The sequence below is a fragment of the Balaenoptera ricei genome, chromosome 7 (assembly GCF_028023285.1).
Source record: "Balaenoptera ricei isolate mBalRic1 chromosome 7, mBalRic1.hap2, whole genome shotgun sequence".
Taxonomy (NCBI): domain Eukaryota; kingdom Metazoa; phylum Chordata; class Mammalia; order Artiodactyla; family Balaenopteridae; genus Balaenoptera; species Balaenoptera ricei.
In genome coordinates, this window is record NC_082645.1 from 92402306 (window position 1) to 92474394 (window position 72089).

Here is a 72089-nt window from a genome sequence, read left to right on the forward strand (position 1 = left end):
ACTGTCTCACTTTGTCCCAGCTTACCCTTCCCCCTCCCCGTATCCTCAAGTCCATTCTCTAGTAGGTCTGCGTCTTTATTCCCGTCTTACCCCTAGGTTCTTCGTGACCATAAGGAAAAAGTTATTCTTGATTTTGGCAATACTGAACCTGTCAGATATGCGATACCTTGAAGATACAATCATTGTGTAAGGAAATTGCTGTTTTTCTCACTCTGAAAAGACTAAAGGTAACCTTAGTAATATTCCTTTTCAGATTCTTTTCCATTACAGGTTATTAAAAGATAACAAATATAGTTCCCTATGCTATACAGTTGGTCCTTGTTGTTTATTTTATGTATAGTAGTGTGTATCTGTTAATCCCAAACTCCTAATTTATATCTCCCACCCATCCCCTTTGGTAGTCATAAGTTTGTTTTCTATGTCTGTGAGTCGATTTCTGTTTTGTAAATAAGTTCATTTGTGTCACTTTTTTTTAGATTCCACATATAAGTGACATCAGATATTTGTCTTTCTCTGTCTGACTTACTTCACTTAATACGATAATCTCTAGGTCCATCCATGTTGCTGCAAATGGCATTATTTCATTCTTTTTTATGGCTGAATGATAGTCCATTGGTGAGGTTTGTTTGTTTGTTTTAATACCTGCTGTGTCTTTTATTTGGAGAACACAGTTTTTTGTTTTTGTTTTTGGAAATCTTTTTAAAACTCTGCAAGTAAAAATACTTTAAAACATTTCAGCCACAACTGATATTCCATCATGCTTCTTTAGTTAATTAGAGGAGATTATTTTCTGTTTCTCATTATCATAGATTTTTCTCTTTGTAGACTTGATATAAATGAAATCAAACACCATGATTCTTCTGAGTCTGGCTTTTTCTCATTCAACATGCTTTTGAGACTCATCCATATTGGTGTGTGTATCAGTAGTTTCACTCCTTTTTATTGCTGAGTAGTATTCCAATGTGTAGATATAACCATTTGTTTTTCTGTTCTGTTGATGGATATGTGGTTGTTCCCAATTTTTAACTGTTAGGAATTAGTGTACTAAGAACATTTTTGTTCATGTCTTTTTGTGAATATAAGCTTTCATTCTTACCTAGAAGTGGAATTGTTACGTCATAAAGTAGGTGTACATTTAAGTTTATAGGAAACTGAAAAAGTTTTCAAAGTTTTTATAAAATTTTATAGTCCACCAACAATAAAAGAGAGTTTCAGGTGCTTCACATTCTTGCCTTATGTTGTCAGTCTTTTAAAATGTTAGCCATTCTAAGTGATTGTGAAACAGTATCTCTTTTTGACTTTAATTTGCATTTCCATGATGACCAATGTTGTTCAACACCTTTACTTGTGCCTTTCATACGTCTCTCTTTGTCTACTCATTTTTATTGGGCTATTTGTCTTTATATCATTGATTTGTAAAGAGTTATTTATATTTCTGGATACAAGTTATTTTTTCAGATATTTTAAGTATTTTTTCCCCCAGATGGTGACTTGCCTTTCATTCTCTTAATGGTATCTTTTGATGAACAGGCATTTTTAACTTTGATGGAATCCAATTTATCAATGTTTGCCTCTTATGTAAAATGCCTTTTGTGTCCTAAGAAATCTTTGACTAGCCCCAAATTATGAAGATAGTCTCTCATGAGTTCTTCTAGAAGTTTCACAGGTTTTACTTTTACACTTAGATCTGTAATCATCTCAAATTATTTCTTTTGGTATGGAGTAAAGTAAGGGTTGAGTTTGCTGTAGATTGAGTTCTCCATGAAACATTTTCACATGCAGGAGGTTTATTAGTGCCTTATCTCAGGAAAAATACCTGTAAAAGGTGAAGGAAGCAGGATTGGGCAAAGGGAGAAATTGAACTGTGATGCAAAAGGGGCCTCAGCTAATCCTACGAGGAGCTTGGGATTTAGGATGGTTCTTTAGCACTGTCCCCGATGATGTAGGAGGGCTGGCCATTGTACCTCTACATTAACCAGTTATTGGATGCCAGCTCTCACCAGGAAGAAGCTGTAACATTGGTTAGTTACAATTTCTGGAGAACAAGGGACTCAGCTGTGAGCCATCAACAGCCAACACTCCAGTGGCAGAGAAAATGAGTCTGAAGGAGGAAACTGCATGGTACACCATAGCAGCCATTACAAGGTTCTTTTTGTTTTATTTTCTATACAGATACTCAATTTTCCTCTCACTATTTGTTAAAAAGACTTTTCTTTCTCCCATTGAATTGACTCAGTGCCTTGGTCAAAAATTAATCATGTGGGTCAATGCCTCTACTCTATATTGTTTCATTGATTTATTTGTCTATCCTTGTCATGATACTACACTGTCTTGGTAACTATAGTTTGACAATAATTGCTGACATTGGGTAGTGTAAGTCTTCCAAACTGTCAAATTTGTTCATTTTCAAAATTGTTTTGGCTCTTCTTGACCATTAGTGTTTTCAGAAAAAAATAGGATCAGCTTGAATTTCTTCAAAAAACTTTGCTAAATTTGTTTGAGATTGTATTGAATCTGTAGATAAATTTGGGGAGAATGGATATCTTAACAATATTGAATCCTTCGATAATAAACACCATATATTTCTTCCTCTGTGTTTTCTTTAATTTTTCTCAGGAATCTTTTGTAATTTATAATATGTAGGTCTTACATATCTTTCATTGGTTTAATTTTCAGATATTTTATTTTTTAGATGCTATTATAAATTGCACTTTAAAATTAATTTAATTTTCCAATTGTTTATTGCTAGTATATAGAAATAAAATAGATTTGCAAATTGGTCATGTACTATAATACCTTAAGTTTAATTGCTAGTTCCAGCGGTTTTTCATAAATTTCAAAATGTTTTAAGTGCACAAATATGCCTATAATTATGTAATCTGTAAATAGGGACAGTTTTACTTTTTCCTTTCCCATCTTTATGCTTTTTATTTCTTTTTCTTTTCTTATTGCACTAGACTAGACTTCAGCACTATGTTTAATAGAAGTGGTAAGAGTATACATCCTTGCCTTGTTCTGGATCATAGAGAAAGCTTGTTTTTTGTTTTATGCTATGTGATATTACCTATAGGTTTCTGTATATAACCTTTATCACACTGAAAAATTTCGCTTCTATTCCTCTTTGGTTGAGAATTTCTATTATGAGTAGACAATGAATTTTATCAAATGCTTTTCTGCATTTTTTAAGATAATTATTTTTACCCTTTAGTCTATTAGTGTCGAGCATTGATGTTTCAAATAATAAACTAACTTTACATTTCTGGAATAAAACCCTCTTTGGCATGCTTTTTATGCATTGCTGGATTGAATTTGCTAAACTAGTTTAGTTTAGTTTAGTTTAGTTTGCTAAACTAAAATTTTTTTAGTTTATTCTTATCTATGCTTTTGTGGGATATTGGTCTGTAACTTTAAGAAATATTTTTGTCATGTATTGTTGTTGGGGTTATGCTAGCATCATAAAAATGGTGAACGTCCACTTCTAGTTTCTGAGTTTCCTTCTTAAAATTTTTGACAGAATAAACTGATAGAACCTGGAATTTCTTTGTGGGAATATTTTGATTGCAAATTCAATTTATTTACCAGATAAAGAGTGATTTGATCTTCTGTGGTTTTTGTGACGGTTTTTAGAAGTTGTATTTTTTAAGGAATTTGCCCAGTTCATCTAATTTGTGTTGGAAGATAATTATCCATGTATCTGTCAAATTTCTACATGTTTTGTGAGCAGAAGTATAGACAGATTTTGTTCCAGACTATCTTTTCAAGATATTTGTATAGCAAATAGCCTTGAATGGTAAGAGGTTGTTTCTCTGTCTGGAATAGAGGGCAGGTTTGTTTGCCACCCAGTATAATAAAGATAATGTCAGGGACTTCCCTGGTGGCGCAGTGGTTAAGAATCCGTCTGCCAGTGCAGGGGACACGGGTTCAAGCCCTGGTCCGGGAAGATCCCACATGCCGCGGAGCAACTAAGCCCGTGTGCCACAACTACTGAGCCTGCGTTCTAGAGCCTGCGAGCCACAACTACTGAGCCCACGTGCCACAACTACTGAAGCCCGCACGCCTAGAGCCTGTGCTCCACAACAAGAGAAGCCACTGCAATGAGAAGCCAGTGCACCGCAACAAAGAGTAGCCCCCGCTCAATGCAACTAGAGAAAGCCCGCGCACAGCAATGAAGACCCAATGCAGTCAATAAATAAATTAATTAATTTAAAAAAATAAATAAATAAAGATAATGTCTTCTTCTGGGCAAAAGTCAGGCAGGTTTGCTCCTTATCAATGATTGGGGTTTCCTAACCTTGGGATTCCTCAGTTGTGACACAAACCAACCACGTGTGCAGCATCTACCCAAATTGCTCGTGTCACCCAGTGGAACTTGGGGATCGAGGGAGAACCTACTCAAACCTGAAGCTCACATGTCTTGCTGTGTTATGAGGAATAACGTCCTTTGTCTCTGACGTAAGAGTTTCGTGTCTTCTGCCAGCTACATGAAACTGGCAGGCCAACTCATTAGCTTGCAAATATAGTAAAATCTTCACAGTTCTTGACAATTCAAGATATTGCCCCTTTCATTCATGTTACCATTCTTCTCTCTCTCTCTCCTTCTGTGTATTTGTGTGTGTGTGTGTGTGTCTTTTGATCAATCTTGCTAGGAGTTTATCAATTTTATTAATTTTTTTAAATGACAATTTTGACTTCATTGATTTTCTCTATTTTTTGGTCTTTTTTATTTAATTTCTACTCATATATATTATGTCCTTTCTTGTACTTATTTTGACTTTAATGTTTTCTTCTTGTTCTAGTTCCTTAAGAGGAAACTTAGATGATCAATTTTTTTACATCATTTTAATTTCCTAATAAAGGCTTTTAAAGTAATAAATTGCATTCTAGATTGATTTATGTAACTCACAAATTTTAATATGTGGTATTTTCATTACCATTCAGTTAAAAATATTTTCTAATTTCCTTTGTGATTTCTTCTTTGACCCATGGGTTATTTAGATGTGTATATCTAACTTTCCAAATATTTGAAGATTTCCTACATGTCTTATTATGATCAATTTCTAATTTAATATTATTATGGTCAGAGGACATACTGTGTACATCTACTTTGGTGAATGCTCCACGTGCATTTGAAAAGAATGTATCTTTTGGGTATTACAGTTATTATGTATCTTGTTCTAAAATATCAATTAGTTATGGGACCGACAGCAGTTTTCACATTTTCTATATTACCACAGATTTTTGTCTATCAATTTTATCAGTTACTGAGATAAAGGTGTTAAATTTTCCTATTTCTGCCTTTTTAAATATAGGTAGATTTTTCTATTTTCCTCTTTGATTCTCTTGGTTTTTGGTCCATGTATTTTGAAACTATTTTATTAGGTGCATGCACATTTAGAGGATTATTAAGTCTTCTTGATGACTTGACACTTTTATCATTAAATATTGTCTCTCTTGAACTCTGGTATCATCCTTAATCTTGAAATCTATTTTGTCTGATGTGATTATTAGCCAAACAACCCTTCTTATGCTTAATGTTTGCATTTTTATCTGATAGCAGACTTTTACTTTTCACCTATCTTTGTCTTTATATTTAAAGTAGATTTCTTGCAAACAGCATAGGGTTGTATCTTGTACTTTTAATCCAGTCTGACAATTTTGTCTTTTAATGGGATTGTTTAATTTAAAATTAATATAATTATTGATATGGTTGGATCTGAATCTACCATATTGCTATTTGTTTCTGATTGTCCCATCTACTCTTTGTTTCTCTGTTCATTCTTTGCTGACTCCCATTGGCTGAATTGAATATGATTTTTTTACTTAAATTTATCCCCTCTATTGACTTCTTAGCTGTGCCTTTTTGACTGTTTGCTCTAGATATTACAGTATGCATCTTTAACTTTACATAGTCTATCTTCAAACAATATTTAAATTATATCATACACAGGGTAAAGAACCCTACGATCGTATAAAGAAGCTTATCCTCCCCCAATCCTTTGTGTTCTTATGGTTATAAATTTTACTCTTACAAATGCTCTAAGTCCCAAAATACATTGTTATTACTTTTGCTTTAGACAGTCAATAGTAATGTATGGATATATATGTGTGTGTGTGTGTGTGTGTGTGTGTGTGTGTGTATGTATATATATATATATATATATTAATTGATAGAACAATCTCAACATGTTTACCATTTCAGCTGCTCCTTATTCTTCCCTATGGTTCCCCAGAGGTGATTTCTCTCAATTCTCCTGCCCTATTCCCAGCCTCCTGAATACTAACCCCAGGAACTTAGTGAAGGACTGGGGGAAAGAGTGGCTAAATTAGTGCAGACTTGTTCTGTGGGACCCTTGGGTTTCAAATCCACTATGTCAGTCTACATATGGCCATTAAAAGCTTGTTTAGATTTTACCTGGTTTTTCCTTACCCCTGCCTATATCAGATTTTCCCTCTTTCACCGCTCTGCCAGGGATAAACACAGCCACGGCTCTCTTTTCTCCTAGGAAGGGCTGTCACTTTCTGGAACTTAATTCATTTAGATTTCTGTGTGTCCTTAGCTCTGACAGATTAAGAAGAAAACCCACAAATATGATTTAGTAACTTCTCTGGAGTGTTCTTGTTGCTAGGATGAAAGAAACAGTTTCTCGTGACTTCTTACAGACTTCTTATAAGAAATGGAAGTCACCCACTGTCTTTTAAAATTTATTTGTGGAACTCAGTCCCTCCATGAAAGTTAGTATGAGCCCTGTGACTTTTCTGATCACTTTTGGTTAATAAAAAGGTCTTATAGTGAGCAATTCAAATGTTCATTCCAATATAATAAGAAATACTTAAAATTTCATTTAAGTTTCTCCCATTTCTCAGTTCCGGATCACTGCAGGCTGGAGAGGCAGGTGATGGGGCAGAAGGGCATCACTGGCATTCTCTGACCTTCCTCCTTTCTTACTAATCTGCTTTCAGACTCCTTCAAGGTGGGAAGAGTGGGGAGAGGGAAGAGTGAGGTAGCAGAAATGCCTCACTGGACTAATATCACTTCTGACTGTGGTAGACTTTTTAAACTCACTCTTCTCTGATATCTTTTGTGGATTCTTGGAGACCTGTGTCCATCTCTCTCATGACCAGGGAATCTCTCACCTGACCAACCCTTCCATGAAGGTAATCCATCTCTATTCCAACTGGTCTTTTATGTTCTCCTCAGCCCTTATGAACTTTGGCTTCAGTTCTGCTGGGATTTTTTCTTCCAGGCATTCCTCTTGAGCAAAACCTAAGACATTTCACGTTGTCCTTGCTTGGGGTCCTCATCCAGTCTGGAGGAACCACACATCCTTTTCCCAACTCAGGGAGTACATGCTCCCCTGCAGCCATCTCTTTGTTTACCATCTAAGCAGCTAGATGCACATTTCTTATTCTTTAGGTTTTCTAGGTGGACTACATGGCCACATATGAAACTCTCTGGGCAATCATCTTGAAGTCTCTTCCTTTGACATGAAATGAAGAGTAAGGAATCCCAGGAGACCCCCATAGGATTTATAACCTATGACTACAGTCTCCAAAATGATTGCTAATCTCAAAATCCCAAACCCTTTATATCCTCTCTATTGGTGAGAAGCTTAAGGTCACAAAACTGGCTTTTCATCTGCTTTAGAAATTATATGCTCTTCTATTATATGCTCAGTTATATGCACTTTAGAATGTAACATCTTGATGCCTCAGCGGAAACTTGCATTAAAGAAAATCTGGTTCCACTTGCAATCATAAAAAATTGAAAATTACCCCAAATCCAGCAATGTGGGATTAGTTAAATAATTTGGGGTACAGTGATGCAATGGAATATTCTACAGCCCCCTCACAAAAAAAGAATGAGGATGCTCTTTATTTGTTGATTTGAAATGATCCCTAAAATACAGTATTAAGGGAAAAAAGCAACGGTGTGTAGACACTGGATACAATTACTATTTTAATTTATTTATTATCTTTTTATTTTTTTAACACCTTTATTGGAGTATAATTGCTCTACAACGGTGTGTTAGTTTCTGCTTTATAACAAAGTGAATCAGCCATACATCAGGATACATATATCCCCAAGTCTCCTCCCTCTCACGTCTCCCTCACACCCTCCCTATCCCATCCCTCTAGGTGGTCACAAAGCACCGAGCTGATCTCCCTGTGCTATGTGGCTGCTTCCCAGTAGCTATCGATTTTATATTTGGTAGTGTATATATGTCCATGCCACTCTCTCACTTCCGCCCAGCTTACCCTTCCCCCTCCTTGTGTCCTCAAGTCCATTTTCTACGTCTGCATCTTTATTCCTCTCCCGCCCCTAGGTTCTTTAGAACAATTTTTTTTCTTATTGTTTCCATATATACATGTTAGCATATGGTATTTGTTTTTCTCTTTCAGAATTACTTCACTCTGTATGACAGACACTAGGTCCATCCTCCTCACTACAAATAACTCAATTTCATTTCTTTTTATGGCTGAGTAATATTCCATTGTATATATGTGCCACATCTTCTTTATCCATTCATCTGTCAATGGACACTTAGGTTGCTTTCATGTCCTGGCTATTGTAAATAGTGCTGCAATGAACATTGTGGTACATGACACTTTTTGAATTATGGGTTTAGCAGGGTATATGCCCAGTAGTGAGATTGCTGGGTCGTATAATAGTTCTATTTTCAGTTTTATAAGGACCCTCCATACTGTTCTCCACAGTGGCTGTATCAATTTACATTTCCACAAACAGTGCAAGAGGGTTCCCTTTTCTCCACACCCTCTCCAGCATTTATTGTTTGTAGATTTTTTGGTGATGCCCATTCTGACTGGTGTGAGGTGATACCTCATTGTAGTTTTGATTTGCATTTCTCTAATAATTAGTGATGTTGAGCATCCTTTCATATGTTTGTTGGCGATCTGTATATCTTCTTTGGAGAAATGTCTGTTTAGGTCTTCTGCCCATTTTTGGATTGGATTGTTTTTTTCTTTCATATTGAGCTGCATGAGCTGCTTATAAATTTTGGAGATTAATCCTTTGTCAGTTGCTACGTTTGCAAATATTTTCTTCCATTTGGAGGGCTGTCTTTCGTCTTGTTTAAGTTTTCCCTTGCTGTGCAAAAGTTTTTAAGTTTCATTAGGTCTCATTTGTTTATTTTTGTTTGTATTTCCATTTCTCTAGGAGGTGAGTCAAAAAGGATCTTGCTGTGATTTATGTCATAGAGCATTCTGCCTGTGTTTTCCTCTAAGAGTTTTATAGTGTCTGGCCTTACATTTAGGTCTTTAATCCATTTTGAGTTTATTTTTGTGTATGGTGTTAGGGAGTGTTCTAATTTCATTCTTTTACATGTAGCTGTCCAGTTTACCCAGCACCACTTATTGAAGAGGCTGTCTTTTCTCCATTGTATAGTCTCGCCTCCTTCACCAAAGATAAGGTGACCATATGTGTGTGGGTTTATCTCTGGGATGTCTATCATGTTCCATTGATCTATATTTCTGTTTATGTGCCAGTACCATACTGTCTTGATTACTGTAGCTTTGTAGTATAGTCTGAAGTCAGGGATCCCGATTCCTCCAGCTCCATTTTTCTTTCTCAAGATTTCTCTGGCTATTTGGGCTCTTTTGTGTTTCCTTACAAACTGTGAAATTTTTTGTTCTGGTTCTGTGAAAAATGCCATTGGTAGTTTGGTAGGGATTGCATTGAATCCGTAGATTGCTTTGGGTAGTAGAGTCATTTTCACAATGTTGATTCTTGCAATCCAAGAACATGGTATAATTTTCTGCATACAGGTCTTTTGTCTCCTTAAGTAGGTTTATTCCTAAGTATTTTATTCTTTTTGTTGCAATGGTAAATGGGAGTGTTTCCTTAATTTCTCTTTCAGATTTTTCATCATTAGTGTATAGGAATGCAAGAGATTTCTGTGAATTAACTTTGTATCCTGCTACTTTACCAAATTTATTGATTAGCTCTAGTAGTTTTCTGGTAACATCTTTAGGATTCTCTATGTATAGTATCATGTCATCTGCAAATAGTGACAGCTTTACTTCTTCTTTTCTGATTTGGATTCCTTTAATTTCTTTTTCTTCTCTGATTGCTGTGGCTAAAAATTCCAAATCTATGTTGAATGATACTGGTGGGAGTGGGCAACCTTGTCTTGTTTCTGATCTTAGTGGAAATGCTTTCAGTTTTTCACCATTCAGAACTATGTTGCCTCTGGGTTTGTCATATATGGCCTTTATTATGTTGAGGTAAGTTCCCTCTATGCCTACTTTCTGGAGGATTTTTATCATAAATGGGTGTTGAATTTTGTCGAAAGCTTTTTCTGCATCTATTGAGATGGTCATATGGTTTTTCTCCTTCAGTTTGTTAATATGGTTTATCACATTGATTGATTTATGTATATTGAAGAATACTTGCATTCCTGGGATAAACCCCACTTGACCATGGTGTATGATCCTTTTAATGTGCTGTTGGATTCTGTTTGCTAGTATTTTGTTGAGGATTTTTCATCTATGTTCATCAGTGATATTGGCCTGTAGTTTTCTTTCTTTGTGGCATCTTTGTCTGGTTTTGCTATCAGGGTGATGGTGGCCTCGTAGAATGAGTTTGGGAGTGTTCCTCCCTCTGCTATATTTTGGAAGAGTTTGAGAAGGATAGGTGCTAACTCTTCTCTAAATGTTTCATAGAATTCGACTGTGAAGCCATCTGGTCCTGGGCTTTTGTTTGTTGGTAGATTTTTAATCAGAGTCTCAATTTCAGTGCTTGTAATTGGTCTGTTTATATTTTCTATTTCTTTCTGGTTCAGTTTTGGAAAGTTGTGCTTTTCTAAGAATTTGTCCATTTCTTCCAGGTTGTCCATTTTACTGGCATATAGTTGCTCGTAGTAATCTCTCATGATCCTTTGTATTTTTACAGTGTCAGTTATTACTTCTCCTTTTTCATTTCTAATTCTATTGATAAGAGTCTTCTCCCTGTTTTTCTTGATGAGTCTGGCTAATGGTTTATCAATTTTGTTTATCTTCTCAAAGAACCAGCTTTTAGTTTTATTGATCTTTGCTATCATTTCCTTCATTTCTTTTTCATTGATTTCTGATCTGATCTTTATGATTTCTTTCCTTCTGCTAACTTTGGGGGTTTTTTGTTCTTCTTTCTCTAATTGCTTTAGGTGTAAAGTTAGGTTGTTTATTTGAGATGTTTCTTGTTTCTTGAGGTAGGATTGTATTGCTATAAACTTCCCTCTTAGAACTGCTTTTTCTGCATCCCATAGGTTTTGGGTCGCCGTGTTTTCATTGTCATTTGTTTCTAAGTATTTTTTGATTTCCTCTTTGACTTCTTCAGTGATCTCTTGGTTATTTAGTAGTGTATTGTTTAGCCTTCATGTGTTTGTATTTTTTACAGTTTTTTTCCTGTAATTGATATCTTGTCTTAGAGCATTGTAGTCGGAAAAGATGCTTGATGCAATTGCAATTTTCTTAAATTCACCAAGGCTTGATTTATGACCCAAGATATGATCTATCCTGGAGAATGTTCCATGAGCACTTGAGAAGAAAGTGTATTCTGTTGTTTTGGGATGGAATGTCCTACAAATATCAATTAAATCCATCTTGTTTAATGTATCACTTAAAGCTTGTGTTTCCTTATTTATTTTCATTTTGGATGATCTGTCCATTGGTGAAAGTGGGGTGTTAAAGTCTCCTACTCTGATTGTGTTACTGTCGATTTCCCCTTTTATGGCTGTTAGCATTTGCCTTATGTATTGAGGTGCTCCTATGTTAGGTGCATAAATATTTACAGTTGTTATATCTTCTTCTTGGATTGATCCCTTGATCATTATGTAGTGTCCTTCTTATTCTCTTGTAATAGTTTTAAAGTCTATTTTGTGTGATATGAAAATTGCTACTCCAGCTTTCTTTTGATTTCCATTTGCATGGAATATCTTTTTCCATCCCCTCACTTTCAGTCTGTATGTGTCCCTAGGTCTGAACTGGGTCTCTTGTAGACAGCATATATATGGGTCTTGCTTTTGTATCCATTCAGCCAATCTGTGTTTTTGGTTGGAGCATTTAACCCATTTAGATTTAAGGTAGTTTTTGATGTGTATGTTCCTATTACCATTTTCTTAATTGTTTTGGGTTTGTTATTGTAGGTCTTTTCCTTCTCTTGTGTCTCCTGCCTAGAGAAGTTCCTTTAGCATTTGTTGTAAAGCTGGTTTGGTGTTGCTGAATTCTCTTAATATTTGCTTCTCTGTAAAGGTTTTAATTTCTCCATTGAATCTGAATGAGATCTTTGCTGGGTAGAGTAATCTTGGTTGTAGGTTTTTCCCATTCATCACTCTAAATATGTCCTGCCACTCCCTTCTGGCTTGCAGAGTTTCTGCTGAAAGATCAGCTGTTGACCTTATGGGGATTCCCTTGTATGTTCATTGTTGCTTTTCCCTTGCTGGTTTTAATATTTTTTCTTTGTATTTAATTTTTGATAGTTTGATTAATATGTGTCTTGGCGTGTTTCTCCTTGGATTTATCCTGTATGGGACTCTCTGTGCTTCCTGGACTTGATTGACTATTTCCTTTCCCATATTAGGGAAGTTCTCAACTATAATCTCTTCAAATATTTTCTCAGTCCCTTTCTTTTTCCCTTCTTCTTCTGAGACCCCTATAATGCGAATGTTTGTGCATTGAATGTTGTCCCAGAGGTCTCTGAGACCCTCCTCAAGTCTTTTCATTCTTTTTTCTTTATTCTGCTCTGCGGTAGTTATTTCCACTATTTTATCTTCTAGGTCACTTATCCGTTATTCTGCCTCATTTATTCTGCCATTGATTCCTTCTAGAGAAGTTTTAATTTCATTTGTTGTGTTGTTCATCATTGTTTGTTTGCTCTTTAGTTCTTCTAGGTCCTTGTTAAACTTTTCTGGTACTTTCTCCATTCTATTTCCAAGATTTTGGATCATCTTTACTATCATTACTCTGAATTCTTTTTCAGGTAGACTGCCTTTTTCCTCTTCATTTGTTTGGTCTGGTGGGTTTTTGCCTTGCTCCTTCATCTGCTGTGTGTTTCTCTGTCTTCTCATTTTGCTTAACTTACTGTGTTAGGAGTCTCCTTTTCACAGGTTGCAGGTTCATAGTTCCCGGTGTTTTTGGTGTCTGCCCTCAGTGGCTAAGATTGGTTCAGTGGTTGTGTAGGCTTCCTGGTGGAGGGGACTGGTGCCTGTGTTCTGGTGGATAAGGCTGGATCTTGTCTTTCTGGTGGGCAGGACCACGTCCAGTGGTGTGTTTTGGGGTGTCTGTGACCTTATTATGATTTTAAGCAGCCTCTCTGCTGATGGGTGGGGCTGTGTTCCTGTCTGGCTAGTTGTTTGGCATAGGGGTGTAGCACTGTAGCTTGCTGTTCATTGAGTGGAGCTGGGTCTTAATGTTGAGATGGAGGTCTCTGGGGGAGCTTTCACTGTTTGACATTATGTGGAGTTAGGAGTTCTCTGGTGAACCAATATCCTGAACTTGGCTCTCCCACCTCAGAGGCACAGGCCTGACACCCGCCCAGAGCACCAAGACCCTGTCAGCCACGTGGCTCAGAAGAAATGGGAGAAAAAAAAGAAAGAAAGAAAAAATAAAATAAAATAAAAAGGTATTAAAATAAAAAATAAAAAAATTATTAAAAATTAAAACGTAATTTTAAAAAAAGAAAGTAAGAAAGAAGAGAACAGCCAAAGCATAAAACAAATCCACCAATGATAACAAGCACTAAAAACTATACCAAAAAAAAAAAAAAAAAAAAAAGGACAGACAGAACCCTAGGACAAATGGTAAAAACAAACCTATACAAAGTCACACAAAGAAGCATACACATACACACTCACAAAACGAGAAAAAGGAAAAAAATATATAAAAAAAGGAAGAGCAACCAAATCAATAAACAAATCTACCAATGAAAATAAACTCTAAATACTAAACTAAGATAAACCTAAAACCAGAAAAATTATTTGCAGAAAGCAAACCCCATGTGTATAGTTGTTCCCAAAGTCCACCCCCTCAACTTGGGCTGATTTGTCATCTATTCAGGTATTCCACAGATGCAGGGTATATCAAGTTGATTGTGGAGATTTAATCTGCTGCTCCTGAGGCTGCTGAGAGAGATTTCCCTTTCTCTTCTTTGTTTGCACAGCTCCTGGGGTTCAGCTTTGGATTTGGCCCCGCCTCTGCGTGTAGGTTGCCTGATGCCACCTGTTCTTCACTCAGCCAGGACGGGGTTAAAGGAGCAGCTGATTCGGGGGCTCTGGCTCACTCAGGCTGGGGGGAGGGAGGGGTACGGATGTGGGGTGAGCCTGCGGCGGAAGAGGCCAGTGTGATGTTGCACCAGCCTGAGGCACGCCATGTGTTCTCCCGGGGAAGTTGCCCCTGGATCACAGGACCCTGGCAGTGGCGGGCTGCACAGGCTCCCGGGAGGGGAGGTGTGGAGAGTGACCTGTGCTCGCACACAGGCTTCTTGGTGGCGGCAGCAGCAGCCTTAGTGTCTCATGCCTGTCTCTGGGGTCTGCGCTGATAGCCGCAGCTCGTGCCCGTCTCTGGAGCGCGTTTAGGCGGTGCTCTGAATCCCCTCTCCTCGAGCACCCCGAAACAATGGTCTCTTGCCTCTTAGGCAGTTCCAGACTTTTTCCCTGACTGCCTCCCGGCTAGCTGTGGTGCACTAACCCCCTTCAGGCTGTGTTCACGCAGCCAACCCCAGTCCTCTCCCTGGGATCCGACCTCCGAAGCCCAAGCCTCAGCTCCCAGCCCCCGCCCGCCCCGGCGGGTGAGCAGACAAGCCTCTCGGGCTGGTGAGTGCTGGTCGGCACCGATCCTCTGTGCGGGAATCTCTCCGCTTTGCCCTCCGCACGCCTGTGGCTGCGCTCTCCTCCATGGCTCCGAAGCTTCCCACCTCCGCCACCCGCAGTCTCCACCCGTGAAAGGCCTTCCTAGTGTGTGGAAACCTTTTCTCCTTCACAGCTCCCTCCCACTGGTGCAGGCCCCGTCCCTATTCTTTGTCTCTGTTTTTTCTTTTTTCTTTTACCCTACCCAGGTACGTGGGGAGTTTCTTGCCTTTTGGGAAGTCTGAGGTCTTCTGCCAGCGTTCAGTAAGTGTTCTGTAGGAGTTGTTCCACATGTAGGTGTATTTCTCATGTATTTGTGGGGAGGAAGATGATCTCCACATCTTACTCTTCCGCCATCTTGAAGGTCTGCCCCCGCAATTACCATTTTTTAAAAGGTGGAAATAGATATGTTTTTGTTTGTGTTTAATAAAGAATCTTTAATAGGGTACCTAGGAAACTGGTTGCTTCTAAGGAAGGATATTTGGGAGCCAGGGATAGATTTTCATACTTTGTGAATTTTAAACCAAGTGAATATATAACTCTATTTAAAAAGAAGACACTACTGAAAAAAAAATGCTTGTGCAACAAGGATGTAAAAATTATAGCTGATTCTTTCAAAGAGCTTGGCTGTGAAGGGAAGAAGAGAAAAAGGCAGGAGCTAGATTGAGCTGGATGCAAAATTGAGGAGTGATGTTTTATTTTTTTGTAGCAGAGTCATGACTAGTCCATGATTTGTATAAGACCATGGTGGGGATCAGGACACGCTACTTCAAAATATGACACCTTGGCATATTCAATATTTTAAGCTAAAGGAGTTTGAGAAAATAGCAGAAGCTGTTTGACCTTCTCCCCTAAACAGGTCATAAAACCCTCATGTACCCCTAGAGAGGTACCCTCTCTAGACCCAGAGGAAAGGAACATCTTTATCTGTGAAGACAAATGGGTGCTGAGAAGAATCCTAACAAACAGTACTTGCTAAGTTTCCCCCAGTTTATTACCCACGTACCTATCATACTCTCTGACCTATCACCTTTCTGCATGACTGCCCACACTTCATCAAACCTAGCATAAAAATACTCAGATCTAACTATTTCTTCAGGTCTTCATTTCCTTATGAAGGTTCAAGTGTCACCAAAAACTTACATTAAATAAATTTGTATACTTTTCTCCTGTTAATCTGTCTTTGCTGGTATACTTTTCAGACCCAGCCAAGGACCCTGAGAGGGTGGAGGGAAACTTTTCCTCCCCTACAACTATCATATTGAGTTGTGACATTCTTCTCCCATCCAGGCATCTGTTGACATCCACTGATTTACAGGAGGCTGAGGATCCTCCTGGGAAACTGAGTTGTAACCACAATGGGGATTCAGACATATATAGACATACCTACCAGATGGGCTTTGATTGGAAGTGGGCAAGAAGAGCCTGCAATATTAGACAGCACTGCCCTGAGAGAGAACTCTAAGGACCTTTGTTCTGAGTATGTTCTTCACATAGGAAATAATGTGCATGGAGTCCCCTGGAGTTGTACAAGGCATCAGGAGAGTTGAGGGCACGCTTGCTTTTGGGCTTCTTAACAGGAATTAGGGCAGAGGGGTGGGAGCCATTACCTTCCCCTCTGCACACTGCAGTTGCCCAGGCACCATGAAATGTGACGGGGCTAGCATCCATACTGAGAACCTTGGTGGGCAGAGCCCTCAGCAGGACCCAACACCACAAGAAGGAGCCCTAGCTCAGATCGAGGGAGGCCAGCATTTGGGCATACTGCAGATTCAGCAGGAATCTTCATAGGCTGCCGAGCTCAAGGCAGCCGTGCCCAGAGCTCTCCAGTGGTGGGTGACAGACCCTCAACATAGTGACTGGCGGTGGTTTGAGAGAAGCAGGTCTCTAGCAAGGTGGCAGCAAGGAACAAACATAACTTTTTTCATGAACACGTGTAAGACCCTCTCCCTCCCCTTTGGGAATCTGATATACCTAGAGGCAGGGGTGGGTGGAGGCTGGGGTAGGATACTTGTTAAGGTGTAGGAAAACATTTGTAACTAGTGGGTTTTTTACCTGGTACAATTTAGATTTAATCTGGACTCTAATGAAGCCTAAGAGTATTTAGGTTGCTTTATTTTAAAGTGTATTTATAATTTGTGTGTGTGTGTGTGTGTGTAAGAGAGATGTATATGTTTATTATTGAGTAACTAAGAGGAAGAGCTTGAACATAAGAAGATATAAGTGGGGGAGGAAATAAACCGATTTGTTCAGGTTCTGGTCCCCAAAAGACTGGAGGTTAATGGTGGAGAAATAGGGTATGAGAAGGGCACTGTTTCTGTTTCTCCTGAGTCAGGAGGGGAGGCTTTGAGATGGAAATGGATTTGTCCGTGTGGACTGGACTTCTTCTGTGCAGTCAGAGGCTGTCTCATCTGCTGAGAGATGAGAAGGGCAAGAGTTGACTGGGCTTCTTGAGGAGAGCCATGAAGGCTTCACCATTCATTTAGGGGAACTGTGCTTGACTAGACAACTATAGAAGATTGCTGAGTGGTGCCAGGGGCCCCACTGGAGTTGAAGACCACGAATTTGAAGTGGCATAACTTTCCCTGACCCCCTCTGTCCCTGAGTTAGGTGCCCTCCTGTGGGATCCATGGCACACCGTAATTCCATCCTGATAATGCTTATCACATGATGGTGTGATTGTTGAACTTCCCCACACCATCAGCCATTATGCTCTGAGAAGGAGTAGACCTGCCTTCATTTACTGTTGTATTCTTCTGAGTCTAGTATAGATTCTTCTACTGTTTCTAGTGTATAGTGGGTGCTCAATATATACTGGCTGAATAGGCATCAGCAAGATGGCAGTTGTGAGATTTTTCCTATAGCTCTCAGAAACCAAGGTAGAGAAGCAAAGGAGGTAGATGAAATAAATGATTCAGAGTGATTAAGAGGTTTGCAGGGTGGGTGTAGCCTGGGGTAAAGATGTTAAGGGTGCTGACAAGAGCCTTGTTGACACAATGTTCCATGAGGGCTGGGTTAGATAGGATTTGAGAAGTGGTACATGCCAAGATGGGAAAGGTCTAGGGTGAGGCCATGGGAGTGGAGGGTTTATGGGAAGCATTAGGGTTGAGGCAGGGCTGGGATGTGACCTTGGCAGGCCCAAAAGTGCTTCTGGCCTTTAAGTTCTACTTCTCAGAGCATTCCTCACAATCCAGTGGGGAACTCCCATCACCAAGGATAAGGAGGGGAGGAAAGTTTAAATAACAAATAGATTCTACTTGGAAAATAGATTTGTGAGTGGGAGAAGAGAACAGACATTAGAACTTGGTTTTTAAATGACAATATTGACATTAAGTTCTTACAGATACTTTTTTCTTTAAAGCAGTTAAAATGAGATTTGCACAATCATGTGGTTGGAACTGTCACAGCTTTTGGTCACTATTCTGGTTTCAAAAGCAGAGGCCATACCCAAGTCATCTTTGTAGGTCCTGGGAGCCCTAAGGAAATACACCCCAAATGCGAGTACATTGATCAAAAATGATCAGTGACTAACATTAGACTGATAACATTTTAGAATGAATAAAGTTGACTAAATGGGTTTTAGATAGCTGAGTCAGTGTTAAAATCTATATATTTTTTCTTTTTCAAAATTTTATTGAAGTGTAGTTGATTTACAATGTTGTATTTAGTTTCTGCTGTACAGCAAAGTGACTCAGTTATACATATATATATTCTTTTCATATTCTTTTCCATTATGGTTTATCACAGGATATTGAATATAGTTCCCATGCTCTGCAGTAGGACCTTGTTGTTTATCCATCCTATATTTAATATTGATAGTTTGCATCTGCGAATCCCAAACTCCCAGTCCTTCCCTCCCCCACCCTACTTCCCCCTTGGCAACCACAAATCTGTTCTCTATGTCTGTCTGTAAGTCTGTTTTTGTTTCATAGGTGTGTTCATCTGTGTCGTATTTTAGATTCTACATATAAGTGATATCACATGGTATTTGTCTTTCTCTTTCTGACTGACAGTTTAGTATGATTATCTCTAGGTCCAACCCACAAATATTCCATGTACCACAGCCAGGTTGCCCCTGACCTGATGTTACATTGTAGGGAGACTGACTAAGTGGGCTGTGCCATTTCAACATGAAGAGACCCTGCACAGATACTAAGTACAGAAAGAAAGTGTGGGTGATGTGAAGATGTAAAGTATAAGACAACCTGAATCCAAATTATTGACAGCACACTTATTACTACAGAAAACTCATGAACAAAGTTCAGAAGAGAAATTGAAATTGTTCTTCTGGCCTGGGTACTTGGCTTGAAAGATTTGAGAGTAACACCTGAGTTTAACAGTAGTGTTGGGAATGGAGTCTACTTATTCATCAGGGAAGGAGTTCAATCACATATGCTCTCCAAAGTAGGCTGAGAGAATATACTCCTGTACCATATCATTGTACTTGATCTGCTAGTCACAGATTCTTAGAAGTAAGTCTATAATACATTAAATCTTCAACCCAAATGCCCAACTTCAGCATCATCATGGTAATAACTGCATGTTCCAAGTTTTTGGTACTTGATAGTACCTTTTTCCTACAATTGCAAAATACCTGTGGAAAGTGATTGCACTTCAAATATATCGGCTTAAAAAGAAATGGAAGAAGTCAGAGGTAGATCTGGGAAGCATTCAGATATTTGGAAAGCAATTTGTAAAATATTAGTGAAATTTGGTGACCAAAAATGAAATTTCAAGTTGCTGCTGAACCTCCTAGCATAAATCTAGAACACACTGAATAATAATCAGTTTTTCCCTTTCAGGGTAAAACTACAGCTTCAGAAGAAAGAAAGTTTTGGAGGTTCCTGGAAGTGACAATGAAAGAACTAAGCTAATCTGAAACCTTAAACTATAGGAAAGAGTGTGGATCTTGGCAAAGATGGGTTTGGTTCAAATCCCTGCCCTTAGTTGGGCAAATCCTGTTGCTCTTCTGACCTTCAATTTCTTCATGGGAAAACAGGGATAAAAGTAATTACCTTTTAGGGTTGGTGGGAAATTGAAATGAGGTATTATATAAGCAAGTACTTAAAGAACAGTCTATTGGGACATTACAGTTCCTTCCCTAATGATTCTCCTACTCTTTCACAGACTTGAATGAGCTCCTTACTTGAATGAGCTTCTTAGTGCCTATTCCTTCTTTCCCAGGATGGCCAGCTTCATGATAACTCCTTTCCAAGCAACATCGGAAGTTTCATCTCTTACCAGTAAAATTTGAACAGACATCGCAAAAGTCTGGGCTACTCCAGTTAAAGCTTGGATTTGGGCTTCACCTTGGCCGCGGTTACTTGAAGATACCATTAGCTAAATTAATCTCACTCAAATTCCTAACGAAGTGAGGCTTTTTCGTTGGTTTTCATCTAACCCTTCTATCTGTCCAAACATTCAGCAGACTGAAAAAAACACTGAGTGCTATCAGGAAAAATTGTGAAAAGCTATGAAATGAACCACAAAAGTTATGAGACATTTGCAGTGGAAAAATGAGACACTGTCTAGAGCACTGTTTTTGTTGTCTCTGGCTTTCACTGTCTTTGATCTGCTTTATAACTCTGTATGTTGTAGAAAATGAATAATAATCCAAATGATTCTTGTCCATAAAAAAGAAATGAACAGCATTCGGTGGAAAGCAAGTGACTAATTTTGCATCTATCTGTAACTTCATTTCAACATTCCTTATTGCCCACATATCTGTGGTTCTTTAAATTCTTCTTTAGACTGGTTGTAACATCTTATTGGGTCCCTCATAAATAAAATAAATTTTATTAACTAAAATCTTTGACCTGTGTTCACTGTATATTGATTAAAGTCTTGATTTTTACATTTGGAAAAAAAACTTTTTCCTTTTCTAGTGTCTAGTTTAGGGTGTCCCCAGCACTGGGCTGGAGGCATGGGAGATATGCCAACTGGATATACATAAGACAGTTGCAAACTACACATGAAAGAATGGGGCAAGTAGGTAGATTTTATAATAGGGACTTCAGATTGCCATTGGGTTTGAGAGAAAAAAAGAGATCAGGGTTGGAGTAACCAAAAAAGATTTCAGATAAAAGGTATGATTTCTGAGCTAGGACCTCAGAAAGCCTAGAGGAGATGGAGATAGAATCGGCTTTGAGAGTGGAAGACATGATTGAGATAATATATGGTGGAAATCAGCATGGCCTGTTCAGAGAGATTTGCTCTTTGACAAGGTCTGGATTGGAAAAATAATAACCAAAGATAAATTTTATTTGGCATTCACAACATTGAAGGTAACGGGTGCCAGAGGTTCTCAAACCTGACTACCCCTTAGAATCACCTGTGGACATGTAAAAATGCTGATACCTGGGCCCTATTATCAGAAATTCTAATATAATTGGTCTGGAGAGGGAGGTGCCAGGAAAAACTCCCCAGATGATTCTGAAATGAAATCAAGTTAGGGAAGTCCTGTGCTACTCGATTTACTTGTGCTCTCTGGTTTAATATAGCCCTCAGAGTGATCCCGTAAGGGAGGTATTTTCATCCTTGTTTTAGAGATGAGGAAACAAAAGTCCCAGAGAGACTAAGTGATTTGCTTAGAGACTAGATGCTAAGAGAATGAGGGAGAGCTTGATTAGGGGTGGGTGGTGTGTGGATAACTTTTATTTTATTTTTTTAAATAAATTTATTTACTTTATTTATTTATTTTTGGCTGCATTGGGTCTTCGTTGCTGGGCGCGGGCTTTCTCTAGCTGCAGCAAGCGGGGGCTACTCTTCGTTGTGGTGCGCAGGCTTCTCATTGCAGTGTCTTCTCTTGTTGCGGAGCACAGGCTCTAGGCACGCGGGCTCAGTAGTTGTGGCACACGGGCTTCATTGCTCTGCGGCATGTGGGATCTTCCTGGACCGGGGCTCGAACCCGTGTCCCCTGCCTTGGCAGGCAGATTCTTAACCACTGCGTCACCAGGGAAGTCCCCCACTGTGTAATTATGAAAATAGAATTCACTCATTCACCATATATTTACCAAATACCTACTATGTGCCAGGCTCTGTTTTAGGGACTGGGAACTAATGGGATGGTCAAAGTCCCTGATGAATGGAGAGAGAGCTGGCTATTCGGCTCTCTTAAAGAAGAGTGCTCCAGGCAGAGAAGAGCAAGGGCAGGAGGAACATGGCATTCCTCTAGGGTATTAAGGAGATGCTCATAGACGCTAATAGGACCCACAATAAACAAATACAGAGACAACAAAATGTGACTCACCTGGGGGTCTTGTTAAAACGGAGAGTGTGGGGCAGGGGCCTGAGCTTCTGCCTTTCTGACGGCGCCTGGGTCAGACAGTGCTCATGCTGTTGGTCCTCAGCCCACGTTTTGATTTTTGATTTTAGGTTTCAGATAGCATGGTCAACGAAGACCTCTGGGACAGTTTCCTTTTCTGTAATTGGGGTCAATAATTGATCCTACTACGTAAAGTTTGTGCATTAAAGCACAGTGTCTTAGGACTTAGTAATTACTCCATAAACTTTCCTTGTAACTCTCTAATTTTTTTTTTTAAAGAATTTCACTTTTATTTATTTATTTATTTTTCTAAAATTTATTTATGGCTGTGTTGGGTCTTCGTTTCTGTGCGAGGGCTTTCTCTAGTTGCGGCAAGTGGGGGCCACTCTTCATCGCGGTGCGCGGGCCTCTCATTATCGCGGCCTCTCTTGTTGCGGAGCACAGGCTCCAGACGCGCAGGCTCAGTAGTTGTGGCTCACGGGCCTAGTTGCTCCGCGGCATGTGGGATCTTCCCAGACCAGGGCTCGAACCCGTGTCCCCTGAATTGGCAGGCAGACTCTCAACCACTGTGCCACCAGGGAAGCCCCCTCACAACATATTCTTTAAAATTATTTGCAGGTTTCCACTAACAATTTGTATGTATTATTTGACTGTGCATTTCATGCACTTCTTATTTTTATTTACGTTTTTTTTCTTCAGAATAACTGCATGGGATTACATATCTGTTGAGGAGAAAAGCCTATTTAATCTTGCTTTTTATTTAAACTACCCATGCATCCCCGAGTCCATCTGGATCCCATTCTAATTAGCAGAAGCATGGAAAGAAAACACTCTTATCTCCTATGTTTCTCTCTCCCTCTGTGGACCTCACAGCTCCATGAAAACCCTTGCTTCAGAGTTAGGACTACCCAGGTGGCTGCCCTGTCCCTGCATTTGGGTGAGGGAAAAAATATCATGGGTGTTGCATTTTACCCCTCATTCCGAACACCATCAAAATTATTCAAGATTTCCAAATTGATGATATCCCCAGGGGATGAAGGAAGATCATTAACAATGAAGTTTCCATTAGGCAATGGAGGCATGATGTTGGAATTTTCTATACTCCCTACCTTCACTCTCTTCCCTTTCCTTCTTTAACCAACTCCAGTTGACTTTTGTCCCTATCACATGCCACGTGCTGGCTGAAATTGCTCTTTTCAAGGTCTCCATGAGCCTCTATCCTGCTGGATAAGATTGCTAGTTCTCAGTCCTCATCTGACTCGACCCCTTAGCAGCATTTGGCCCAGTGGGTAACTCTCATTTTTCTTAAAATGCTTTTCTCACTTGGCTTCTGGGACACAACAGTCTCTCAGTTTTCTACCTACCTCACTGGCTGTTCTTTCTTGACTTCCGTTGCTGGATTCTTCTCTTCTACCAAGATCTCTAAGTGTTAGACTGACTGACGCCTCAGTCTTTGTTCTTCTCTTCTCAGTCTACACTTGGACCGTAGAAGGGCTCCTCCGTGTGGCTTCAAACACCACCTCTTACAACCCGAAGAGTCACAAATGTATGCACTTCACTCCATCTTCCCTTTGAAGTCCAGCCTGCAGTAGCTGCTGCCCACTTATCAATCCCTTGGATGTCTAAGAAGCATTTCAAAAATATCAGCTCTGAATCGAAGTCTTGACTTTCCATCCCCTCCTCCTTCCACCACTCCTCCTTCGATTTCCCCATCTCATAAAAAGTCATCACTATTCAGTCCATTTCTTGGCTCCCCAATCTAGGAGTTGTTCTTGAGTTCCCTAATTCCCTCACACTTCCTATTGATTCCATAAGCATATTTGTCAGGTCTACTTCTAAAATAAATTCCCAGTGTGACCATGGCTTTCCATGTAGCCCGTGACATCTAGCCCAAAGTCCCATCATCTCTCCCCCGGAATGCTGTGGTACCCTCCCTGTTGGTCTTTCTGTCTTCATTCTTGTCCCTCTCTTGCCTACACTCTAAGCAGCAGCCAGAAGAATCTTTTAAAATATCAAAATAAAACCTGTTCAGTGACTTCTTAGAATAAAATGCAAAGTCCATACTCTGGCCCATGGTTTCTACAAGATCTGGCCCTTGCCTATCTCTCTGACCTCATCTTCCATCACTCTCCCTTGCTCCCACTTCACTCAAACACTGGTTTTCTTCAAGTTCCTCAGTCACACCAAGCTCATTTCTTCCCTACACATGTGGTCCTCTTTACCTAAAACACTTTTTCTATAGACCTTTGCATGAACCACATCATTTAGAACTTAACTCAAAAACCGTCTTACATTGGGACTTCCCTGGTGGCGCAGTGGTTAAGAATCCGCCTGCCAACGCAGGGGACACAGGTTCAAGCCCTGGTCCGGGCAGATCCCACATGCCGTGGAGCAACTAAGCCCGTGTGCCACAACTACTGAGCCTGTGTTCTAGAGCCTGCAAGCCACAACTACTGAGCCCACGCGCCACCACTACTGAAGCTGGCACGCCTAGACCCCCCGTGCTCCTTAACAAAGAGAAGCCACCACAATGAGAAGTCTGCGCACTGCAATGAAGAGTAGTCCCCACTCGCCACAACTAGAGAAAGCCCATGCCCAGCAATGAAAACCCAATGCAGCCAAAATAAATAAATAAATTTATGAAAAAAAATTTTCTTATATCAGTCAGGAATGGCCTCTCTATCTCACTATATTCTTGGCCCATATCTCTCCTTAATTTGATTCCCTTTACTTAAAATTGTATTATTTGTTTGTGAACTTGTTTATTCTTCTCTCAACTCTCCTGTGAATTCCATAAAGGAACTCATTCATCTTGTATTGATCTTTTGTCGTAGTGCTTGCCTGGTATATAGTGAGTACTCATTACATTTTTGTAGAATGAATGAATAGATGAATGATCATACAGGGTAAAGGATTTAGATAGATCCCCAAATGCTATGAACTTTGTTTATATCCTCTACTTCTCTGCACTAAAGTTTGCCTTGCTCAATTAGACTTTTAACAGCGATCTTAACTTGAGCCTTTATTTTACTGGTCACTGTTTGAGATTCAAGGCATATCCTGGGTTTGTCTGAAAACATGGGGTTGTGGAGCAGTGTCTGACAGAGTCCTTTATGTGAGAGGAATGTGTGAGGAAATCCACTTGGATTGGGGAAAGGATTTAAAATATTTTCACTGCCCAGATATGGAGAGACCTGGGTTTGTTTAAGAAGTTGGTGATGTGGTCCATCAGAACAAGAGAAGACATTTGACCCTAAATAAAGCCTTAGATTGCAGAGGGGAGTGAAGATCCTGAATAATAACCATGCCCACCATGACCAGAGCAAAAGACACACCCCCTGTTATACCCAGCGACCTGTGTGGAGGAAAGAGCAGGAGTGGTCCGCTCTTGAATATAGGTGATGGGGATTCCTAGAACTGAAGATTTTACATAGGGAAGAAACTTTTTTTCTGGATTTGGGGGAGCCAAGAGCTTCAGTTAATTTGGTTTTAGAGGAGAAAAAAAATCAAATAGTTTTTCACTATTAAAAAAATTTTTTGAAGACATGATGGAGTTAATGAAGCAACCGTTCACATATTATTTCTGTTGAGACATCCACTAACTGATTTATCTTACCTTGATTGTGGAAGCCTATGCCCTCTCTGAGAATGTCTATGCATTCTCAGAGACACATGACCTGCAAGAGAAGCACAGGATTTTCTAGCTCTCTTTGCAGAAGAATGAAGCCTCTGCTTGGAAACTTGTACCTCCTGGGGATGCTGGTTCCTGGGGAGCTGGGATATGATAGGTGAGTGTGAAGCTGAAGGAGGGGCTGACTGGTATGATTTAGATTGTCTAAGTGGAAAGCTTCTTTTCAAGATCAATGCAGCTCGATTCTCCCCTCTTCCTACCCATACACACCACCACGAGATAAGAATAATAGTCACTGAAGTTTTATCATTGAACATTACTCTAGAAAAAGAGGGAGAGGACTCAAATCAATAAAATCAGAAATGAAAAAGGAGAAGTTACAACAGACACTGCAGAAATACAAAGCATCCTAAGAGACTACTACAAGCAACTTTATGCCAATAAAATGGACAACCTGGAAGAAATGGACAAATTCTTAGAAAGGTATAACCTTCCAAGACTGAACCAGGAAGAAATAGAAAATATGAACAGACCAATCACAAGTAATGAAATTGAAACTGTGATTAAAAATCTTCCAACAAACAAAAGTCCAGGACCAGATGGCTTCACAAGTGAATTCTATCAAACATTTAGAGAAGAGCTAACACCCATCCTTCTCAAACTCTTCCAAAAAATTGCAGAGGAAGGAACACTCCCAAACTCATTCTATGAGGCCACCATCACCCTGATACCAAAACCAGACAAAGACACTACAAAAAAAGAAAATTACAGACCAATATCACTGATGAATATAGATGCAAAAATCCTCAACAAAATACTAGCAAACAGAATCCAACAACACATTAAAAGGATCATACACCACGATCAAGTGGGATTTATCCCAGGGATGCAAGGATTCTTCAATATACGCAAATCAATCAATGTGATACACCATATTAACAAATTGAAGAATAAAAACCATATGATCATCTCAATAGATGCAGAAAAAGCTTTTGACAAAATTCAACACCCATTTCTGATAAAAACTCTCCAGAAAGTGGGCATAGAGGGAACCTACCTCAACATAATAAAGGCCATATATGACAAACCCACAGCAAACATCATTCTCAATGGTGAAAAACTGAAAGCATTTCCTCTAAGATCAGGAACGAGACAAGGATGTCCACTCTCACCACTATTATTCAACATAGTTTTGGAAGTCCTAGCCACGGCAATCAGAGAAGAAAAAGAAATAAAAGGAATACAAATTGGAAAAGAAGAAGTAAAACTGTCACTGTTTGCGGATGACATGATACTATACATAGAGAATCCTAAAACTGCCACCAGAAAACTGCTAGAGCTAATTAATGAATATGGTAAAGTTGCAGGATACAAAATTAATGCACAGAAATCTCTTGCATTCCTATACACTAATGATGAAAAATCTGAAAGAGAAATTATGGAAACACTCCCATTTACCATTGCAACAAAAAGAATAAAATACCTAGGAATAAACCTACCTAGGGAGACAAAAGACCTGTATGCAGAAAACTATAAGACACTGATGAAAGAAATTAAAGATGATACCAACAGATGGAGAGATATACCATGTTCTTGGATTGGAAGAATCAACATTGTGAAAATGAGTATACTACCCAAAGCAATCTACAGATTCAATGCAATCCCTATCAAATTACCAATGGCATTTTTTACGGAGCTAGAACAAATCATCTTAAAATTTGTATGGAGACACAAAAGACCCCGAATAGGCAAAGCAGTCTTGAGGCAAAAAAATGGAGCTGGAGGAATCAGACTCCCTGACTTCAGACTATACTACAAAGCTACAGTAATCAAGACAATATGGTACTGGCACAAAAACAGAAACATAGATCAATGGAACAAGATAGAAAGCCCAGAGATAAACCCACGCACCTATGGTCAACTAATCTATGACAAAGGAGGCAAAGATATACAATGGAGAAAAGACAGTCTCTTCAATAAGTGGTGCTGGGAAAACTGGACAGCTACATGTAAAAGAATGAAATTAGAATACTCCCTAACACCATACACAAAAATAAACTCAAAATGGATTAGAGACCTAAATATAAGACTGGACACTATAAAACTCTTAGAGGAAAACATAGGAAGAACACTCTTTGACATAAATCACAGCAAGATCTTTTTTGATCCACCTCCTAGAGTAATGGAAATAAAAACAAAAATAAACAAGTGGGACCTAATGAAACTTCAAAGCTTTTGCACAGCAAAGGAAACCATAAACAAGACGAAAAGACAACCCTCAGAATGGGAGAAAATATTTGCAAATGAATCAACGGACAAAGGATTAATCTCCAAAATATATAAACAGCTCATTCAGCTCAATATCAAAGAAACAAACACCCCAATCCAAAAATGGGCAGAAGACCTAAATAGACATTTCTCCAAAGAAGACATACAGACGGCCACGAAGCACATGAAAAGATGCTCAACATCACTAATTATTAGAGAAATGCAAATCAAAACTACAATGAGGTATCACCTCACTCCTGTTAGAATGGGCATCATCAGAAAATCTACAAACAACAAATGCTGGAGAGGGTGTGGTGAAAAGGGAACCCTCTTGCACTGTTGGTGGGAATGTAAATTGATACAGCCACTATGGAGAACAATATGGAGGTTCCTTAAAAAACTAAAAATAGAATTACCATATGACCCAGCAATCCCACTACTGGGCATATACCCAGAGAAAACCGTAATTCAAAAAGACACATGCACCCGAATGTTCATTGCAGCACTATTTACAATAGCCAGGTCATGGAAGCAACCTAAATGCCCATCAACAGACGAATGGATAAAGAAGATGTGGTACATATATACAATGGAATATTACTCAGCCATAAAAAGGAACGAAATTGAGTCATTTGTTGAGACGTGGATGGATCTAGAGACTGTCATACAGAGTGAAGTAAGTCAGAAAGAGAAAAACAAATATCGTATATTAATGCATGTATGCGGAACCTAGAAAAATGGTACAGATGAGCCAGTTTGCAGGGCAGATGTTGAGACACAGATGTAGAGAATGGACATATGGACACCAAGGGGGGAAAACTGCGGTGGGGTGGGGATGGTGGTGTGCTGAATTGGGCGATTGGGATTGACATGTATACACTGATGTGTATAAAACTGATGCCTAATAAGAACCTGCAGTATAAAAAAACAAACAAAACAACTAATACTAAACTTTCATTGGGTTATTTGTATGGAAACATGTTAATATAAATGTTTCAGACATTACATGAAATTTCTAAAAATCTTATATTTGTATTTGTATGGAAATATGTATGGAAATATGTTAATATAAATGTTTCAGACATTACATGAAATTTCTAAAAAAAACAAAAACAAAAACAAACAAAAAAAAAAAAACAAAAAGACACATGCACCCGAATGTTCATTGCAGCACTATTTACAATAGCCAGGTCATGGAAGCAACCTAAATGCCCATCAACAGACGAATGGATAAAGAAGTGGTGGTACATATATACAATGGAATATTACTCAGCCTTAAAAAGGAACGAAATTGAGTCATTTGTTGAGACGTGGATGGATCTAGAGACTGTCATACAGAGTGAAGTAAGTCAGAAAGACAAAAGCAAATATCGTATATTAATGCATGTATGTGGAACCTAGAAAAATGGTACAGATGAGCCAGTTTCCAGGGCAGAAGTTGAGACACAGATGTAGAGAATGGACATATGGACACCAAGGGGGGGAAACTGCGGTGAGGTGGGGATGGTGGTGTGCTGAATTGGGCGATTGGGATTGACATGTATACACTGATGTGTATAAAATTGATGCCTAATAAGAACCTGCAGTATAAAAAAACAAACAAAACAACTAATACTAAACTTTCATTGGGTTATTTGTATGGAAATATGTTAATATAAATGTTTCAGACATTGCATGAAATTTCTAAAAATCTTATATGTTCTGGTATAATGTTATAAGTAATAATCCTAGTTATTACTTTAAAATGTATATCTCAGAAATAACTAATTTTCTTGTCAACTGCATTATTATGAACTTTCATCAAATCTTTAACCGTGGTCATTTTTAAGTCTTTTGTCATTTACAGACAGTTCTGGGTGTACTCTGATGATTTTGCAAATATGTTCCTATAAAAGGATTTCATCTTCAAGAAATTCATGGAAAAGACTCTGACAAGTACAGGTTTCTGGTAACTGACTGTACTGCTGAACTGAATGAATAAGCATTTTCAGAACTCTAATGAAAAACTGATGAACTCATAAAAGTGCTAACAAAAGATCAAGATGAAAAAAAAAATTAATTACATGGGACTGAGTGAACTGATGAGGATGAGTATAATTTGTGTGACTTTCTGTCTGAATTTAAAAAAAAAAAAAATCCCACAAGGACTCAGAGGCAAAGAATATACAAATCAATTTTCACTGCAAAGTAAAGGAGCTGTTACAGTGAAGGATTACTGGACTGAATGTCAATATTATGACATAGTATGAGTGTGTTTCATGTTTGGTAATTGCAATCATTGTTGCTTTTGTTGTGGTCATCCATGTACAATGCTTGGTGTCAGTCTATTTATCTCTTGTAAAAATAAAATACAGTGTGTGTGTGTGAAAAAAAAAAAAAAAAGAAAGATATACCCTGTTAGCAAATTGGAAGACTCAGTATTGTTAAGCTGTCAATTCTCCATAAATTGATTCAATATGATCCCAAATAAAATCTAAGCAGATTATTTAAAAAAAAAAAAAAAAAAAAAAAAACATTACTCTAATAATCTTTAAATAAATGAGTAGATACCTAAAAAAGATTTCCTAGCACAATGTATGATAAATACCAATAAATATGTCATGTTTTGTAATTGAAAAAAGAAAATTGTAATGAAAATTCTATATCCCTCATTTACATAGTTTCTCAATTGGTAAATCACACTATTCTAATTATTGAGAAAATGTTTAAAATGTTTAAAACTACCAAACAATTTCACTAAGACATAATTACTGTTAATGTTTTTGAATAGATAGCTACTTAGCTAATTATGTATATAGTACTATTACAAGAAATTTTCAGTTAAGTTGTATTATAAAAATTTTCCCATGACATTCATAATTTATTGAAAACATAATGCAACCACTAATAATATTCCATTATTGCTTCCCTATAAAGCAGAGTTGATTTCTACTGTCATTTTTACACATGATACCATGATGAGGATCCAGCTACATGACAATTTTTTTTTTGTTATTGAAAATCTTTGATTATTTCCCTAATATAAGTTATAAGAAGAGGAAGCACTGGGTTACAAGCTTAGAAAAATTCAAGAATCTTGCTACACATTGCCAAATTGCCCTCTGGAAAAGTTGCATCAGTTTATACTTCCAACGATAGTGTATGAAAGCACTTTTTAAGCATTTGCCCATTTGACAGGTGAAAAATACATACAGTTGACTTATTTTTCATTTTGTTGATTTCTTATAAGGTTAAGTGTTTTGTCTTATTTATTACTCATTTTACTGGTTTATAAGTTGCCCCTGTCATTTGCTCTTTTTTGTGTTCTTTCCCTATTCATAATGAATAACTTCTTTGAATATATAATATATATTAAACATTGTGTGTGTGTGTGTGTGTGTGTGTGTGGTTTCCATATAAAGTGTATTTTCCTTTATTCATACATAGTTTATTATTCTGCACATTTGGTATATCTCATCAAGCATGTGTGTTTACAAACAGTATTTCCTCTTTTGTTTCATGGTTAAACGAATCTTGCAACAAGCTTGCTCTCACGGAACAGAGAAATCCACTCCAATTTTTGCCCCAGACTAACTGTGTGACCTCAGCCTGTCCCTTAGCTTCACAGACAGTCTGATTTCAGATATATCAAGGGAGTCCAGGATCTATGTGATGCTTAAACTTGTTTGGACATCGCCATCTCACATTTTCCATTAGTTTACTTGGTTTCATATAGATACTGCATTTATTTTCTCTTTTGAGATTCTTCATAGATCAATGGCAAAGACTTACATAGGTCACAGGGCTTTGATTGAAAAAAAAATTAACTTATTTAAAAATATCACAAACCTTAAAACTTACACATCCTTTGGCCTAGTATCCCTGCTTCTGGAAATTTACACTGAGAAAGCAAACTATGGAAAGAATTGTATGCACTGGGATATAACTTTATGTACAAGATAAACATGATATTAAATATTATAATATTTGGAAACAACCTAAATGCCCCATATTAAGTTATGCAAATGTCAATATGTGACATAGGACAATGGGATATTATTTATCCATTAGAATAATAATTATGAAAATTTTAATAGCATGGGGAAAGACATGTTTTATGCTGAAAGAAAGATGCAGAACACAAAATGTATCAAAATACTTAAAAAAATAAGAGAAAAAGTATGTACCAAAATGGACATTGTTCTCTTTGATTGATTTTTTTTTTCCTTTCCCTCAACTATTCTTCATTTTACAAATATTCTACAAAGAAGATGCATAAAACTTTTGTTTAAAAAAAATGATGGCCAAACCCAGGTTAAATTATGGAAGTGATTTGGCTCAGTGGGACTCAGGCAAGATGGCTTCCAGGGGACAGCTGCTCACGACTGCACTTGAGGGAAACATTTCAAATCTGCTAATCCTGCTCCTTATTGACTATTTTCATTATTATTTACTGATGTAAAATAATGTCCACTTTTATATGGCTCTTACCAACTCAAGACATAGATTAGCTGCAATTTTTGATACTCTTTATTTACTATGTGTGATGTAATACTAGTCCAGAAAATCTAACAAGGATGACAAGCTTTGTAATCTCTCCCTTGATCATTTAGGGAGGTGGCCTGTTATATATATATTGCATACTCCCAATAGAAGTGTAAATCTGTAAATCTGTAGGATCATTTGGGATCTAGCACTATGAATCAAATGCCTTGAAATTGTTCATGCTCTCTGACCTACTAGTCCCATTCCTGGAATGTAACTCAAGGAAATAATCAGAAATGAGCAAAAAGTCATTAACTCCAGAATTATTTACTATAGGATAAAACCAAAAAGGGAAGTGGCTTTAATATCCAGCACAGATGACAATATTTAAGTGCATGATGCTATGAAATATATATTTACTGTCAAACATTATGCAGTCATTAAAAATAATGTTTATAAAGAGTTTTTATTGGTTTGAGAAAATGTTTCTTGTAGAATATATAATAAAAAAGGAGGGAATACAAAATTATATATAGGTATAATCTGCACTGTGTTTATGAAAAAAATATGCACAGATAACAGACTGAAAGGAAATATGCCAAAATATCAACAGTGGTTAACTCAGGGAGGTGGGATTGTGGAGGATTATTCCTTCCTTCTCTTTTTAATTTTTCTCCTCTCCATACTTCCTAAAATTTCCACTTATAAGCATATGTTAATTTTGTAAGAAGGAAAAAAAAAACTTTGAAAATACATTATTATCATGAAATATTCATGTAACTGTTTCCTAAGTATTTAAAATTCAAAATTTGCCTCAATATTCATTAGGTCTTTTTGCCTCTTTTTACATTCCAGTCAAAATTTCATCAGGCAATCTCTGATGTACAGTATTTATTAATAATGTACCACCAAAGCATCATTTTCTCTGTTAAACATTTTATGAATTCCTATTCAAAAAGAATACACAAAGTACAATAATCTTTTCATTTGGTCGGTGAGATGAGACTGGTGGTAATTTGAGGGATTAGCCAGCTTTTTCCTTCCTTCTCTACATGTATTATGCATCACCCAAGTAATTGCCTAGAAACAGGGAACAGCCTTTTCTAGGTTTACAGTTTAAACGTTGTTTGAACTAAGTATTTGGGGTTTTGAGGTTTAAGCATTGTGTTTAATTTCATGTTAAAATGATATCAGGGTTTTCACTCAAATCCCATACGGTTCGCTTTTTTTTTTGCATATTATATGGACCCAGTCATTCCGTGCTGGACTTAGGAGGCATCATACACATTTTGCAGACATTAGCTGGGGGAAAGCCAAATGCTGGTGCTTGATGGTGCCCAGTTACCTTTAATTTATTCCCTTCCATATTGTGAAATTGCCTGGGAATACCAGCCCAATTGAAACAGGAATCCACCAGCTGCCAGGACTGCTTTTTAGTGTAGTCACTTTCCTACGGCACTGAGTAGATGACTGTGATAAAGAAAGACCTGAACATTTGCTGAACTACGTGAAGAAAGGAACCGCGTCGCTCTGAGCAGCCACTATCCCTGGTCCCAATGCCGCGTGAAAGCATCTCCAATGATCTCATTTCCTGGCAGGACAGCCAGTGTGAGGAACGAGAAAGAAGGAAGGGCTGAAAAGACTCTTCTCATTGGCTTTATTTCCTCTCCTCTCTCCATTCTGAAAAAGCACTGAAACTATTTCCCGACGAATTTATAATGCTGATACTTATTTTGCTTTCTATGCAGTCCAAATCAGAGATAGACAATTTATAAAAATAGGCTAATAAATATTTTATGCTTATTTTCTAGAGTATAGTAAAAGTATAATTTAGCCTCTGTAACAAAATCTTCAGAAAAAAAAAAAAAAAAACCAACACCCTGGGATAATAGTTTTTACCTTAAGGATTGTTGTTAGAATTATATGTAGGAATATATATATATGTATCATATGATATATATATATACCTTAGAACAGTTCTGGCATGTATAATTGCTTATAAAATGTTGGTTGTTATTATTACTGGCTATACTTCAGTTTGGAATTCTCCCTCTCCTGTCCTCAGTACATTTAGTGCACCGTTTAATTGGTAATCAGGCTCTAGCTTATCATACCTCACGTTTTATTATTTGATGGTGAAGTTATTTTGCTTTTCATGTGTTTATGTCTCACTTCCTTAAGTGGATTTTAAGCTCTGTAAGAAAGAAATCTATGTTCTATTACTACTACTATTATCTATTATCACTTTTGCAAAGAGTACCAAGTGCCGATTGGGTTGTTGAATGAATTAAGTAAGATAACAATGCAAATGCTTTGATTGGTGCTTAGAATATAGTGCCCAATAATGGTTAACTAGTGTTATTATAATAGGTATATGTTTGCTGATTATCTGATAAGCACACGAAATGTAATCCTGAAAATTTATGTGTAAATTGAATTTTTTTGAATTTTAAACACACCAAGGGATGTATGTATTTTCCTTATAAAATGATAATATGTTTTGTAAATAATCAGCCTCAACATATTACACCTGTATATATTTTTATATTGAAATTTCTCTTCTGAAGCACTCTAGCTTACTTAAAAAAAATCAAATAAATGATAAACATTAGAAACGAATCCCTGAATAACATGGAAAAGCATATTGCTCCTCAACTATTACAATTTTAATGACATTTCTTTCTTGTTATCGCCTTCTAAAATTCATTTCATTGTTTTAACTAACTATCTATACAATCCTATATCATGAGTTTTCCTTGGACAAGCTAAACAAAGTAAAATTCATTTAACAATAAAACATTCACAGTTTTGAAGATAAAAAGCTTCTGCTAAATTCAGATTATTATTATTAATATTAGTAACAATTAAAGTCATGGAATTTTGTAGAGAAATTGATTTCTATTAGAGTGGGTGATTATGGTACATGGTGTTAATTGAACAGATTAAAAAATTAAAATGTAGTCAATCCAGTTACGGGAGTTATGTAGATGTGAATGGAACTTGAGTTTTAATTAATTCTATCAAAATATTTTGTAGTTTGGTATTGTTTGAAGATAATACCAGTTAGATGGCTAAATTATTCTCCATGTAATTTTTATTTTCAATGTTATTGCAGCAAAATAGGGTTTTTACTTAGCTTTGTTTTGAACTACTACTGTGTTTTAACATTTATTAAGGGTTAACTAGGTTCCAGAAATTTGCTTATTTTTAAACATAGATTAACTTATTTAATCTTCATAAGAATCCTTTGGTAAGGTGTTATTATTCCCATTTTACAGATTAAAAAATGAAGGTTTAGGGAAAGAGTAAATATAATACCAGAATGTTCAGAGAGAAAAATGTGGGAAAATAGATGAAAGTCATTGAAACATTAGCTAATTAGATCTCTAACATGTTTCCTTGTCACTATCCAAAACTTTACACCTCAGCTTCTCCAAAAGCTCACATCCTAGTGCTATTAACACAGAAATCACTTCAAATATATTTATTGGGTAAATGAATGATCAGTTGGTATGCTTTCATAATGAAAATATAACCCTACTTTTTGCTTAGGTAAAGTCTTTTAGCGAGGGAATTAGAACATTTATCAAACATTTGTGTGGCTTAGAGATAGAGGACTAGTTGTATGACTTACTAGCTCTGTGACTGTTTGCAAGTTACTTAATTTCCCTTGGCTTCAGTTTCCTTATTTGTAAAACATGGACGATAACATTTCACAGGGTTGTAATGTGAATAAATCATATAATGTGCATGATTGTGCTGGCACAATATCTGGCATAAAGGCGAGGCATTGAATAGCTTTATTAAACGGTTTGTCAAAATATAGACCATAAATAGTAATCTAAATAGGCCAATATGTATTATAGAAATTGAATCAATAATTAATAACCCTCCAAAACAGAAAGCACCAAGCCCAGAGGGTTTCACTGGTGAATTTTATGAAACATTTAAAGAAAAAGTTATACTGATTCTCTACAATCTCTTCCAAAAGATAGAAGCAGAAGGAAAACTTTTTCATTCATTCTTTGAGGCCAGCATTACCCAAATACCAAAACCAGGCAAAGACATTACAAGGAATAAAAAATTATAGACCACTATCTCTCATGAACATAGATGTAAAAATCCACAACAAAATATTAACAAATTGAATCAAAAAAAGTATTAAAAAAGTATACACCATGTCCACTGACGGAGATTTATCCCAGATATATATGCAAAGCTAGTTTAACATTTGATAATCAATTAACATAATCCATTACATCAATAGGCTAAAAATAAAAAATCACATGATCATATCAATAAATGCAGACAAAAACATTTGACAAAACCCAATAAATGGTCCTGGAACAACTGGACATCCACACACAAAAAAAGTGAATCTAGACACAGACCTACATACTTCACAAAAAATTAAGTCAAAATGGATTTTAGAACTAAATGTGAAATGAGAATAACTTAGGAGAAAACCTAGATAATCTTGGGAATAGTGATGACTTTTTAAATACATCACCAAAGGCATGATCCATGAAGTAAATAACAGATAACCTATACTTTATTAAAATTAAAAACTTCCTTCCTTCAAAAACCAATGTCAAGAGAAGGAGAAGATGAGCTCAAAGTGAAAGAAAATATTTGCTAAAGATACATCTGATAAAGGGCAGTTATCCAAAACATACAAAGAACTCTTAAAGCTCAGCAATAAGAAAAGAGGCAACCTGATTTAAAAAATGGACAAAGGACATGAACAGACACCTCACCAAAGAAGATATGCAAATGGAAAATAAGCATAGGAAACATTGCTGGAGGAAATGCAAAAGACACAGTCACTTTGGAAGACAGTTTGGTAGTTTCTTACAAAATTAAACATACCCTTGCCATATGATCTAGCAGTCATGCTCCTTGGTATGACCCAAATAAACTGAAAACTTATGTCCACAAAACGCTGCACACAGGTGTTTATAGCAGCTTTATTCATAATTGCCAAAACTTGGAAGCAACCAAAATGTCATTCAGTAGGTGAATGGATAAATAAACTGTGGTAATCCAGACAATGGAATATTATACAGTGCTAAAAAGAAATGAGCTATCAAGTCATTAAGACATGGAGGAAAGTTAAATGCATATTACTAAGTGAAGGAAGCCAATCTGAAAAGGCTGCATACTGTATGATTCCAACTATATGACATTCTGTAAAAGGCAAAACTAATGAAAAGATCAGTGATTGCCAGACCACAGAAGATTTTCAGGGCAGTGAAACACTTCTGTATGATACTATAATGGTAGATACATGTTACTATATATTTGTTCAAATCCATAGAAAGTATAACACCAACAGTGAACCCTCAGGTAAACTATGGACTTTGGGAAATAATGATGTGTCAATGTAGGTTCGTTTATTATAAAAAATGTACCACTCTGGTGTGGGATGTTGATATTGGGGGAGGTTGTGTGCATGGGGGTGGGTGGGGGTGGACAGCAGGTATATGGGAACTCTCAGCGTTTTTCATCCAATTTTGCTGTGAACCTAAAACTTCTCTAAAAAAATAAAGCTTATTTTTAAAAAAATAAACTGTTGAATAAAGATTCTTACAATTATTTACAGTATTGTGGTTAATATTTCAGGCTTTTCAGTCAGGTTGTCAGGGTTTAAATTCTAAGAATACTTTCCCTGTGACTCAATTTCTTCATCTCTGAAATGGGGATAATAAGAATATCTTAAAGTTTTTGAGAGCAGTAAATGAGATTTAAATTGCTTAACCCAGGCAGTATCTCGCAGTAAGTTTCAGTTCAATAAATCTTAGCTATTCTTTCTTACACAAATTTAAAAGTGTGTTTATCTACAACATCTTGCTGAATTATCCAAGGCTCCCTGCAAAGTGGGAATGGCTGTCCTCAACCTGCAGATGATGAAACTGCAGTTCAGAGGGACTCCATGGTACCCAAGGTCTCACAATTAGTAAGCTGCGGAGGCAAGACTCCAACACTGACTTTTGTCCTCAAAATGCTGTGCACATTGCTTTCTACTACCTTTTTCATCAACCTTCCAACCCTCATGTTATCCTGGTTTCTTCATCGCTTTTTGTCTGTATTTCTTCCCTTTGCAGATCTGTAGCACAGCAGAGACAAGAAGCTGTGGATAAGGTAGTGAGTCCATGGAGGATCCTGGAGACATATTCCTATAACAGATACCACCCCATGGGGGAGGTGAGCATGGACACGTTGGTGGGAGAGTTGGTGGTGGTCACAACCTACTTTAGGATGGGCGAGGGATAGTTCACTGTTAATATCCATAGACTAGAGAGCCTCAGAATGGGCGGTTGAGGTTTGCCTGTGCACTGAGGTCAAGGGGTTCCCAAACATCACCCCCTGACCATCACCATTAAGGATACAAATCCTAGTGATATGAAATAAAAAGGCAAAACAACAAAAAGAAAAAAGAAGAAAAGAACACCCCAACCAGTTTTGTTAGTGTAAATGTGGATCAAAATTAAACGTTACTCTTGTTAATCAAGTCTTTAGCTGGTTTAAGCTGGGCAGGGCCAATGCGTATATGGTTGTGGGACATGGGTGGTGAAGCCTTCTGATTGAATCCTATTTAGCCAAAAGTGTGGTATTTTCAGTAGGATGCAGGGAACACAGGCAACAACTCTCAAAAGGGGAAAACTTTTTTTTCAAAGAAATATTTGTATTGCTACTAAGATAAGTTTAGTGGTTTCTAAAACTGGATACCGTAAAAAGTATATATGTATATATGTAGTGTGTGTGTATGTGTGTGATGTTATGTAAAACTTCTTTTGGAGTATAAATTTCTAAAAATAGAATTACTGGGTTAAATGATATGCACATTAAAATTTTTGACATAAATGCACAAGTTACCCTCCAACCAGGCTTTACCATTTATTTCCTCAGTATTGGGGAATATATTAATATTTTCCAGAATTTTTTTCAAAAAGTACAAGAAAGAATTTACATTTTCAGGACTTCCCTGGCAGCCTAGTGGTTAAGACTTCTCCTTCCAATGCAGGGGGTCTGGGTTTGATCCCTGGGCAGGGAGCTAAGATCCCACATGCCTCAGGGCTAAAAAACAAAAAAAACACATAAAACAGAAGCAATATTGTAACTAAATTCAATACTTAAGAAAAAAAAAGAATTTACGTTTTCTTCTGTAACAATCACCCCAAAGTACTGAAGTTTCTTAGATTTTTTTTTTTTTAACAAGATCCAGTAAGACCCATGAGAAGTATATGTGCTGGTATCAGAGATGAGTCACACCTGGCTTGGCCACTTGCTCTGTGACCTTGACCAAGACAGTTAACCTCTTTGTTCCTCAGTTTCCTTATACATGAAAAAGGAATAGCAGTACCTATCCTGCAGCTTTGTTTGAGAGTAAATGAAATAAACTACACTTCTACTGATTAAGCAATAAATGAATGATAGCTGCTGCTGTGATACGCTGCTATTTGTATGTCTCCCAAGACTCAAGTCACCTGCATCTGATCCAGTCCCATCACAGAAGAATACACAATACCCATGTGAGGAGTTGTTAGTCTCTTCCCCCACTTAAGTATTATTACTGTTATAATAATGTATTTTATCTGTAGATATTCGATGCTAAGATGAATGTCAATTGAGACACAGAAATTTTCAAATAGAATAGTTGTTATGCCAAATTAATTATTATTATTTACCATAACTCTTGTCATTCAGGTATTTCCATGATACAGAAATTGAGTGTGGGAGGTATCATGTCACATGCCAATGACGTCTTAATATGTCTTATGTTTGTGAATTCCTTATTTCATTCTCCCTTAAAGAACCCCAAGTTATTAACTTGGTCTTGATTGAGAAATTTCGCTGTCATGTTCTGTGAAGGGCATATGCAGGCTCTTCTCTAATTTTGGATCCATGGACATTAGCAAAAGATATTTTGGGGATTCATAAAGACTAAAGAAGATCCCACAAAATAAGGTGGACCTGAAATTTCTGGCATGATTGAGTGCCACTGCAAAGTCCGGAAGTCTGATGGCCATCTGAAGGCTGTGTGATTGTACAATGTTTCAGAAGCGTTATACTGGATTGTTGAAATTGATAATTCTCAATCATTTATTTGTAAAGTTCAACAGGGTGTCCTAAGCCTGGGTGGCAGAGTAGATCTTTAAAGAATATGGGAGGAGGGGCGGTCATAATTCATTAGTTTAGTCTTCTAGTTTGTGTGCTAATAAAGAGCAAAGAGTTCAGAGTTCAGTATCTTGATGAAAGAAGCAATTATCTTAATTTAGAGGCAAGCAAAGGATCTTCTTATTGATAACCTCAGTCCTCCCTGGCTGTTTCAGATCTATCAGTGGATGAGTGAGATAAGGGAGAAGTGGTGACATAGCATTTCCTAGGAATGACCTATGAGAACCGGCCCATGTATTATTTGAAGGTGAGTGAGAAGGCTGAGAATTAGAGTCCCATTCAAGGATATTTATTTACTATCCAGCGGCTCTAGTCAGAAATATAGACAAGGTTAAAAGAGGCAAGACAGAGAGACTTGGCTTTTCCAAAGTCTTGATTTTAAGATTCAAAACTTGGTGGGGAGGGATAAATTGGAAGATTGAGATCGACACATGCACACTACTATGTATAAAATTGATAACTAATAAGGACCTACTGTATAGCACAGGGAACTCTACTCAGTACTCTGTAACGACCTATATGGGAAAAGAATCTAAAAAAGAGTCCAAATACATATATCCATATGTATTTATATAACAGATTCACTTTGCTGTGCACCTGAAACTAACATAACATTGTAAATCAATTATACTCCAATAAAAATTTTTTAAAAATTAAATACTTGTAAATGTTTACATCTTAATCATGGGGGTGGAATCATGTTCTGGAGTAAAGAGAATTTGGAATGGTTGGGTGAGACCACGGGGGTAGGACTTAAAAATAAAGTCCCAGAAGTAAGAACTTATCCCTTAGTTTTCTTCACGCTTGGCCTCCCTCGTCCCCGCTAAGACTGAGGAACTTAGAATCGTGGAGGGTGGCTGGAAAGGACCTTAGACGTTCTGGCTGAGAGGTTTCCAGCTTGTGCTCTGTGAAGGCCTGGGTGCCTCCGGTGCTCCCACAGTGGAAGGGGGACGGGGTGGGGGGCTGCGTAAGGGAGAAATCCCCAGTTCACTTTTCATATGTATTTTGAGTTTTTACAAAATTTTCTTTTTTAACACATTTTTTTTCCCATAAAAATGTTTGAACATCATGGACAACCTTTATTTTTGGTTCCTTCATTTTATAAGGAAACAAAGACCCAGAGAAGTGAAGTGACTTGTAGAGGTCACACAGCCAGACCGTAGCATAGCCAGAGGGATAACCCAATCTCCAGGCTCTCTCCCTTTTAACATGTGATACGATGAAAGGTGTTTGAGACTGAATAACCACTTTTCCACAGGGCCAGGCCTTCTTGGCTCTCAGTTTTAGACCAGTGATTTTTCAATTCTGGCTGCTTAATACTGATGCCTGGGCCCCATCCACAGAGATTGTGAGCTAATTGCTCCAGGATGGGGCCCAGACACCTTTTGAAAGCTCCCTAGGTGATCCTACTATGTAGGCAGGGTTGACAGCAACTGCACCTAACCAGTGGTTTTCAAAGGGTGGTCCCTCGACCAACAGCATCAACATCTCCTGGGAACTTGTTAGAAATGCACATTCTTGGGGGTCTAACTACAGATCTACTGAATCAGCAACTCTGTGGGTGGGCCCAGCAATCTGTGTTTTAACAAGCCCTCCTCCAGGTCATTCTGATGCACACTCAAGTTACAGAAAAACAGTGCATTTCTAACAAGTTCCCAGGTGGTGTTGATATCGCTGGTCCAGGACTGCTCTTCAAGAACCACTGCCAAAGTAGTTTGGCATTAAGAACTAGCATTACTTTGTTCGCTGTAGACATGTTAATTTACAAAGCACATCCCCAAATTCAAGAATTACTTACAACTACAAAAAAATCTCTTGGCTCTGAAATAGAATTTACCCCAGAGCCGAGTGGGTAACTGGTTGATATGTTAAGTGTGGGCCACCTACCAACCTGATTTTTCCATAGGCCGTCAAACTCTGAGCTGAGTCAGCCAAAAAGACCTCTAAACATCCTTTGCCTAGGACATATTTTAAAGAATAGAATTGACACGTAATGAGGAGGCAATAAAGATAAACATATGGTCATATACATAGACTCATAAATAAAAGGGGTAATTACAAGAGAGAATCAAGGTAAAGGGTAGATTAGGAATTATGCCAGGAGCTTTAAAAATGGGTGAGGCTAAAAGGGAAAACTTCCTTGAATATGATGAATCCAGCCTGTATTTATTTCAATTTGTAAGTTTCTCATAGATATAGAGGGAGAGCCTTCATCAGCCCAGCTCCCAGGAGCTTTCAATGAATAGCATGAGTCCAGGCCATTTACAAACCAAAACAAGATGTGACTGTTACAAACATGGGCATGTTCACAGCTTCTTCTCGACCAAAGAGAATCCATAATTGCCAGGTTAATTCCTACCTACCCCACCTCTGAAAGAAGAGGGGATCTTCCTTTCTTGAGTGAGGCTGACCTGATATACAAGAACAACAAATGGGGAGAGGAGAAAGAAGACTGGGTCAGCTGGGACTGCAGGAGTCTCTAAGGAAAGAGGAATATAATGAATGTAATAAGTATTGCAGGAGATTACGCTGTCTCTTATTAATCTCTTAGATTATTGCTGTCTCTTTCTAATAGTCTTGTGCAAAATTTCTATCACTAGGACCCCTAGTTTTTTACCTGCAAAAGATGTATGAAATGACTACTTCAACGCAGTCATGAAGACCACACTATTGTGTGGATTAAGAGATTAACACATGGAAACTACCTAGCACCGTGAATTCTTGCATATTACCTATATCCCTCCTTTGAGGGAATAAGAAAACTTTAAAATTAATATAAGATACTTTTTGTGTCAGTCTTTTCAGAAACCCAAACATAATTCAACCTACAAATTATAGTTCTCAAAGTGTGGTTCCTAGACCCATAGCATCAACATAACTGAGAACTTGGAAGAAATGCAAATTCTGGATTTCCACATCACCACCTCATACCTACTGAATTGGGGCTGGGAGTGGAGATGGAAGGTGGGCAGGCTGTAATTTAAAAAGTCCTCCAGCAAGAAAAGCCACCGCAATGAGAAGCCCACTCACTACAGGGAAGAGTAGCCCCCGCTCGCCACAACTAGAGAAAACCCCAGCGCAGCAACGAAGACCCAATGCAGCCAAAAATAAATTAAAAAAAAAAAAAAAAAAAAAAAAAGTCCTCCAGGTGATTCTGATGCATGGTGAAGCTTCAGAAAGACCACCATGACGAACGGGACAATTGAGGCAGGATTGGATGGCAAAGGTTGGATGTTCAGTCACCACTTATGATTAAGTTGAAATTGTTAGAAAATGAAGAGACAAAAGACCTCTTCCCAGGATCATTCCAAATGTTTCTCTATTAAATATCCAGATTCTACAGAACTATAAATACAACTCAAGGGTGAGAAGTCTCCTTAAAAACCTGGACTTCTATGTGCTTCCGGTTCTTAACATAGATGGTTACATCTATACTTGGACAACTGTGAGTACATCGAGTTTGGTCCTGGGACGGGTTCATGAACTAGATCTTGACTCGGGTTCATTTTTCTGACCTCAGTCACTGCAGCTATAAAAATGTTTTGTAGTCGTGTAAAGGAAGAAACCTCATTTGGGATAAAAATCAACATTTTTAAGTCAACAACCTAAGTCAAGTTTAGGATTGAAGAGGCTGAAGGCCTTTTTTGCAGTCCAGAGCGTGTTGTCTGTTTGGTTGTTTTTGACATATTCCCAGTTTTTCAGCCAGATTCAATGTTTCTCCAACACCATCTCCTTAAAATTTGTGGATTGCCTGCCACATGATTAGGATTATGCTGGTATAAAATTCCTATACTACCCTGTATCCTTATATCAGTTCTAGAAGCATGAAGCACACAAATGATCTATAAATACTAACCCAACCTTCATTTTTCATGGTGGTCATGCATACGGAGGGGGTTGAGGATGGGAAACATCTCATAAAGATTTTTATTTAGTGACAACTTCCTCTTTAAAAATGTTTCTAAATCATACCACTCCATAATTAAGAGCCTCTGTTTCCAGAGACTATGAATTCCTCCCCCTCCCCCCGGCTCCCCCAGCCCTTCGTGGGACCCCTTTCTCTGTAACAGCCTTTCTGGCCCGGTATGTGAATCAAGCCCTTCCCTCCCAGCTTGTCTGGCGAAACAGGTCTTTATCCCTATCTCTACTCATCAGTCTTCTGCTTCCAGAAATGTGCAGAGACCATCTCTGATGCACCTGGAACAGCCTTTTCCCATCTGCCAAGCTATTTCCCTTTCGTCCTTTATCACTTGGGCCTAAAATAATGACTCTCTGAAGCTTTTCCTGATTAAGCAGATCGCATCCACCAGGCACTGTTAATCTGCTCATGAGGGAAAAGCCAAACTACCCCTCCAATTTGATGGTTTACACGTATGTACACTTTGGGTTGTACAGATGTTTCTGTTATTGGGGGTTGCTAGCCCATCTGGGGACTAAAAATTATATGCACAATCTTCGTAATGTTGAGGCAATTCTTCCAGACAATCCTAAGGAACTATTTTTCATGTTCGAGGACCACCCATCCTCATTAATACTGTGATTTATGAAACCTTAGAATGGCAACTTCCCTATGTTCCTCTGTTACAGGATTGGCTTTGGAGGAAATCCCATTCATCCCATAATAATGGCATGTGTTTTGGGACAGAGCTCAATAGAAATTTCGATGCATCCTGGTGTAGTTAAGTACATGCTTCGCAGATGAATTGATGAATAATGACAAAAAAAAAAATGGAGCAGAGAAGCCAGAAGAGAGGTGAATTACTAGAATTAGTACTATTTATATATATACCTTTTGAAATAAACATCTAATTTTGTACAGCTTTCTGGATTTCCTGGTCAGTGTCACTCCCTCTAAAGAGGTGATACTATCTATACAGTAAGAACCGCAACACTATAATGCAGGACTCTTTTCAAGTGAGACTGGCTGAAAACAAGGGCAAAGAAGACCTAGACCAGTGTGAATATTTTTGAAATCCATCACTTTGTTTTAAAATATACGAATTGTTATAAAGAAAAATCAGAGAAGTATCCTTGCAAATTATTTTACAGCAGGAGGGCAGAAGTAAACAAGGCAAACATTTTCTTCTCCTTAAGGCAGTATCATGTTTCTGAATCTCAACAAGTCCACTGGATTGGAAGCAAATAGAGGTAGAGATGGTTAAGAGCAGTCTGGTTAAAAACCAGATGGGAAAGGTTAACATTCAGACTTGGTGGCTTTGTGGTCTTGCAAAAATTGCTTCATCTCTAGGCTTTAGTTTTCTCCTATTTTTAAAACGTGGCTCAGAGTAATACCGTCTTATCAGTAGGTTGTTGTGGAGATTCAATGAGATGCCGCACAGGAGGGGCTTAGCACAGTGCCCTGCATGTAAAAGGTGCTCTGTTGATGGTCCTTATTATTACTGGTGAGAAGGACAGACTACAAAATAGCTTTTTTTTTTTTTTTTTGTCCTTGCAAAATAGCTCTAATGGGACTCAAGCCAGTAAGACAGCAAGAGATATACTTAGGGCAACAAGACTAGAACAGAGTCTGACCCTGGAACCCAAGAACCGGTTCCCAAGCATTTGTTTCAGGGCCCACCTAATGTTTAAGTGAAAGATTACTGAAAATGCCATTCCACCTTGCATCTTCCTTCCCGGGCCACATAAGCAGGGGTCTGTTTCTAAATCTGCATGTCAGTCCTCCTGCCTTTCTGAGTTCCTCCTTGAATCACTTATTTTAGCAGGACAAAATTAGACAAACAAAGGCAAGCCTTAATTCCACGCACAGATGCCCTGAGCAAGGCTGACTCCTTGACCCTGGTCAGTGCTAAACGGAGATCATGATGCCTTCCTTGGGGTTTCCTGTATATTTCAGGTATCGGTGCATCTCACAACTGCCAAGGACCCATGTCTGAACCAGAGACTAAAGTTGTTTCCAGCTTTTTCGAGAGCGAGAAGGAGAACACTGCCTGCTTCCTGACCATGCACTCTTACGGGCAGCTCATCCTCGTGCCTTATGGCTACACCAAAAATAAATCAAGTAACCATGAACAACTGGTAAGACCATTGTGCCAGAGCCTTGAGAAGCTTCAGCACGACCCTGCCTTCCTTTTCCTGATTTCCATTTCTAAGGTTTTGGATCCAGCCCCGCTTTTGTTCCCTTTGCTTTTCCTTATTTCCTTTCTCCTGCTTTTCACACCTTGCCAGACGCCTGCTGGGAAGGCTTCAGGTTAAATGCTGCTTTACCTGCATTAATTAACTACCTATTTCAAAAAGTGTCAAGTTGGGAGACATCTTAGGTATTCGTGTATAATATAAATGAGATGATTATGTTAATAATCTGCAGGAATGCGCTTTCATTTCTGTAAATTCTCTTGAAGCTCCGTTCAGCAATTATAGCTTTTGAACCGTGCTTTAAAGAACTTCCCAGCTGTTAGTGGAATATGGCATATCTAAAATAACACGGCTAAATAATATCTGCTCTCTTCTCTGCTAAACACAATGCTTTATTTTCTTCTAAACTCTGCCTCTAGTATTTGCCTAGGAATATTTGTAAGGGGAAGCGCCAGTGAAATTCAAGCCGGGGCTGGGAAAGTCTGCTTTGTCTTATCGGGGTCCTTCTCTGAAGCTGTGTTTACCCGAGCCCTGGTGGGCAGAATTATTGAAAAGGACTGGGCTCTTTGCCTTTTTGTGAACCTGAGAACAATAGACCTAAGTCAAAGAAAGAGTCAATTTAGAATTGTTGTAGTTATTTGTTATCTTTTCTTAAAAGTTATTTTTTCAGTTTTTAATTGTGGTAAAATATACATAACATAGAATGTACTGTCTTAACCATTTTTAAGTGGACAGTACAGTAGTGTTAGGTATATTCACATTATTGTGCAACCAATCTCCAAAACTTTCATCATGCATCATTGAAATGTCTCTCCCATTAAACAAAAAATCCACATTCCCCCTTGTCCCTGGCAACCACCATTCTACTTTCTGTCTCTATGAGTCTGACTGTTCTAGTTACCTCATATAAGTGGAATCATACAGTATCTATCTTTTTGTGACGGGCTTATTTCACTTAGCATGAAGTCTTCAAGCTTCACACCTGTTGTACCATGTGTCAGAATTTCCTTTTTTTTTTTTTAAGGCTGAATAATATTCCATTGTTATGTATATACCACATTTTCTTTATGCATTCATCCATCAATGGTCATTTGAATTGTTTCCACCTTTTGCCTATTGCAAATAATACAGCTATGAACATAGGTGTACAGATACCACCTTGAGATCCCACTTTCAATTCTTTGGGGTACATACTCAGAAGTGGAATTGCTGAATCATATGGTAATTCTATTTTCAACTTTTTGAGGAACCATAGTACTACTTTCTACAGCAAGTACACCATTTTCTATTCTTTCCAATAGTGGACAAGAGTTCCAGTTTCTCCACATTCTCACCAACACTTGTTATTTTCTGCATATCTTTAAAAAATGTTTTTAAAACAAGCTCCTCATTATCAATAAATGCTGGGCTGGATAGGGGCTAATCTTGCTCTGTTCTTAAGATCACAGAAGGCTGGTGGCCCATTGGCTCTGTCATTCCTCTTGTCTCCCACTGGAACATCACCCATAAAACACAGGTCTGGGCACTAAAAGAAAAACCACTATAGATCTTTGCTGAAGGCAGCCCTTCCCCCCAGCAGTCAAAAATATCTGTCAGTACCCCAATATCTTTCCTGCAATTGTTTTCGAACATTTGTACTACGTGATCATTTTGCAAGAGGTGGAGATAACATTTACCTATAACTTTAAAAATTACAAAGAGATTTTATGGCCATTACTTCATCTGATCCTCATGACAATATAATAAGCTCATTTTGGAGATGTAGAAATTAAGACCTTGAGTTAATTATATTTCTAAAGTCCCTGTAGACAGTAAATGTTGGAGTCTGGGCTTGGAACTCGTGTCTTTGGACTCCAGAGGCCACATTCATCTGACCACAGAACACTGCCTCTCTGCGCTCAAGAAGGGTTTGCAACTTCTGGAAGCTGTCATCGACTTAGATGCCCAGTCCACTGTGTCCTATATCCTCCTCATTTCTGTGCCCAGAAGTTCTATTTCTTCAGTAAAGAAATGTACAGAAGCAGAGATTTTAGTCAAGAAGCCCAGAACCCTCCTTACTTCCCAATTCCTGTGATATTTGCCATAAATGTTTACTTTCTGCTTAAAGGATTCTGTGACAAATACAAATGAACCACCTAAGTCAGGCCATTATAGATATTTGATGGGACAGGCCTTCTACCAGCAGAAAAAAGAGGCTCATATACTCCAGTATTTTTCTAGAGAATTTCATTTCCTTTTTTGGTTCAGGAAAACAGTTACTACATCTCCGTTTTTGCAAGGTTTGTATTCAAATGTCACCGGGTCTTGGGCTGCTGATTGGCTGTCTCATTAGAGCCCTCTGGCCACAGAGAGGGCACTGACATTGCCGCTACCAGAAAGTGGAATTCTAAGATGGGCATTATTGGCCATCCTCAATACTCTATGTAGAGACTGGAAAATTGAATTGAGAAAGATTGCTTCAATTCTGTATCTCTTACAGCCTTAGGTGTTGAAGAGTTAGCATAACATTCATCACTAAGACTTTTCCATAAAAAGACTGAAAATGTTGCCACCATGTATCAAACTCATAAAAGCTAGTTAGCAGTGTTTTTAGGTTCTTAGTGATAAGCTTTGATAGAGTACACAAAGATAGAATCACACCAACTGTTCAAGGAGTTTTCCATTTCTGGTATATTTACAACCACCAGAGACTAGTAATTAATCTCTATGTATTTACAAAACCAAAAATTTGTAGAAATCTTCATAAATATTATACTGTATGATAGACAACTTGGCAATCACTAAGTAGGGGAAACAGAACTATATATACCCTCATTCTAAACTGCTCTGGAAATTAGAATAGCTATAAGAAATCTAATGTTTCAAATGCTGATATTCTTCCATTGGAACCCTTTCCATATCAACCCTTGTATCCTATTCCAAGCTCCATCCTCCCACAACATGCCAGGGCCTTAATCAATCTTTCTGAGTGCTTGCCTGTGAATATATGTCTACAGGAAATTCTCTGGGCCCAGTGAAGAAGTTATTAAGCAGGCATGAGGTCTTTAGCAATGTAAATTATACACTACTAGCAAAGGGTTTTTATTATTTTGACTAGAAAGAACCTTTAGGCTGAGAAGAAGGACAGCAGAGCAATTGGCTCTCTATGGCCTTGCAGTATAGTGTCAAAAGGAGACAGAAGAATAATCAGGAGTTTGACCCTTTGAGACAGAAGGCAGAGTCTAGGGAAATCTGCATTTCATCTTCTCAGAAAGGACCAAACCCATAAGCTAATGATCACAACTGTGTGCTTATCATATATGTTATATTTCTTACTCCTATCTACTTGCCCATGGTAATTGCTGGTGGAATCATTAAAAAAAAAAAAATCAAAAGTTCTTTTGTCAATAAAGAAGAGGAAACTGGCAGACTCTTTCCGTCCCCACAGCCAACATTTGAAGAAAGGGGAGCAATATAAGATAAAATAAGTGAAGGTTGGCAGTGGGAAGAAGAATCATGATCTGGGGTGAGCTGCAGGAAAGAAAAAAGAATGCAAGAAACCATTTGAATAGAAAATGTAGCCTGAAGCTGCTCCATGTAACCCAAATTACAGTTAAGACCAGTTAGCATGGAGTTTCATTCAAAGAAACACAGAAACACATGGGAATTAAAAATAATTAAAAGCAATTCATATCTCTACCAGAGACTCTCAAAGAACTTCAAAAAGGATGTACTTGCTATTTCTTAGCAACTCTTTCTCTAGGCTTCATGCTCTTAATTTCACTCACACACAGCAGCTACCCTGAATCCTTTCCCTCCACTCTTCATTCTTATTTCCTTACTGGAATTTCTCTCTCTAGGAATCCCCTTTCTGACTCTCCTTTCCTTCTTATAATTCCCCCTTCTTTCTACAAACAGCTCTTGTACATCTTCCCAGTGTAAATGATTAAAACCAGCTTTATTCCTTGTAGTTCTTTAGCCCTTTCTGCCCATCATCTCAGTTCTGGACAACACAAGCCCAGCAACTAGGGAAGACAAAATCTCTTTTCAGGAAGAGAAGGAGAAGGTAAAACTCTTAGTAGTGAGTGGAGAGGAGGCAAAAAGCTTACAAATATGTTTAATGTTGAATCTTAGCACACACACAGAAAGTGCAAAATCCTACTGCTGCACAGGACCCCATAACCACTTATTACCTCTCCTAGTCTTCCTTTTGAATTTCACTGTGCCTATCCCCACTCTACCCAGACACCACCTTGTCACACCTTAGGATTCAGTCAGACAATACAGGACCAGGAAAAGAGAGACAGAATCTAAAACTTGACCTGTCACTGGTCAGGGGAAGAAGTCAGGGGAGCTGATGCCCCTGTAAGTGTAGTCAGGCTGCCCTCAAGGGTAAAGCAATGGTGGATCCAGGCAGGGAGTGGCCAAGGGGATTTTGGTGGTGTTTGTATAGACCCCAAGGGGAAGTAGTGGGATACACCATCGGGTGGGTAGAATATAGCATTAGGGAATCTGGGGTAGGCAATACTTAGACTATCAAAAGGGTATGCAAGGAGATTTATCAGACAGTCAATAAATATTGCCAATATACTTGGACCTCAGTTAGTGACTCTGATCTCAGGAAAGGGTCTGAAGAGAGCAAGGCTGAGACCTTAGAAATCATCTAGGTCTGAGGGATTTCCAATTCAGTAAGGTGACATGGGAGTAGATAGAGGGAAGTGTGTCATTTTCTGCTCTGAAAATCTATGAGCCTATGAGAGATAAGTATCAAATACCTTTAAGGAAAAATAAGAGGGAAGTAATAAGAGAAGCATGAGCAAAGGGTTATGGGAGAAAAAAAGTGGGGAGAGAGAATCCACTTGGGGTGCTCAAGAAATGCCTATGGAGAACTTAGCATTTGAGAAGGTTCTTTGAAGTTGCATAGAATTTCAACAGAGAAGAGGTAAGGCATCCCAGGTAGAGGAAATACCCTGAGAAAAGGCAGAGAGGCTGAGGAACATGGGGCATGTCTGAGCAACTGTGGGAGAACTTGAGTTTGACTGTAATCTAGGGTGGGATCTAGAGAATATGGTGTTGGAAATGTGGGTTAGATCCCTATTGTAGAGGATCTCAAATAGTAGACTGAGAAGTTTATACAAATGCAGTGGGTAACTGAGAGTTATTGAAGGTTTTCAGCAGGATCATTATCATTGTCTTGCTCTACAAATGTTCACCTGGAAGTCAGGGAGATCAATTGGGATTAAGGATTGTCAAGAGGAGGGAAAACTTATTAGAAGATGAAAGCAGTCCATTTCAGAGTTAATAAGACTGAAATAGGGTGATGGCATTAGAAATGCAACTTGGTAACTGTTTGAGAGAAGAGTCAAAGATAATTGTAGGAATTTACATGTTGGGGGCACATGATAGGCCAGAACTATGAAAATCAAAACAGCCTTATTAGTGGGGGAGATGATAAAATTGGACTTGAGTATGTTGAGTCTGAAGTATCAGAAGACTACCCAGGTATAGATGTTCAATGGGAAGTTAGAAAGATGGTCTGGAACTCTGAGGATGGATTTGGACAAAATAGCAAATGCTCTGAATTGTTGGATTTATTTTTAACACCAGATATCTGTCTCTGCATTTCCCACCTACAGATCCAAGTTGGACAGAAGGCAGCAAATGCATTGAAAGCAAAGCATGGAACCAATTATAGAGTTGGATCTAGTGCAGATATTTTATGTAAGTATCTTTTTTTCACCTCTTCAATAGTATCTAAAGCACAAAAGAATTCAGTGGACTTTGGAGACTGGAGTGGACAGGATAGAAGAGTTCCTCGGATCAACAGGAAGTTGTACAAATCAAAATGACCAGGGATAAAAGGGAGTCTGTACAAATCCAGAATTGTGCTCTCTAGGGATAAGGGGTGAGCTAAAAGTAAAAATTAATACACTGGCTCAGACCAGTACTCCCTCTGGCTTCACTTAAAAAGAACTGGCAGGGAGAAGGCACAGGAGTTAACAGGAAAGATATTTTCCAGTGACCCTTGGTCAGTTGATTCAGTTCCCAGAGGACCATCAGGCAAAACAGGTGGGGCCTGGAGTTTAAAAGAGGATTTAGTTGAAAGGAGAGTGCATTGCTTTCCCCTTCCCCAAGCACCACCTCCTCCACCCACTGAAGGACAACCGAGATGATATTTTCCTAATATTTTTCCTATTGGTCATTTTGTTTCTGTTCCTTTACATGTCAGTTGAATCTTACCTTCCAATATCAGATTGTCTTGTCTTTGATTCAGCTGAGAAACTTTAACCAAACCTCTGCTATGTGCCAGGCATGATGCCAGGCATTGTGGGGATGGATGTGCCAGGCATAATGCCAGGTATAGTGGGGATGGTGAGTGGAGACAGAAGCTGAAAATATCAAGGAGAGAGAGAAGGCAGCTATTCATAGATCCTAATATGAAAGAGTTGATTTATTTTGCTGGGTTGAACTTTAGTCCCTGAAATGGCTGTAGAAATCTGTCCTTTCACAGAACAACTTCTAACTCTTCCTCCATGTTTTCATTTTGTAGATGCCACTTCAGAGTCTTCATGAGACTGGGCTTGGGACATTGGGATCCCTTCCTCATATGCATTTGAGCTGAGGGACAATGGTACATATGGGTTTGTCCTGCCAGAAACTCAGATTCAGGCCACCTGTGAGGAAACCATGGAGGCTGTGCTTTCAGTCCTGGATGATGTGTATGAGAAATACTGGTATTCAAACAGTGCTGGAAAGGTGACATCTACTGCTGTGGTGCTGAGCTTGCTGAAGTCCTTCATCTTTCTTCTGTAGGTGCATCCTACCTAGGCCTGCTCAGCCCCAGTGACATGGATATGGCTGCATGAGAGGTGTTTGAGGCTATGGAGGAACCAAATAATTTAAACTAGAAATACTTTTTATTTCAAAAAAGATGAATCATCTTTGCATTTTAATGCTTGTTCTGCTCGTAATTAATTGTTATTACTTTAGTAGACTTTAATATTAGTTAGTGATTGGTACAATAATGCCACAAACCAAACCACTCTATAATTCAGTGACTCACAAATCTATAGGTCAGCTAGGAAGTTCTGCTGATCTTGGCTGTGTTCACTTATGTATCTGTGGTTTGTTTCAGGGCAGCTGCCCCAGGGTCTAGAAAGTTTTTTCCCATCTAAATTCTTTGAAAATTTTGCTCATGCCTGTGACCCAAGTTCACTCTTAATTTTGTGTAATCATGTTAGTAGTGGCATTCAGAAGATAAAGTTATATAATCTCTCTATATAGCTGTTGCTGGTTTTATTTATTTATTTAATGTTTTACTTATTTATTTAAAACAATTTTTTTGAGACTCTACAAGGTACATTTTGCTAGGCTCTGGGGTTACAATGGTGAATAAGGTAGACATGGTCCCTGTTCCCCTGGAATTTCTGTTCCAGTGGGTGAGATTGATTGGAACGGACACTGTTGCATACCAGACAAATCTCATCTCTGGGGAGCCATAATAATCAAGAACACAAATATATAAACTAAACATTGCATCTTGTGACAGGGGCTATGAGAGAAATAAAGAGTAAGTAGAGAGGTAAGCAAGGGCCAGATTGTATGTTTCTGGGTACACAGGTGTTTAATTGTGCCATATTGTCTATTACACTTTACGTGCTCTTCAGGTAGCATCTATGACTGTCATTTCCTATGTATCTCTATGTGACACCTTGAAATGATGCTAAGCACTTGTCAGGCTTTGAACAAATGTTGTCGCTGTGACCAGCTGACAGGGTATCCTTGGGTGTTCAGTCACCCGTTTCCGAATTTCCTTGTTGGTCACAGTCACAATACACTTCTTGGTTGTAACCCTTTTATTGCCTTTCTTTGTCCTCTTTATTTCTTCATGTTTTGCCAGTGTGTGGCTGATAAGGGTCAGAAAGGAAAATGTCAGGGGCAGTGGGGCTTAATGAATCAGAGAACAGCTATTTACATAAAAATGCCAGCTCCACAATTGTGGCATTGTTAGGAGAAAATGGTTGGGTTTCATCAATGGTCAGCCTGGGAGGGAAGAAAACTAGTATGGCCACCAATGCCATATTGAAGAAGAAAACAGAGGAGCTGCGGCTTGAGACTTAGGTTATCAGCTTTCATCCAGCCTGTGTTTTAGTTTCTAAGGCTGTCTGTTAACAATTTGGACGTCTGAGTACTATAGGAGCTCTGATCTACAAAGCTTAATTCATGTCGAAAGATTGAGTCCATGGCCAAAGAAAGCTGGAAGGGAATGGATGGAAACGCAAGCTATCAGCTTGCCTGAAACCTCCCACAGGGATCCTTCCAAAAGTTTAAGACACAATTGTAGCCTTCTCAGGGGGGGCTTCACATGGCTCTGAGGGTGTGGGAGACTGAGGGCCATGACATGTTTTTACTTCTTCTGATAGTGTTTTACTCTTTGTGAAAGGATACTAGAAGCAAGGCTAGAATAGTGATGAATGACCACACTGACTTTTCTCAAGGATGTTTTCAACTTTCTGGTCTTAAATGGTAATAGTTTGGGAAAACTGCACAACTGATGCAACTAATGCAATCTTTAAAGTATCCTATACTGAGGCTTTGTTGGGTCTGGGATGTGATTTTACCCTACTTTAAAGCTAGGAAGTTAGCTTGTTGCTGTTTCATGGGTGTTAGAAGACATGAAACCCCTGAGTCAGAGACAGGAAGTTATCACCCACAGACAGGAAGCAGCATGAACATCAGCATATTTACATTGGTTCCCTTGCTCCCAAGTTTGAATATATTGCATTTTCGGTTACTATTTCTTTCTTTCCACCAAACTTGGTTGATGCTTTTTTTCCATAACTATTCCTGCAAAGGATGGAGATCTCCTTGACCTATAGGTGAATTTAGAGTTTAAAATCAGGCAAAATGATAAATTCAGATGGTATCCAAGTTTCTAGCTCTAACCTTTTTCTACATCAGTGTCAAAATGAGTTATATTTTTGTTTCCATTGTGTATGACCAAGCTCTGTTTCCCTTCCTTTTCTTATGCACTTTAGCAATCTCCTGATATGTTACTGAAAATATATTCTTCATATTGCCTGGTATTATTCCTATCTTCTGCATAGAATTTGAATCTGGTATAAAGATATTATGGCACTAAGAGAGGGTCACTGCCCAAGAATATAAAATTACATATTAAATACAAAGGGGTTTTTAAAAATTAAATTAATAATTATTAACTTGATACTATATGCAGTGATTAGAATCCTTTATGTGTATTACTTTACATAATATTCATAAGAATCCTGAGTTAGATACTTTTATTTATTTGATGAAGAAGCTGAGATGAAGGGAAGATAAGAGCACATCTATGGTCACACAGTTCTTAATCATTATTGATTGATCAAATAATTTCTTGGGATAGGAATTTTCTGGTTCCAAGACTTTGGAAGTATTATCTAGTGGCCACTGCTGGTGCTTCATCCAGACTCCTTCCGGCCCCTTCTCCTGCATCTCTTTCTGTCCTTAATGTGTTTTTGGCTTCCAACAGCTCACACCAGTGTGACTCTTTTTCCGATGACTTCCCTTGGGCTATTGCACGTGATTTACCTGCAGCCACAGACACGTTTGGGAGTTCTACCCACCACCAGAAACTCCCAGCCCCTGCCTGGATGGAAACTGATGGATCCAAGAGCATGAAACCTAGTCCCTTGCAGTGGGTTGGGGAAAACTCCAAAGTGTCACTCATGTTCCAGAGATCCTGTGGGATAAGGTTGACATTACCCTGCAAAGAACTTTCTCTGAGGTTGCAGCCATGCTTGGCTTCCACCTTTCCTTGTCCTGTGTCACTTTCTCTTGATAGCACCTCCTGAATAAGCCACTTGTGCATGAAATCCTCGCTTCTGGGTCTACCTCTAGGGAACCCAACATAAGACAACCCCCTTGGGAGTTATTACCAAAACATAATACATTCTTAATTTCCTAAAATGACATTTAATAAAAGTATATATATATTATATATGTATATAATATATATGTATAACTGAATCACTGTGCTGTACATCTGAAACTAACATGATATTGTAAATCAACTATAATTTAAAAAATCATAGTTAAAAAATTTTAAGTATTGCTATTAATATTCAGAAAATGCCTGGGCGTTACAACATCATATGGACAGAAATATTTCTATTTTGAAGATGTTGCCATTATGGAACAGGAGGAATCTTGTTCTAGCAAAGACTTTCACTTCAGGAAAACATATGCATTTCCAGTCTGGTCTCTATTGAAGGCACAGTAAAAAAGATTAGCCTTTACGGACTTGTAAATTTTGAAGTATCTGGTATTATGATAAGACTTTATGAGAAAATAATAGCCACTTATAACAGTTTCCCACTCTGCCGTAATCAAGACTGCACCATCTTTTCTTAGCTACCCTGAAAAAGGAATTTTATTTCTTTCTAAGGAGTCATTCATCTAAAATAATACTAATAAAAAATAAAGCTCTATAGAGCTTAAATGGTGAGGGTAGTAACTCCTTTCTTACCTGCGTGTTCCTTTCCCCTGGAGCTCTTATTATGTTTTTTCTTTTAAAAAAATACATTTGTGCAAGTCAGCTCTAAAAATGGTGCAAATAGAAAAATGAAAGTCTCTCTCTTTACATGAATGGTGCAAAAGCAACCACAGAAACATAGAGGAGGCAAAGAGGAATGTGCATTCATGGGATTGAATCCCCCCGGCTCCCGAAAAAGAATCCGGTTGACTAGGTGGAGGATCCTGAGAAGGTGAGGTGGAAAGTCAAGTTGGAATCAGTTGGCTGAAGGTCCTGAGCACTGGACAAGAGTTTAGACATTATTCCTATAGACTGCAGGGAGTACCCATGTTTTTGCACAGGGAGGGTAAATAAACACCTGTTGTGTAAATATTAGTCTGGAATGATGGATTAGAATGGGACATTTAAAGGGGAGACCTCTGAGTCAAACAGTTCAGAAAATATTATATTGTGCACATATAATTGAATAAGACTTCAGTTGAGTTGGTGGCCATAAAAATGGAAACCAAGGGACAGACATCAGAGATGTTGTTCAGAAAGATTCAGTGTAGGGTCTCTTTGATTATGGAGATGTGGAAAAAGGAGGGTGGGAATTATTGTGAGTGGCTGAACAGAAAAATTGTGGTATTAGGAGATCATGAGAATTTGTCTTAAGTCATCTTTATCTCATCCCCACCAAGAAAGGTATAATAGACCAAGGCCGAATATGGACTTACAGATCCATGGAGCCCAAAGGGAAGCAGTATGGAAAAAGGACAAGCCATTTCACTTCAGACAAGAAGTAGGAAATGCAAAATTGTTGCACTGAAGTGTCAGTTGAAACTTAAGGTTTGCTCTCCAACTTCAAACCAGGTCTCCAGGAACAAGCAACCATCATTTCAGTTTCATGTTTGAAAATTTAATTCGATATGGAAAATGGTAAAGCTTTAAAAAAGCTTAAAAACATAATATCCACCAGCTCCTTCCTGCACATACACTAATTTACCCTATGACATTTAATTTAGAATTAGGTTTGCAAGTATATCACTTTAAAGGTTGACTATTTTCTGTAATGCAGTTGCTTAGAAGATTTGTTTTGCAGCAGAATTCTTATTTCAAATAAAAATTTTCCTTAAAGCATGATATAAAAATCAGATAAAAACAGAATTGCTCTGCCTGATCTGGGGAGGAGGATGGGTAGTGAACGGATTTGGAGGTGTTTCTCTGCCCTACCAGCCACCAGTTGCCCTGCAGCCCTGAAGAACTTTCTGTTTTCTCTCTAGGCCCTTTCTACTCAAAGTGTGGTCCATAGTAGCAGCTTGGTAAAAGTTCCAATTCTCAGGCATCAGAGCTTGCATTGAACAAGATCCCTAGGTAATTTGATGCTCTTGAAAATTTAGGAAGCACTGCTTTCAAGTATACAAATCGCCTGGGAAGCGGGTTCAAACACAGATTCTCAGGCATAGCAACAGGTCTGTGGTGGAGCATGAAATTTTGCATGTTTAACAAGCTCCCAGGGGAGGCTGATACTATTGGTACTTGGACCATGACACATTGAGTAGCAAGAGGCTAGGGCAGTGGTTCTCCGATGTTGGCGTGCATGTGAATCATCTGGAGGTCTTGTTAAACGTGGCTTGCTGGGCTTCAGCTCAGTTTCTGATTCAGCAAGTGGGGCCTGAAATTTGCATTTCTAACAAGTTCCCAGGTGATGTTGGTGCTGCTGTTCCAGGAAACACACTTTGGGGACCCCTAAACTAGAGCACCTGTCTCATCACTGGGATGAAGATGCCACTGGGTAATCACGGGGTACCTTGACTTATTTTCTTAAGTAAAAAGCGGTAAAGGGTAAAAAGATGGAAGTCTCTTCCCTCAAGGATCTCAGAGTCTAGTTCCAAATACAGAAAAGTAAGCAAACACCTCGCATACGTCACGTGCACGGAGCTGAGAGTAGAAGAGCCATGACCTCAGGCTCTGCGTCGGTATCTGAGGGGGCCTGGGAAGGTTTCATCTGCTTGTCTTAAAGCTGGAGCAGAACGTGAAAAGGGTCTGATTGCTTAAATTATCTGTGCTCTATGCAACACACATTCTTTAATTTGAGATCTTGAGAATAGCCGTGAATTTTCCATTCCGTTATGCGTTTGTAATGAAAAATACCCTCAGTCTTTTATAAGGCAGGGTGGGATGGGGTCGGGGAGTACGGTTAGGAGTCAGGGGCTTGGAGGAGAGCAGTGGGGGCAGGGACGAGCCTGCAGAAATCCTCTCTGAGTCTGGGAGAAGAGTCAAGCAACACCTGGTTGTCTCTGGATCTTTGCCTCTTAAAATAAAAAGCCAAGCCTCTGATGTTGGCTGCTACCCCGGTCACAGGTGGGAATCCCCAGGATCCTGTTCTTGAAGGAATGGAGTTCTTAAGCCCTAGGACTGAGGGGTGTGCCTTCTTCCAAGGAACCACAGGTGTCTTAGGCAGATTATTTTCGGATACAAGGGACTGGAACCCAAAACAGTCTGGCTTTAAACCAAAAAAAAAAAAAAAAAGGGAATTTATTGGTTTGCCTAATAGAAATGTATAGAGGGAGTTCAGGAAGAAAAGGTTCTGGAAATTCCAAGATGTTACCAGAGTTAGTAATTTTCCATATTTTGATTTTGCATCAGCTTTTTATCTATTGCTTTGACTGAAGCAGGTTCTTTCTACGTAGGGGCAAGTGACCCCAGCAGCTCCAGGCCTGCATCCTAGCCTCTCTGCAACCCTAGAGGAAAAGTGCTTCTCTTTTCCAATAGTTCCAATAAAATTCCCGAATAGGGACTGAATGGGCCTCCTTGAGTCAAGAAGTTGTAACACACTGAAAGCCTGGGGCACATGCCCACTCGTAGACCAGCTCCCCCAAAACCACATAGATTGAGATGGGAAATAAAACCAGGCTGCTTGTACTGGAAGCAGGGTGAATGGACACTGGTCAGTCAAAAAGCAACAGCTATCACTCGACCAGGAGGAGAGCAGGGCCTCAGCCAAGTCTCAGAATGCATCCTAGCAGATTCAGAGTATCATAGCCTCAAGAAGCAAGTCAACAATTTATTTCTTGAACTGTGTGCTGCATTCATCCAAAATTAGGTTCAGGGTCTCCCAAAGCAAAGCCAAAGTCATTCTACTCCCAGTGTCTATTTCATGGTAGCAACAGTGTCTCTGGGCCCTTACACAAATTCTTCAGGCAACAATTTTCTGGAACCATTCCCAGGTTTCATGTATGTGACAGACACTATGGGGTGGTGTTAATGGCCAAAATTCTGAAGCCTTGTTGCCCAGGTTCAAAGCTCAGCTCAATCACTTTGTGGCTATATATCTGGGGCAAGTTACTGAATGTGTTTCTGTTTCAACTACCTTATTGATAAAATGGGAATAAGAATAACCTTGTACAGTTGTTAGGAACATTAAATAAATTAGCGACTGGTAAAGCGCTTTGGACAATGTTGGTTTTCCAGGACAAAGTCATTTGTCCACCCTAGACCACCTTCTCCAGCCACAGAGTAAGTGCTCAGTGAATGTTAGGAGTTAAGACAATTATTCTTACTATCCCAGCCCCAGCTCTCATGGGAAATTCCAAAACACAGTAAGGGAGCTCTGGTTACCATAGAGTAATGATAAAAGGTAAAGCACTTGTGAGTATATTGAACAGCTAACATATGCTTAGGGTATGTCAGATGTGATTGTCAATGACCAAACATTCCCAATACTCTCTTTTTTAGCTCTTGGTTTCTTAGCATCCTGCCATTCTGGGATCAGTAAGATGTCTCCCAGGGGCATTACTGAAGAGACGTTTGCCCCTTAAGAAAGACACTTGGCCTGGAAGGTTGAGGTGGAAAAGGGAGGGGGCAGAGTACAGATGAGTGATTCTTTCTAAATGCACCCTAGGCATTCCCCACTTCTTGGATGCCTGCTGGTCCTCTGCACTGATTCGGAGATCCAAGCTGCACTAATATCACCAGAAGAAAGAGTTGGTCTCTTTTCTCTTGTAAGAACCTTCTAGTGTACCTCTCCCTCCTATTGCCTTTTTCTTGAGCTGATCTGAGTCACTTCTGGTCCTCTGTGGGCCCTCTGGGTTCTCTTCCCCTTTCGCTCTATAAGATGGGTTTCTGTATCATGGAGATGAGGCACACATATGTCCAGTGAGGAGCAAAGAGCGGGTGTGTCAGTAGTTTTATTTTATTTTTTTTAACATCTTTATTGGAGTATAATTGCCTTACAATGGTGTGTTAGTTTCTGCTTTATAACAAAGTGAATCAGTTATACATATACATATGTTCCCATATCTCTTCCCTCTTGCATCTCCCTCCCCCCCACCCTCCCTATCCCACCCCTCTGGATGGTCACAAAGCACCGAGCTGATCTCCCTGTGCTATGCGGCTGCTTCCTACTAGCTATCTATTTTACGTTTAGTAGTGTATATACGTCCATGCCACTTTCTCACTTTGTCACAGCTTACCCTTCCCCCTCCCCATATCCTCAAGTCCATTCTCTAGTAGGTCTCTGTCTTTATTCCTGTCTTGCCCCTAGGTTATTCATGACCATTTTTTTTTTCTTAGATTCCATATATATGTGTTAGCATACAGTATTTGTTTTTCTCTTTCTGACTTACTTCACTCTGGATGACAGACTCTAGGTCCATCCACCTCACTACAAATAACTCAATTTCATTTCCTTTTATGGCGGAGTAATATTCCATTGTATATATGTGCCACATCTTCTTTATCCATTCATCTGTTGATGGACACTTAGGTTGCTTCCATTTCCTGGCTATTGTAAATAGAGCTGCAATGAACATTTTGGTACATGACTCTTTTAGAATTATGGTTTTCTCAGGGTATATGCCCAGTAGTGGGATTGCTGGGTCGTATGGTAGTTCTATTTTTAGTTTTTTAAGGAAACTCCATACTGTTCTCCATAGTGGCGGTATCAATTTACATTCCCACAAACAGTGTAAGAGGGTTCCCTTTTCTCCACACCCTCTCCAGCATTTATTGTTTGTAGATTTTTTGGTGATTGCCATTCTGACCGGTGTGAGATGATACCTCTTTGTAGTTTTGATTTGCATTTCTCTAATGTTTAATGATTTTGAGCATTCTTTCATGTGTTTGTTGGCAATCTGTATATCATCTTTGGAGAAATGTCTATTTAGGTCTTCTGCCCATTTTTGGATTGGGTTGTTTGGTTTTTTGATATTGAGCTGCATGAGCTGCTTGTAAATTTTGGAGATTAATCCTTTGTCACTTGCTTCATTTACAAATATTTTCTCCCATTCTGAGGGTTGTCTTTTCGTCTTGTTTATGGTTTCCTTTGCTGTGCAATAGCTTTTAAGTTTCATTAGGTCTCATTTGTTTATTTTTGTTTTTATTTCCATTTCTCTAGGAGGTGGGTCAAAAAGGATCTTGCTGTGATTTATGTCATAGAGTGTTCTGCCTATGTTTTCCTCTAAGAGTTTGATGGTGTCTGGCCTTACATTTAGGTCTTTAATCCATTTTGAGTTTATTTTTGTGTATGATGTTAGGGAGTGTTCTAATTTCATTCTTTTACATGTAGCTATCCAGTTTTCCCAACACCACTTATTGAAGAGGCTATCTTTTCTCCACTGTATATTCTTGCCTCTTTTATCAAAGATAAGGTGACCATATGTGCGTGGGTTTATCTCTGGGCTTTCTATCCTGTTCCATTGATCTATATTTCTGTTTCTGTGCCAGTACAATACTGTCTTGATTACTGTAGCTTTGTAGTGTAGTCTGAAGTCAGGGAGCCTGATTCCTCCAGCTCCGTTTTTCTTTCTCAAGATTGCTTTGGCTATTCGGGGTCTTTTGTGTTTCCATACAAATTGTGAAATTTTTTGTTCTAGTTCTGTGAAAAATGCCATTGGTAGTTTGATAGGGATTGCATTGAATCTGCAGATTGCTTTGGGTAGTAGAGTCATTTTCACAATGTTGATTCTTCCAATCCAAGAGCATGGTATATCTCTCCATCTATTTGTATAATCTTTAATTTCTTTCATCAGTGTCTTATAGTTTTCTGCATACAGGTCTTTTGTCTCCTTAGGTAGGTTTACTCCTAGATATTTTATTCTTTTTGTTGCAATGGTAAATGGGAGTGTTTCCTTAATTTCACTTTCAGATTTTTCATCATTAGTGTATAGGAATACTAGAGATTTCTGTGCATTAATTTTGTATCCTGCTACCTTACCAAATTCATTGATTAGCTCTAGTAGTTTTCTGGTAGCATCTTTAGGATTCTCTATGTGTAGTATCATGTCATCTGCAAACAGTGACAGCTTTACTTCTTCTTTTCTGATTTGGATTCCTTTTATTTCTTTTTCTTCTCTGATTGCTGTGGCCTTAGCGTCTCATGCCCATCTCTGGGGTCTGCGCTGATGGCCGCAGCTCGCGCCCGTCTCTGGAGCTCCTTTAAGCGGTGCTGTTAATCTCTTTCTTGCCTTTTGGGAGGTCTGAGGTCTTCTGCCACCGTTCAGTAGGTGTTCTGTAGGAGCTGTTCCACATGTAGATGTATTTCTGATGTATTTGTGGAGATGAAGGTGATCTCTGTGTCTTACTCTTCCACCATCTTGAAGCTCTATATCAGTTTTTTAAATATTATTTCAGGTTAGGAGAATAATAAAATGGATAGTATAGGATCAGTGTCTGAGGTTATCCACATAGATTGCTTCCCAAAAAGGGAGGAAGAGGAGAATGTCATAAACCCAGTGGGAATGTGCTGGATGGCTGGGGAGTAGGTCACTTCTCTTCACAATGACCTCTTCTCCAGGCTTCACTGACTTCAAGCTAGAGGGTTGGATTTTGATGTCTGGTCTTGACAAGGTTGCTCTCCCTTGTCAGACTATTTGTAGTTGCCACCAGCAATCTAGCTCTGAGTTGAGGTCCAAATTTAGAGAAACAAGATCATCTGCCTCTGGGAGATAAAGGTTTCTCATGTGTTCAGTTATCTACTCTTTATCCATTGCCTTTATTTTATTCCAATCCTATTTGTTCTCAAAGGTCATTCTAAGGCAGTGTCCCTTCGATTTGTCTTCATCTTGTTCCCTGATGCTGGCATTGCTCTCTTGCTGCTCCTTGTGAGTTTGGATCCTGATGTTTCTGGCCCTGGCACTCTTTCCAAAAGAGCACAGTGGTCCTGACCTGTCCAAAGTGAGGGTTTACAACACTACAAAGGGATACAACTCCCAAATTACTACTGAAAAGTGGCTTTGAGTCTCAAAACATTTGACACATGCCAGTATAGACACTCAGGAGACAAAATGAGACATTTTGTTTGTTTGCTCTGAAATGATGATGTAAAATATGAGCAAGTAGTCAGTAAATAGTGAATATTGGTAATTGTGATTTAACGTGATAGTTACAACCTCTCTCTCTGTCCCATTTCTTATTCTTCCATCATTTCTTCTTATTAATAGCTTTTCTCTCCTCTTCTCACTTGTTTGTCTACATTAATTCCACCAGTCTATGGAGGGACAAGCTGAGTTTTTAAGAAAGCAATAGTGGCCTTTTGTTAAGTCCCCATGATATAGCACAGTAGTTAAGAAATTAGGTTTGGGGTTTTTTCTCTTTTATTTATTTATTTTTTTAAACTTTTTATTTTATATTGAAGTATAGTTGATTAACAATGTTGTATTAGTTTCAGAACTTAGGTTTTAAAGCCAGGCTACCTTGGTTCAAATTCCAATCCTGCCCCTTAGCTAGTTTGGGTTCCAGTTCTTTACCTTCTTCTGCATCTACTTTGCCATGGTTTCACCTTAGGCAGGGTGTAGTTCCCATTGCTAGACTTTAGACTCACCCATATGACTTGCTTTGGCTAATTTTTATGTAGGTAGAGGTGTCCCTGTGTTAGTTCTGAGCCTAAGACTTCAGTGGCCTCATATGTTTCCACTGCTGTTTTTATCTCTACCATCACTATGAGAAGAACATGCCCCAGCCAGCCCACTGGTCCAGAAAGGATGAAAAACGCAAGAAACAGAACCACCCCAGCCGAATACAGCTTAGCGCAGCTAACCTCCTGTAAACCCAGAGATGCATGGCCTAACTAGGTGCTTAACTGCTGTCTGACATGGAGAATGTGTAGTTGTTTGTGACACAGCATCATTGCAATAATAGCTAACTGAACCTTCTCTCATTGTCTGAGTTTTCTCTCAAATAATTTGAAAAGAAGGGATCATAATTGTACTTTTTATAGGGTTGCTGGGGAGAGTAAATGAGAGAATGCATATGAGTTGCTAAATAAACTGTCTGATACACAAGAACCAATCAATACTTATCTGTTGTTATCATTACTATGTGCCCGGAGTTTATGTTCATTATCCTCATCTATGTGTGCCTCAGTTTTCCCATCTGCTAAGCAGAGAGAGATCAGGTTTAAATTGGTGAAATTCCAAAAAACTTGAAAGGACTATATAAGTATGAGACTCTGCCATTGCCATCAGTTTCAGGGACAGAAACAACGGTGAGTTCCCAGGGACCTGCTGAAGTGGCCCAGGCCCAAGAGAAGCTGGAGGGTGAAACTTCTTTGGAAGCTCAATCCAGAAACTACCCATGTGACCACACAGCTTCTGCCAACAAATCAGGAAGAGAAGAGAAAAAGCTTCCTTCCAGAAACTGATGATAAAGATAAAAACAAGGAGTCAAGGACACAAGCCTTGGGTTAGAAGCCTGGATCCCTGGAATAAATCCTGTATGTCCATATTTTACTGCTATTTCAACAGAGTTCTTACAATTCATTTCACTTTTGTGCCGTGAAATTTGCCCTTTGTTTCATACACGACAGTCCCCTGGTAGGTCGCGGGTCTACAGCCAGGACTTTGTCAGAAGAGGTGGTGTCGCACCTTCTTGCCACGTGGAAGGCTGTGTTCCCAAATCACTTTCATTAGGGTTTCTCTCCAGGGGTGGGGACACAGGACATGTCTAAACAGGTGCCATGGCAGAACCCTTGATTCAGCTTTGTTTTCCTGGAGCCAGGCTGAAGCAAGTCATTATCAGAGCTTTTCAGATGTGTGCCTCTGCAAGCCCAGGATTTTCAAAGGATGAACATTTAAACCCACTTTCAATATGAGGCCAGAGAATGGAAGAGAAGGGAATACCCCTTGCCATTCCTTGTAGGTGCCAACCCACGGGTCAGCTCATTTGCAAACATTCCTGTGGCCCCCATTTCTCCCCCAAATAATCAGGAAGCCCAAAACTTAAACCTGGGCTTGCAAAGAAGTCTGGCTACAAAGGGCATTTTTAAATTGAGTGCTGTTAAGATCACTCTGGCTTTGTGCAGGTGGTGATGACGTTTGTTAAATCATATGCAGAAAGTGTATGCATTTTTCTGGGGAAAGGATGCCAATATTTTCACATTGTTCAAAGGGTCTTCCAAAAGATAAGAACTACTGATTCCGAGGGACACTAGTTGAATTTAAAGAATTCTGTTAATGATCTGAAATCAATTAATTCAGTTAATGAGAATATTTTATTTGTCTTTATGCAGATAATCATTTCCTTGTTATTTCAAAGCAAAGCTGTTTGTGGAGAAATCCGTTACCCCATTCTTGTTCGTGATGATGAGGCTGATATCTTTCCAAATGTATTTTGATCTTCTCGCCCAAACCTGACAATGAGCCAGCTCTAATCAATAAAGCTGTGTTTTAGAAGATCCTGTAAGACACAGTCATGTGTGCTGGCTTTCATATGCTGTGAGTTTAAATGGAAATTCATAGGGGCTTTTCTGTGTCCTCAGTGCTTTTTTTTTTTTTTTTTTTTTTTAATTTATTTATTTATTTATTTATTTTTGGCTGTGCTGGGTCTTCGTTTCTGCGCGAGGGCTTTCTCCAGTTGCGGCGAGGGGGGGCCACTCTTCATCGCGGTGCGCGGGCCTCTCACTATCGCGGCCTCTCTTGTTGCGGAGCACAGGCTCCAGACGCGCAGGCTCAGTAGCTGTGGCTCACGGGCCCAGTTGCTCCGCAGCATGTGGGATCCTCCCAGACCAGGGCTCGAACCCGCGTCCCCCGCATTGGCAGGCAGACCCTCAACCACTGCGCCACCAGGGAAGCCCCTCAGTGCTTTTTGAAAATATCTCATTAGTTATCCCAACATGCCTGTAAGGTGGAATCTCAATAAGCAGTTGCCACAGAACTTGGGGCTGTCTCCTCTCCGAAGCTCTGCCTGAGCAGGTAACTTCTGTCCCAAGTCCTCAGCGCCATGCTTAACGGTGTAAATAAGGCTAGCGCTTCTTCCGAAGATCCCAAGGGCAGGATTGTACTGGTGCCAGGCACTCATTTACAGGAAGCAGCGTCTGTTACCAGCCTCAGGAGCAGAAGGTGGGAGTAATGATCACAGTCTCGGCACCAGTGGCCTCCCCAGCCTAGTTACTTGTTTTTAATTAAGATGACAATACAACACCTTTTCGTGTCCTTCAGGGAATTGGAGCGTTCCAGTTGGAAGGGGCAGGAGAAGATAGCTCTGTGTACCCAGATCTTGGGTTCTAAAGATAGAAACCCACGACTAAGGCTTTGTTTTCCTCCTGGTGGCATTGAAGGAGCCTTGAGAGCAGGCCCCGAGTATAGAGGGTTTTCCAGGAGATGGCAGTGCTCTCTAAGGCTGGATCCTGGCTGTGCCTGTCTTCCGCATCAACCGAAGAATATTGTAATTGAGACATAACATGATAATGCATTCTGGACCACACAGCTGCTCGAGTGTCACCTCAAAATGCTTCTTACCAGCCTCAAAGTCACTGTAAACAGGGTAGAGAGATGGAAGGGAGATGGAGGGTGGGGAGAAATGGGAGGGGGCCCTTGGAGACGCCAGACAGTGACATTTGGCATTGCTGTCAGTGGAGTTTCAGTACCTCCAGGCCAGGCGCTACCCTGATACACATTTACAATTCTCCCTGGGTTCACCTCTGAAGACCAATAAAAGGAAACTGAAGGACATGTACTGTCTGCATTTTAATTTTCAGGTTTACAAGAAACGTTTCATTATTCTAATTCTGGGGGGTGGAAATAAAACATCTTCCCTTTGGAAATGAAAGATCTCCTTGTTCAGGGTGAAGAGCATAGCAAATCGGTCTCTCCCCTGAGAGGCAGGGCTGTTCCCGAGGCTGGCCCAGATTCCAGACAGGGGAATGGTAGTGCGGGGGTGATGGCGGGCAGGGGCACGAATGGAGAATACTGGCCATTGACAGAATTGCCCTGTGTGACGCACACATAAGAAATGCACTCACACTCGACTGCATTACTGATAAGGCAGATCCTGTAATTCCCAGGACCTGGCAATGACATCTCAGGACAGACCTAGGGACAGAGGAATGAGAGACAGAGTAGGCAAAGAGCATTCCCCTGCAAGAGGCTGTTGGCTGAGGTGCTGGTTTACGCAGGCACGTTTATAGGAATGAATGGGCCCGATAAGATCAAGGCCAGAAGGACCGCAGTGACTCTTCAGTAATGTCACATAATTTACTAGCTGTGTTCATAGCTTAAGGGGTGAATCTCTATTTCCAGGGCCTCTTATTTGTATTTTTGTTTAGCGCTCCTGGGACTTTGCCAGAGACCTACATGTGGAGGAGAGAGCAGTGAGGTCAGCCAGGTGGACTGCTTCGGTAATCTGTGTGAAGGAAATTGACACATAAAGAAAAAGAGGCCAGTCTTTAAACGGCTCTGACCTCCAGAGTCTGTGTGTGGCTTCCTTTTAATTTTTGTACAAAACTAGTTGCTTTCTGTTTTCCTTAACCCTCTTCCACTGGAGCTCTGTTCTATATTTTCTGCAAATCCTCTCCTCCATGAAACTCCACCCTCTTACCTAATTCTAAGAGTCACTCTCCCTTAGAGCCTGTGAAGGGTAGACAATAAATACACAGTAGCGCTTCTACTCTTTGCTGCTAGCGCTTGAAATGTGTCTGCCTTCGCCACAGCCAAGTGATACTTTAAAAGTTAGAGAACAAAGCAAACAAACAAACAAAAATTCATTAATTAAAATTTCGTTTTGAGCGCTGGGGCGATGTTCTTCCAAGACGCCAGTCTTTCCCGGGGGAAACCAGCCTGCTTTCTGGGTACGGAGGAAGAAGTGCTCATTTTGCAGAGAGTGAGAAAAAGTTCACAGAGCGCACAACCAGGCTGTTTATCATGGGTGGTGGCTGTTCAAGGAGCATCACCAATAATCAAGTGAGGGAGGGAGGGAGAAGGAGGCTGGGAGGACTACAGAACGGGCCAGCATGCGGGGTGGAGACTCAGCAGAGGGACGGAGTGAAGTGGAGATTCCCCTGGCCAGCATGAGACGGAGTGCTCAGACTACGGCCAGAGAATGCTTTACGGGAGGAAGGCGGTGGAGGCCATGCAGGCAATGAAAATGATCGGGAAAACCCATAAATGTTTATAGTGGGAGGCAGCAAAGTCCTATAAACAAAATCAGTGAACATTGGGCAGATCACAGAGGCAATGCATGTTAACTCCCTGCAACCTATGTAATAACAGGTGTTCTAGACAGAACACACAAATAGAGTCCTAAGACGTGGACCAGCCCTGCTGAGACATCAATTACCAACCCTGGTGAAAAGAATGCAGGGTCCATGCTAAACTCATTCTTGTTACATTTATCTGGGCTGGCTACTTCTGTCTACTTCTCATAATGCTTATGAACTCTCAGACTTAAATTATTTTCCAAAAAAGACTTTGTGTTTGAGTCTCAATCGAAGGTATCAAGCATTTGTCTGATGCTCAAATATCTGAATCCATGTAGTTCCTATTGACCATCTGGCAGGAATGTTGTATCATTAGCCATATTTAAACTCGTAAATATCAGCCAGGAAGACTGAGGAGATGGTGCCAGGATTATACAAATCATTCACCAAAAATGGTGTCTCTATTTTACAGAAATGGCGCAAACCTCATTCCAATTCAGCAAGTGCATGAGACAATGTTCTTGGTCCTCCATCACATAGAGAAGTTTAGAGTGAGGTTCACAAGCAACACTGAGATGACACAGTTCCAGATGTGCAAGTCTGCAGCTTTTGAATATTTGGATGTTAGAAAGGGTTAAATTTCAGAGGCCAGCACAGGAAGGCTGGTGGGAAAGCTATTGAGAAATGTTTTACACGAGCTATTACTGACCTAGGTTTCTTTGTGGTTCCTGTTGGTGGTAACATTTGCATTGAGTCAGCTGCCAGATCTGCAATAAGCATTTTCTTCTGTTATTGTTTTTCAAGCTTGAACACACAGGACTAGGAACAACATTGAAAATTATCTGGTCCAAACTCTAATATTTTAGCAGTGGAACTCTGTAAAAAAATAAACAAACAAAAACAAATCTTAATGAAACTTTATCCACCTAGGGTTATTTTGTTGTAGGCAACAGAAACTAATGAGCTAAATAAAGCATAAGGGAATGTACTGGAAAGGTATTAGTGCTTTCATGTGATTGAAGGGAGGATGGAAGAATGAGGCTGAGAATATACAAAATAGCAGGAACAGAAGTGGTGCTGGATAAACTCCCACCATTACTTTTGCCTTTGTAGTTACTGGTCTAAGGGTCAAAATCCAGGAGAGAGTCTGATTAAGCTTGGGTAACATGCTTGGCTGTACCAAGTGGTGAGAGCTTCTGGCAGGAGGAGCCAGTAGCCTCTGTGGCTGATGGGCAGGACATTTTGGGGCTGCATACAGCATGGAAGAAGTAATTTTCCAAATGGAAATTGGAGTGCTGAGGAGGAATGGATGCTAAGAAGCAAAATCCATCAAACACCCCCCTCACACCCACACACTCAGGCACCAAATAAAACAGATGAAAATGGTGAAGGAGAGAAAGGGAGGGGTACCCAAAACCCCATCCCTAACCTCTTATGGAGGCATCAAAGGCAGAGGCATTCCATCCATGGCACACGATGAAAACAACCAACTTGGTTCATCTTCTGGCAAACTCAGATGATTAGACTTAATTTATTATCCCCCAAATTTGGGGGGAATAAATTCTACACTATCTTTTCACAGTTTCCTTGACGAATTCTTCATTATCATAGTTACTTCATGTCAACTTAATATCAACCGTTAATATTTACTTTTATCAAAATCCTATTGTGGAACTCATCAGTGTAATCCCAAATCTGTATGGCTTTCCACCTCTGGTCTTGTGATATGATTGCATTTCATCACTTTCTTTGAAGTAGGGTATGACCATGTGTTGGCCAAAGAAATGTGAGTGGAAGGAACCTGTATCATTTCTAGGCAGAAGTTCCAAGAGCCAGTGCACAATTTGCCACGCTTTCTGCCCACTGCCACTGTGATCACGCCAGCACGGGACAGGTCAAGCCTCCACTGGCCCCAGTCCTTGATTGGTCCAGGGCTTACGTGATACAAGTGAGCCAATTAAAGTTCCTTGTCTTGAAGAAGAACATTGGGACAGTGGAGTCCTGTCCAATCTTAGGTGCAAAAGAGAACTATTCAGAGCTCTGGCATGACTGTGATATACCCCCATGTGGCCTGGGGACTAGAGAAGGAAACAGTGAAGCAGATGCAGAGATGAGAGAGAGGAGGAGAGGAGCAGCTGAGGCCGGTAATGCGAGTGGCCTCTACTGAGTCTGGCCTGCAGCCCTGAGCTCCTCTGTGCCACCTCCATTCTCTGTAAGGCATCCTCCCTTTTACATTTGACACACTTTGGGGTGGGGGCTGTTACTTGGAAACAGCAAAGTCCTAAATTATTCCAAGCACCTTCTAATTCTTGTAACCCATTAGCTCATCAAACTCACCTGGAACCACAGCCCTTGACTTCCATTTGTTTGTTCATCTGTGTATTGTTTTTTTCCCCCTCTACACCAAGTGGCCTCTTTTAAGTCAGGCTCTCGAGAACCAGAGCCTGAGA

The 72089-nt window shown here is 39.2% G+C and overlaps 1 protein-coding gene across 1 annotated transcript; it reads left to right on the forward strand.

Moving 5' to 3' along the window:
• The first annotated feature begins 25821 nt into the window (after nt 1-25821).
• Nucleotides 25822-53527, forward strand: CPO (carboxypeptidase O). The gene is given in 9 exon segments (XM_059927537.1): nt 25822-25889; nt 38569-38668; nt 40798-40828; nt 40831-40901; nt 43977-44087; nt 45230-45320; nt 46497-46678; nt 52351-52435; nt 53265-53527. Coding segments are annotated over 9 exon segments (1002 nt in total).
• Nucleotides 53528-72089: the final 18562 nt, after the last annotated feature.